Source organism: Urocitellus parryii, chromosome 3 (genome assembly GCF_045843805.1).
Source record: "Urocitellus parryii isolate mUroPar1 chromosome 3, mUroPar1.hap1, whole genome shotgun sequence".
Taxonomy (NCBI): domain Eukaryota; kingdom Metazoa; phylum Chordata; class Mammalia; order Rodentia; family Sciuridae; genus Urocitellus; species Urocitellus parryii.
The window spans coordinates 141579167-141651255 of record NC_135533.1 but is presented as its reverse complement, the minus strand read 5'-3'; positions in this window follow the sequence as shown (position 1 = coordinate 141651255).

The following is a 72089-nucleotide window of genomic DNA, read 5'->3' as shown; positions in this document are numbered from 1 at the left end:
CAGTTGTCCCATTCCACGAAGGTGCTGATCACCCCTGCAGGACCAGGGCATCTGCCCTCTTCCCTGCTCCAGGCTTTGCTCCATCTGCCCCCAGGCCCTCTATCTAGAGAGCGTTCAGCTCTGTCACTTCTTGGGATTTAGTTCAGCAAGTCTTTGGCTAAGAGGGAGGAGGTCATGGAAACCTTCCTAGGTCTCCTATGGGTCCCCAAGTCCTGGCAGACAATGAACCACGTATCCTCAGGCTAGACGTTGGTCAGAGGGAGGTCTGGCTACTGAGGCTGGGATTTCTCAGCAACTGATGCATGGTAAATGCCGAGTTCTAGAAGACATGAGCAGGGGCTCCACTTCTTGAGAGCCTGTAGCAATGCTAAAAAACAAGGCTGGCATAGAGGGCCGAGTCTAAGGCTGGATCAGACTGGACAGATCCCACAGGCTGCCTCTGCCAAGGCCCGGGTGCCTGTGCCTTCATGTACTTAAGCCAGTGCCTTCTAAGTTGGCCAGACAGCTGTTCATCCTCCCTCCCTTCCTCCCCAATCAATGCTCCTCAGAATGAGGAGAGTGCATTATTTATTACTAATGGAATTAGAGTTACTCAAGGCACTGATCAATCAACTCAGATGATTCCTCAGTCAAGAAGAGGAGAGGGAGGAGCTATACATTTGAGGCAAACACCAATAAGCCAGGATCTGGGTGGTAGTCCCAGCCCAGACACCAAGAGGCTGCCTCCCCAGGTGGGCCTCGGTTTCTCCTCTTAGTACAAAAAGGGATCAGGCCAGGTGGCTCAAGGACTTTCAGATCTGAGAGACTGGTAAGTAGTTTCCAGGAACTGTTCCCAGGACAGCTCGGAGTTGCTAGGACAGTTGAAACTAGTTAGTTTAACTAGCTCAGGTGCCCCCAGAAGTCATTTAAGAAAAGCTGTTGCTTTTATATAAATGACTCAGACACAGCAGTTCCCTACCTTCTCTACTCAGGACTTCGATTATAAATCTCAGCTATTTCAGTCTGGGACCCCTGCCTAGGAAGGGCTATGTGGTTCAACCACACACAAGTCAGGGTTATGAGACAGCAGAGTATGCCAACCGTTTCCATGACAGGGACAGAACTCTGGAGAGTTCAGGGGGCAGGAGACATGGTCCACCTAGACCCCCTGCTGGCTGAGGTCCTGATCCAGGCCTAGTCCAGGGACAGTGCCAGGCTGCTAGTGGCCCCCTGGTTTGCCAGGGCTGGGCCTTGCTGGAGTCATGTCTGGGAAAGCAGCCCATAGTGTCAGGTAAACTCCAAGAGAAGCAGAGACGTGACCTTGAGCATGAAGCCACAAGTTACAGCAGGACCTGGAGAAGGGTCCCTTACTCTGGTTGGGGGGGTGTTCTACAGTTGGAGGGCCAGTGGAAGGGACTGGAAACTCGGGTTAGGATCAGTCCCTGCCACTTCTCACCCTGAGGCTTCCATCCTTTGCTACTGGCCCATCCTAGAGAGATGGGAATGCGCCTCCACCTCCTTGTGGTCCACCTCCAAGAAACCTCTTTTATAAAAACTGGTGCTATCACATGGACTTCTGGGCCGTTTGGATTCGACTTTTGCACCAGAGTCTGTAGAGCTCTTCAGTGGCTAGGGGTGAAGTTCCGGTGGTGGGGAGCTCCCTCAGCTCTTACCCCTTTATGGGCTGTGCTCATCCCGGGGGACCCCTGGGCCAGCTATGGCAGCCTGCATGCTCTCTTCCTCTGGCCTTCCAGACCCCCATCCCCACCTTTGCCTCAGGAATGGCTGTGTGGTCGGCGTGCAGCCTGGGTGAGCCGTCATCCGGTCTCACTATTGCTTCCAGGAGGGCACCCTTGGTACCTTTGGGCTGAGCAGACGGTGGCAGCGCTGAGTCGGGAGCTATAGCCTTGATTCCCCACCTGCCACTCATGCTTCCTGTGCCTCAGCTGGGTCCTTTGTTCCAACAGCTTCCACACCTTGGCGTCTCTGCATGGGCCGTCTGAACTTTGCTTTTCTGACACCTTTGCCTAGATGCCAGCTTCAGCCAAATGCTCAAGCATCACTGTTCAGGTCTCCCCGGGTCAAACTTAAGGCTTCCAAGGAGGCCCAAGCTCTGTGGGTGGTGGGGGGCTGCCCCGTGTCTGTCTATTCCAGACAGTCACGTTGGTCTCAGGATTCTTAGAAATTCTGAAAGAATTCCGTCTAGGTGCTTTGAGTCTCCAGGTCACCTTCTGAAAATGCTAAGGGGGATGTTAGTTGAGGGATGACTCGAGTCAGCTGTTACAAACGAGGCCGATTCTAGAAATCATCAAAACACAAATGGCAAGGACCACTAGATCTCAGAGCTTGAGTCCAGGCTTAGATGATTCAGACTATTGCTTGATGGTTCTCCCAGTGAGTATGGCATGCAGCTGGTGCTTGGGGATCAACTTCCTGCCCTCACTTGGTCTTGAAGACTGGTTTGCTTCCATTTGAGACTTGAGTTGAACAGCAGCCCGACTCCCCAGTTACTTTCAGTAACTCTCCAGAAGTCCCTTCATCCAGGGCTCCAAGTCCCCAGTTGTCACATCTGGCAGCTGAAAGCTTTCAAGGCTGTGGCAGCACCAGAGCTGGTTGCCTGACCCACCTACTCAGTGCAAAGTTCCCCAATCAGAGAACCCAACCACCTGAAGGTGTGCCCAACACCTTGCACCTGGTAATAAGGTCACGGGCATGGGAGTCGGGTCAGCCCGGGTTAGACTGAGGTCAGGTTAGCTAGGGAAGAAGAGGGGGTTAAGTGCCATCAGCAGGACAGAAGGCAACCAGCAGGTGACACCACCAAGCCAGGTCCCCAAGTCAGGACCCTAAGTACTTGAACGTGCCAGGAGAACCCATTGTTCAGATGTTTGAGGGCAGGATAGAGACCAAGCTGCAATTCTGCCTGGACATAGACAGGCACAGAACTGAAGGCTAGTGAGGCCATTGACCTCCATGTGGTCAGTCAGTCCATGCCTTGCTCATCGCAGACGAAGGATCCAGGGCAGACGATGCTGTACCCAAACGCCTCAGCAGGACGATGCGCCTGGTTGATCAGGTTATCCTAGGCTGTACCCAAGGAAAGTCCAGTGGGGACGAGACCTAGGTTTTCACGAGGTAGGAGTTGAGGTTTGACAGAGCAGTCCCACAGGATCCAGTGCAGAGCTTTGGCCCGACTCTGCAGATGCTCAGACGGGTGAGGGCCTGGGACATGCCAGGTGGTCAGGTAGGGGCTGTGGGTCTGCTCAGGAGCAAAGTCTCCCCAGAGCCTTGAGTTGACTTGTTTTGACCGATTAGCATGGTGTCAAGGGTGACACCCATGAGGCCCATACTGCTTACGTCTTTCCATGTGGCTCAGGACATGAGTGATCCATAATGGAGGACTACACTTCGTGTCAGATTGATGTCCATTATGAGCCCCACAGCTCAGTTTGCTTTCCAGAGCTACTTGGATACCTTTACTTAAAAAGGTAAAGGATTTGGGCAGGGTACTGGGGGTTGAACCCAGAGGCACTCGGCCACTAAGCCACATCCCCAGCCCCGTTCTGCATTTTAGAGGGTCTTGCCAAGTTGCTTAGTGCCTCGCTTTTGAAGAGGCTGGCTCCAAATGGCAATTCTCCTGCCTCAGCCTCCCGAGCCGCTGGGATGCCAGGCACGGTGGCACTTACCTGGCCAGGCAGGATTTCTGGGTTCAGACTTGAGTGTTCAAGAGCTGATGCAGTACTCGGGGCCACACTCTTGGTGCCATCTAGCTCCTGATGCACGTTTCAGGCAGGTTGGTTTCCATCCCTGCAGCCCATCCACCCACCCAGCTTACTCATCTAGGTCATCTTCCCAGTCTGCCAGACGCTACCTCTCAGAGAGGTTCCAAGTTCAGAACTCCAGAGAGCCGCTTGGCCATGACTGCACACATACCATGCCACTCGAGTAGGGATCTGTGGCCTGAAGTCATGTGTCCACCCCAGTCCAGTGTGGCTGTCCTGGGTTCAGTTCTGTGCTATTCCATCCCCTTGAAGGCTCAGGCTGGTTACTACTGGTCATAGACCTTCCTAGGGTGAGCATAGTCAGGCGACCTGGGTCTGATTCATGGCCTGTTCTAGTTGGAGTAAGGTGGCTACAGATGCCTGGACATGGCAGTCCCTGGTCTTCTTCTTACCCAGTCTGTAGGGCAGCGATTCCCACCCTTTGTCCTTGAGCTTATCAGGACTGCCATTTGGCCAGTCTGGTACCACTTATCACATTGGATTTTCCTGTTCTTGAGGAACTCGTCCCAGTTAAGACAAGGCCCAGAGAACAGGGCAGATGCATTTTCAGGCCTTGGCTTATGTCCTGACAGCTGACCTGCCCCAGGAGGCCCGTGTGTGACCCTCACTGGGTCATTGTTAAGGTGCCCTGCAGGTGTTTTCGCAAATAGCTGTAGTAACTCCTCTTTAGCACAGGGCACGCTACCTGGGTGCAGGCGAGGTCACTTTACACTTCCATCTCTGAAGACCAGAAAGCTCTTTCCAGGGAGCCGCCCGAGGGTGTCTGAGCCGTCTCTTCCTAAATGGGAGCCCCAGTAAGCTTTGCCTGCACATTTGCTCACCCGACTCAGTTTCGTTGCCATTACCAGCTGAAACCTAGTGTCCAGCATCGTTCGTGATTTGTGACTGCGTTCTGCCAAGGACAGAGCTTATCTGGGCTCAAAACACAGATGTAAGCCATCCCCAGATGCAAGGTTCTAGGCTCAGAACGCAGATGCAAGAGGGACATAAACGGGTCCTCAAGGGATACGCTGGTCTTAGCCTCCATGTCCTGGAGCTCATTCCTTCCTGTTGTTCTGCCCCTTTTGCCTCCTCTCCATGCACCCTCCTTCTCATCGTTTCAATCCTTGTTCAAGTCAGCACACCGGATATAAAGCTATCTCTAGCAGACCAGAGAGGCCTGTTGCCCGACTCACCACAATCGATCCCCCATGTACTCAGCAGGGGATTATTCCTTTGAGCTTTCCCTGGGGAAGGGTCCCATTTACAAAAGCCTGGCAGCACTCGAACAGCTGGGACATCTCTGAACATTCTAGGTGACCAAGTCCTACAAACTCATACAAGATGTATTCAGGATCATCTGATCATTACACCCCCACCACCTCCTAAGTGACATTTTCCGAGAAGCCAGCCCCTGCCCTCTCCAGCAAGGTTTTGTTCAGGATCACAACAGCTGATGGTCATTCTCCCTTCCGAAGAATACCTACTGGAGAGACTCCTGTGGCATATGCCCCTCTCGCTATAAGATCTGGATGAATCCCTGAAACTAGGCTCGTCTTTCCCCCCTACCTAGAAGGCGGCTAGTCCCAGCTAGTTACTGCACTAGAAATGAGGCCAGGATTTCAAGAGGGAGTTGGCTGATGCATGTACTCACCACACCCTAGGTAGCCATTCAAGGTAGGGAGTGACCACTTCAGCCTGTCACTCTGGCTGGACAGCTGTGGGGGTTGTAAGAGTGGCTGGAACACTTTACCTGCTTAGCTGAAGCTATGCAGGTCTGTGGTAGTGAAGCCCAGGTTAGAGAGTGTCTGTGGAGATAAACTTGAAAGACAAATAGCCATGGGTGTCTTGCCCCAGGCAAAGATGTTTGAAAAGCTTAGAGTAGGGACAAACTCATTGCCATTCTGGTTCACGAAATCTTTAGGGTATCTAGGAGTGAGCCAGAGTTGGCTGAACAGCATTTGGCTGCCTTAATCTTGCCCCCTTGGGGGTGACCCTAGGGAAGGGCCTCTTTAAAAGTCTGGAAGTTAGACAGTCCTGGGTCCCGTTAGGTCACCTACTCCTATTATGAGGTCCCTAGCAACAGGGACAGCTGAGTGGCAACTCAGGCTAGAGGCCCTGTTGGCAATGCTGAGAGATGGTGACCAGAATGGTGGGCCCTAGCACCCAAACTGCTCCAGAGGAGGAGGGTGACCTGACAATCATGTCAGGAAGCTAGATCAACACTGGAGCCACCTGTTGTGTGTTGACTCAGCCTGGTTCGTTCTTTAGGTCAAGGGCATACTATAGCAGTAGGTGGTAAGCTTCAGGGTCGTGGCTTTGCTTTTCCCTCCTTGAAAGAAAGGGTCGAGTTGTGTCCCAGGATGTCTTATGCCCCTTAGAAAAAGGATTATCTAGGAGCAAGCATCTCATCTGGAAGCCAAGTTCAAATGGTAGTGTCTCCAGGGCAGTCCCTCATCCACCAGCCCTCTCAGGGTCGCCCTATGTGCACCCCCAGGAGGTACACTAAGACCCCCTCCCAGGGCTGCTAGTGACACGTTTCCAGGTCAGGTTAGGACCTGAGATGTGTGTAGAGATGACGACATCCCTTAAAGCCAGAACCTCCAACTATGGTTTCTATTGCAAAAATAGACCATCAGCTTACTCAAGTCCGTCTTCTTAAACTTCCAGGTCAAGAAGTCTGTGGAACATCCCCTTGTATGGGATCAAGGCCGTGAGTGAAGCATCCCATCGTCCTAATCCATACCTGGACTCCCCCAGGTATCCCAAGTGATGTCTGAAATTTTTAGTGCACCATAAGTGGTTAGACCAGATGGTTTAAGCAGAGATCCCAAAGTTAACCCCAAACACTCGACGGTGTTGCCTTCGAATTTAGGGATTATCGACATCAGGTTTGCCTTTTTAGGTCACTTGCCATTTTATGAGCCGTTTTATCAGGGGGTTCTGAGTTTAGATTCCGAGGCAAGGCTGCTTAGCTGACCATGAGCGCGTGTGCCTGCCGTCAACCCCACCCCAGCTGAGACTCCCGAGCAGCTAGTGAGAGTCCTCTTGTGGCTATAAAGCTGCTGAGTGCAGACAAGGGGCTGCTATCCTTGGAGCGAGGGCCTTGTCAGTGTGCCTCCTGTTACCTACAAGGAGTCCCTTGTGTGACGTTGTGGTGGGTGGCAGTCCTTGGATTTTGTGTGGACCTGTCCTTTTAGTTACCGTTTGTACTCGTTTGATAATGCGTTAGCCTGGGACTTAAATTTCAGCTTAATGGCATCCTGATATATTGATGGCTTGTAGCTCGCCAACACGGCAGAGTCAGGCTTTGATGCTGTTTCCTTAAAGTGTTCCCCCCTCGCCACCATAAGCTTCCTTCTGAAGTGGTTTAATTTTTCTGGTTAGTTTTTAGCCACAGGGGCTCATGCATTAATCCCTGACCAATGGTTGCCCCATCTACATGATCCACCCAAGTCCAAGACCACTGAGGATCTGTGGGAAGGACAGGTTCCTATTGGATATGGATTCCAAGGCTAAAAGAAATAAAGCACATTGGACAAGGAAAGAGCCTCTTCAAGGACTAATATTAAGGTGCATTTGATAAATTCTGACCTGGGTCTGGCCCAGCCTCCTACACCCCTCACTGAGACACACGAAATCTGGGCTTAGCTTCAGGGGTTCTAACCCTGGAACTGTGATCACAACTAGTCTGTTATTTTCTCCAAAAAGAGCCAGTTGTGGCCAAATTTGAGAGCAATAGCTGCGACTACTTTGCTGATTAGTAAGGCCTCAACGTCAATCTTGAAACAAGGTCATGAGGTTCAGACACCAAGTCAGGGCAGTTTATGAAGGGTCAACATGGGTTCACAGGGGAAGGGAGGATATATCAGGCCATCTTGTTAGGGCGTTAGATCGACCCACTGTGGTCCAGTCCTAGAAGTTACCTCTTGAGAGCCGGGGTTGAGTGGCTTTGGAGATGGGCGTTTTGAAGAAGTCTTCAGAAAGGCCACATGCACAGTGGTCAGTGGCTCTAGTATCAAAGAGCCAAGTGCCCCCCCCATGCCGACACCTGAAAGGTGAACTCGCTGACCTTGTTCAGGTCTTGAAATCAGGACAGGAAGTCTTAAACTTCTACAAATTAAGTATGTTTCTAGAACATATGTTCTAGAACATACCATGGTTGTGCTATTTGACCATAAAGATGCATGTTAACAGTTAAGCACCCTCCATGAAGTACAAGGATTTATGGCTTCTGGAGAGGACCACCTTCTAAGGTGGGTGTAGTTCACTGCAGGGGATCCCAAGAAGGTGGCCCTTAGCCAAGGCAGTGGACTGCCAGATAAGACTGCAAGTTTACACCCCAGTCACAGGTTCCCACACAGCTAAGTTCACATTTAGTTCTTTTGATACTAAGGTATCCTCTATGGAGATATAGAAACAGGATCAGTGGGGACACTACGTTGATTCAGAACGGCTCACAAGTACAAGATTCCCAGTGATCAATGCAGACATATCCCCATGACACCATCCCTTAAGGTGCACCCATTGGGACCCGACAAGGGCCACTCAGTGGCGCAAGTTTCTGGGACTGTTTACAGGTTCAGTATTTTTCCCCAGGATAGATACCAAGCTTAGTTTTGAATTAATATCCATTAGATGTCTCAGGACACAATTTCCACTTGGGCTCCCAAAGTCCTCCAGAGCGGTCACGAGCCACCGCTTCTTGCAATAAGGAAGTTTTTACAGCTCTTGGAAGTCTTGACTAGTTTGATATCTTGCCCTTGGGACAGGAAAGCCAACTACGTCCTCCAGCAAATCCTGGCCACATAGCACCAGGAGACTCGGAGTCCTAACCGCCCATTTAGGTGCCCAAGCGGCCCCAACCAGCAGCCCAAGTCGTCCTTTTGGGGTACTTAGGTCAACCCTTCTTAATCACTGCTTGGTTTGGAGATATAGACCATGGCTTATGAACTTGGTCAAGCCCCAGAAGTTTAGGTGGAATTCCCTTTTTTGATACAGTTCTTACAGAAGTATAACCAGGATGACAGGTCGTCTATGGAGAGTCGCCAAGAGACCAACTTCAGCCTGAATAAGGACCCTCAGGGGATACTGGCCCCAACTGCTTTAGAGTTGGAGTTCCCTGGTGGGTTCACTTAAGGGTAAGACTTGTTCTAGAGGATCCTCCACAGGTTTCTCTAGGTTTCCCCAGGCACTGTGCCGAGGACCAAGTACCTCATCAAGGTTGCTCTACCAGGAGACGCCGCCTGGCGATATGACTCACAGGGGCCCCCATTTAGTTATTCAGACACACGGGGACATTTCCAGTACAGAACTCTGCATCACCCATTGTCCCCTCTGGAGCATGTGGGGGGACAAGACTAGGACAGCCTCCCAGTATCAGCATGAAGCAGCTAAAGGTAGACCCTGGCCCCTTAAGTGGGGATAGATTGTGGTGGGGGGGACAGAGGGAAAGCTCATTGACTCATGGCCAGACAGCCGACCCCAGGAAGCCTGGGCTGTGCCACCCTCATCCACTGTCAGCTTTGTGTCATTGATGCCAGGGTGCCCTGCAGGCATTCCCTTAAATAACAAGGACTCATCTTCCATGGGCTGGATGCTCCAGGACAGCATTGACACTCACTGCAGATACCAGCCCACAGGGGACTTGGACATATAGGCCGACCTGTGCCGAGTCCAGGGGAGTGGCATGGGGTCTCTGTTCATGGCCCATTCGAAGCAGTCTGAGGAATGGGGAGAATTGCAGAGATTCTGGCCACCTCCCGTCCCCCATGAACAACTACAAAGCCAGGTTCTTGGACATTCCCACCTTTGAGAGTGACACCAGCTATCATATGGCGTTAACTGGAGGGACAGTTTCCCCTTCTAAGGGACTCATTGCACTCAAGGACAAACTGGTATGATGCATGATGTGTGCAACCTCATGGCCATTGTCCTCTGTGGCCAAGACAGGCAGGCCGAGGCAGGGGGACAGGGCCTCCCCAGCCCCTTCGATTCCTGCTAGAGGTGACCTCCTATCTGGAAGGCTACATGACTCCCAGGTACAGGAGTAAGCCCCCCCCCCATCCAGCTGTTAGGCAGTGGAAGATGGGGAACAACAGATAGACGGTCCTCATCGCACCTCTAGGGTACTTGCAGACTCCCAGATGGCCTCATTGGGGAGCCTCCTCGGATTAGTCCACCTTGTTTTGCCATTTAAACCACTTCCTCCTGTGGCTCAAGGTCACCTTGACAAACCTGTATGCCCGACCCCTAAACGCTGGCCATGTTTCACTTTCACAGGTTGAGATTTAAGGACACTTGCAGTAGGAGGCCAGGGCACTGGTCCCCCAAGGGGAAGCAAGATTCAGCATGGCAGACAGTCTTCCTGTAGCTTGGAAGGTGCAGGTGACCTCCTTTGGCAAGTGGTACATTGAAGGGCATCTCCCTGTTCTAAGATTGTTCAGTGTTATAGTGGACTGTCCTGATAGGTAAGAAAGCTCACTTACATGGTATCAGGGTTGGGGAGGGAAGTCAGGATCAGGACGTCACATGCCCACTGTCTAGTCCTGGAGGTGTTAACGCCAAGCCCTGAGGCTTTAGGCACACTTCTGCAGTAGCCAGAGAAGCCCTGGTTAGTCCTTTCAATGATCCCAGCTGATTGTTAAAAACTTCAACTAGGAGCCTGCTCAAGGTTAGGAGCAAGGTCAAAGAAAATCCATCTTCCTTGAACTTTTGTAAGGCCAAGGGCTATAGCTTCTTTAGGAGACAGCTCGGTTTAGAAAGATAGCATAAAATCTTAAGAGGCCCACATACCTGCAGAGCCCACTCACGCAAACCCCGTGCAGCACAGGTGGGGTAGGTATGCCTTCTCATTAAGGAAAAGGCTTCTAGGATTTGAAAACAGCTCAGCCCAGGACTCATCCTTACTGTTTGACCTGGCATCTCCTTTTAGCACCAGATATGAGATGAACTGAAATCCCCTTCAAGGGCTGCAATTGGGGGGAACTTATGACCTCATAGTTGAAGGTAAGGAAGTGTCCAACATGGACAAGTCCCAGGCACAACCACACCAAGTTGGTCAAGAGGTCCTCAAAGCTCCTTCCTTGGCTCTAGGGCCTCTGTAGTGGACAGCTTTGTCCATTGTGTGAGAGGTGACAGGGCTTATGTGGAACATTTGAGCGTCCCCATCAGTGTGCAAGTTGCTTAAGAATGTCCTGCCATTGGCACCCTCTTCCACAGGAGGCTGGCTTCCTTCACCATACTGAATAGAGCCCTCGCTGCAGCTGGGCGTGCAAACCCGTTGTGTGATTAACCCAGCACCTCATGCACCGTTATTTGTTCTAATTAGAATAGCCAGAGATCCAGCACAGCCCCACGATGCTGGATGGGCATCGTGAGCACACCATAACACCATCTGCTGCATCACCATTCTTGCAAGGACCCGATTCAGAGAGTCAGCCCCGTGATCTAGAGCATTTAGAGGTGAAGATGAACATCAGGGTTCCCCTTGCCAAGGTAAGTTGCAGGTTTTATCTCCTGGAGCTTCTTGTAACTGGGAGGTGATCCACAGGTGGGTGGAGGGGTGAGCATGAGAACAAGCAAGGCTCCCAGGAGCTCGAGGGTTAACCCACTGCACCTGCAGATTTGTGGTCCCTGATTATTTACTGCATGTGTGGACTTCACTAGCAGGACTTGCAGTACTGGAGCCTTGAGCTTGGAGAAGGCTAACACATTGACAGTTAACCACACTGCCCTGGCCCCCAGGCCAGCTTCCCCAGAAGCTTAAGACTTGGGGTTTGCAGCCCAAAAAGGCAAGGCTACCTCCTTCCAGAGCAGGTGCCCCGTGCCCGGCCCCGGCCCCTTCCTAGGGGAAACCTCTCTGGCTTCAGGATCCCCTGTTGCTTGTAAGTGGAAGCTTTAGTTTTGAGCCATCTTGGGCTGCCAACTCCCTTTCCAGCATATAAGGAGCTGAGATTGCAAGACGGGAGAAAATATTCAAGTCAGAAGCAAAGAGGCACGTGTGGGGGGACTTAGGATCCAGCCAGGGCTTCCCCAGTAGCTAGGATCACTGTGCAGACCCAAGAGGTGATAAGATGGCCACCTTAGGCTCAGCCCTCTGAGTTCTCCCCCAGGTTGGCTCTTGGGGGTGAAGCCAGGCCTTCCCGGCCTCAGAGAGTCAGCCCCGTGATCTAGAGCGAGACTATCATTTGAGCAGTACTGTCACTCAGGCAACGAAGCTAGGTACTAAAGTCACCGTAGGTCTGGTAGAGTGGCATAGAGGCAAGAGCTTTCCAGAGGCCCTCGGGCAACTCGAGTTGATGCTCCAGAGCAGGCCAGCCCTCCTCCAGCAGGATAAGCTTAGAATGTCCCCCCCACCCCCCATTCTATCAGTCCCTAGGCCAGAACCGGCTTTAGCTGTAACAGACTGGGGAAAAAAGATGCTTATGAAGCCAGCTTCACAGGGTTTAGGACAGAGGCTTTTTCAAAAAGAAAGGAACCCTGTTAACTAAACCCAGGCCAGAATCCTGCCCTGGGCCTTCTCTCTCCTCCCCCACTCCAGTTGGTGGGCTCAGAGCCCAGTGTCCCTGCAAAGGTAGAGAGCAACAGAGCTTCAAGGCAAGCTGCATGTGTGAGGAGCCCAGGCTAGGAACATGGTGTTGGTGAGCTTAGAGCATGTCACCTGGCAGATCAGCCAGAGAAGCTCCTGTTCTCATTAACCAGCCTCCTGGGATGCTCCATTATGTCCCATGGGGATCCTGAAGGTAGGCAAGATCAGTAAGTCCCCCTGCAGGTTAGACTTTGAGCAACTAGACTAAGAAGCAGAGAAGATGCTTTTGAGAGTTGAGTAAGAGCCAGCTTTTACTAGCAGAGTGCGACCCCCCCCCCGACGGCTCAGCTCCCTCCCCTCTTGGTCCTCCCCCCTCCCTAGACCTTGGCTCACAAAGATGCCAGAGCCCAGTGAAACTTTGCTCCAGAGACAGACTGTCCATCGAGTGCTCAATCCCCTGGATTCAGATTTTAAACGTCCCTCCCGTCTCTAACAACCTCAGTGTTCTTTTTTCCTTCCCTGGATCAGAAAATGCTGAGCTTCTCATTTTGCCCAAGCAGTAGAACAGCAAGAGAGAGAGAGAGAGCCCACCAAGACGACCCACACCCAGTCCCACCTCAGAGCAAGAGCAGAGCAGAGACAGCCCCTGAAGCCAGAGAGGGCCTTTTAACCCTCCCCACTGGGTGTGACCCTCACGCCCACTGACTGGCTGCCCTCCTCCCAAATGCCCGTCAGTTGGCACCAGGGGCAGCTCCTGGAGGTATTCCAGTCCAGGTGCTGCTTGTAAGCCCAGCTCCCCCTGTTGCCTGTGATTATCCACCACATGGCCTTCCACTCTCCAACGTATTCCATGTGGACAAATGGCCCTCGAATACAAACAGCAGTTGACTGGGCTCCCCAGAGCCTGACCAGCCCCCCAGCTAACAAAGCCATCTCAGCCCCTGGCTCCTCCCTGTCACCCCAACCATCATCCTCTAGCCACCTGAGTGCTGTTTGCCTCCTTTAACTTAGGGTGCTCTCTGGATAGCTGGAGGTGGGGGTTTTCATCTGTGCTTTGATCTAAGTCCTGATTAAACTGTTGTACTTTAATCCACACCACCCTGGCTCCAAACCCCAGCTGGGACGCTATCATTGAACTCTGGATTGGTTCATTTGCCTTTGTTTGCCTCAGTTTCCCCATCAGGAACCAGGGTAATCCTCAAAACCTAGGGGTGGCAGAAAGATCAAGTGAGTTAGAGCAACTGGACCTGGTAGTTAATTCCTTTCTGCGGGTCGGTTCATTGCATCATTGTATGTATTAATTTGCTTCAGGTGGGTACCTTGAGCAGGTTCTCTTATTATAGGAATCAAAAATGCTAAGGTTAAGGCGTGCACAACAAAGTCACCCGATAAGAGAGTGAAAGATCTGGCTTTGAACTTGTGTCTAGATGTTTCCCAAATCCTTACAATACAGGAGCTCATATTGTATTTCTGTGAAACCCCTTGAATTGCAAGGGTGTCTCCTAGTGCTGTCCAGAGGAATTTGCCCAAGTCCAGGTTTCCCCTATTTATAACCCTTCTGATTGTGTGCCCTTTGATCACATTGCCTCTCAGGACGTCCTATTTCTAGACTGAAGAGGGGACATGGGGACGTGATATAGTGGATGTGCCTTGTGGGTACACATCTTCCTAGAAGGTGGCTACAGATTCTTTTCAGAACTGTGAGGGACAGGACACCAGAAAGGTGGCCCTTCCAGTTCTCTTGTTGTTAATGATTAAACTTAAGTAGCCTCAGGAGAATAGGGAGTCTAGGGAATATGCAGTAAATATGAGAGTTGCTACGGCTGTAGCTCCGAGAAACAGAGGTTTTCAGATTTTTTTTGTCTAGTCCTTCACTTATTTTGTCTATAGTGCCCACAGTGGTGCCTACACATAGTAGGTGTTCAGTAAACACTTTGTCTTGGTAAATAGCAAGGAGCCGAGAACACAAGAGATAGTGTCCCAGAAGGGATCAGGAGGTGAGCTTTGACACCAGAAAGATGTGAACTCAGAGTCGGGCTGCATCCAGGTTTGCCTGGGACCATCCCAGGGACATGACCTGGGAGTCTTGCATCCCAGGAAAACCCTCAGACTGGGTAAAAGAGGAGAGTGGGTCACCATATCCATGAATCACTAGATACTTGACCTTGTGACAGTTCCTTCCCTTCCCTGGCCTCAGTTTCCTAGGCTGTAAAGAGGGGTGGCAATATTAAGTACCTTGTGGGTTACAAGAGGATGAAATGAGATAATGCCCCTTAGTGCTGAGCACCTACTAAGTTCTACCTGGTAGTCATTGTTCACACCACCATTACTTCTATTGACTTCTGGGTCTTGGAAATGAATCTCGCTTCCTAACAGATGCTCCTGGGCCTATTTGAATGAAGGTCCTTGGTTTTATGAGAGGAGGGAAGTGAGCCACAGGAAAGCCCAATAAATCAAGAATGGTGTCTCTTGGACATTCTCCCCTGCAGAGATGGGATCTCCCTGCCCCCAGCCTGGGCTGCGCTCTGAGCAATCATATCTGGCGGCTCTGTGCTGATTGCCAACAGATGTTCCTCTGATGAACCTCACTGTAATCTCGGGGCCTTAATATAGTGCCAGGGCGTGATAAGTTTGAAATATCTGTCATTGTGGCCTGCGAGGACTGTCTGCTCATTGTTCAAGTCTGTCTTCCTCTGATGGTTCTGTGAAGGGGGATTATTTTCTTTTGTCCCCGCTTTGCCCCATACACCCCGAGCCCCAGTTACTGTCCAGATTTAAAGTCCGGCGTCAGAACCTTCTGCACAGTGCTCGGCCTCCTCTGATGGGGGGATGACAGAGGGAGGAGCTCGGGAGTAAGTGTGATTCAACCTGAAATCAATATTTCCAGGCTGCAGGCGTGCGGATTGCTGACTTTCTGACGAGGAGCTGACTCCTGGGGGCCCAAGGCAGATGTCTCTGGAGCAGGAGGCAGAGTGGGCATTGAGGACAGGAAGGGGTGGCGGGAGGCAGCTGGAGGCTCAGCGGGGAGCATCCATTTACAAATGCTCTGGGGGCCTGGACAGGAGAGAAGGAGCCAAGGGTGGAGAGACATTTCCAGGTCCTGTCTAGTCATGTCTGGTTCCTCTCCATGATCTCTGAGCCCCACATGGAAGGTCTCACCAGTTGGGCCAGGTCAACAAGCTTTACTGAAGAGTTTCTATGTGCCAGGCTCTGGGGACATAAAGTGGAGTCAAACCCAGAGCCTACCATGAGGACCACTCAAGAAACAGTTCACAGAGAGGGGGTTGGACATCCCACCTGGCAAGGTCAGTCCATTGGCCATTGGGATCCTATCAAGCAGCAGCCAGAGGCTGGGTGTGATTTCTCAGAATATAGGATCCCTGTCTTGAATGATAATGAGAACACAGGCTGAGCATTCCTAATGCAGATTTGACATCTGAAATGCTCCCAAACCCAAAACATCTTTTGAATGACTTTTTAAAAAATTATAATTTTGAATGTACATTCATTGGACCCATTACTGGCTTCATTGTGACATTTTATTCATGCATACATGTGCTTTGATTGTATCCACCCTTCCAGTTTCCATCTCTCACTCCTCCCGCACTCTCTGGTCCCCTTCCCCTTTTACTTTTGTATCATCTTGTTTTTATTTATTTTTCTCTATATTGCACCTAGCAGAGAAAACACAGTATTTTTTTCCCTGGGTCCAAGGAACTTAGCTTTACATATTGATCTCCAGGTCACCCCACTTTCCTGCAGATGACAGGATTTTTATTATCTTTTGTGGCTGAATAATACTCCACTGTGCATACAGACCCTATTTTCTTTTATCAGTTCACCTACTGAGGGGCATCTCAGCTATTGTAAACAGCACCGCTATGAATACAGGTATGCAGGTATCTCTTTTATGTTGACTTAGACTCCAAAACTTTCTGAGTGATGACATGATGCTCAAAAGTTTGGGTTTTGGAGCCTTTCAGGTTTGGGATTTTTGGAGTAGGGATACTCAACCAATGTGATATTGGAGTCACTCGGCTCTAAAACCTAATTTTAACATTGCCACTAATACATCCAAATGCCAGTTAATTAAATTTTCCAGTTGTTAGGATACTAGGGGGAAAACATCTATTTCCTTATAATACTCTTAAAGAAGATCTATTTAGCTCCACACTTAGAATGGAGCTGGGGTTTTCATAATATAATCAGAGCGACCGAGAATTCAAAAAATCTGTTGCATAGAGATTTCTCATTTTGTCGGAATTAACCTGTGATCTGTGGTCCTGTTGTAGTTAAAGCTTTGTCCCAGGGTTTCATAAAATGACTTCCAGACCACTCACATATATATAATAGAATCAAGCCTTTATTGAAGCACATCTGTGGCAGCTGACCAGAACATAAGGTTGTTCCCCTGATCAGCCCAGAACAATTGCAAGGGCATTCCTTATAAGCCTGAAAACCGCAAAAGGGATGTTCGGGGGTCTAGCCAATGCAAGCAAGCCAGGTTACAGAAGCAGGACAGTGCAATCAAGCGGAAGCCTAACCAATCACAGTTAGCCCAGTCACCCCAGTTACAGAAACAGAGCCCCGTTACCCTAGTTACAGAAACAATGCCCCATTAGGTAGTCCATGTTCTTAAAGGTTTCTATAGCAAAAGGAAAAGAAAATCTTGCCCCAGTCATGACTCTTCTAATTGGTATGGTTGTTTTACAGGATGAAGTCATAAAACAAAATGGGGTCACATTTGCTCCTACTATCACAGTCCTCCTCTCCACAATAAGCTCTTTAGTCCTCTGATATTCACTAGGGAAAATTTAATCCTTGTAGAATTCACACTGCTAGGTAGCCATCCCAAAGAAATGACCTTAAAAGGACTTATTCCCGAATAGAAATATCATTGTCCGTGATATTTGAGGAGGATGGGAGCAAAGCTAAAATCCAAATGTTTCAATAAGGAGAGAGAACATAAATAACCCTCTCGGTGCACTTTTCCTGAATTAGACCTGGAGGTCGGCTATCGCTGTCTGCTGAGGGCTGCATAGTGAACATTTTAGCTTTGGGAAGCCCAACACGGTCCAGACTACAACTACTGGGCTGTGCCCTTGGGAGGGAACAGCAGGTGTAGACAAATACCCTGCTCTGGGGTGAAGTACACTTTGCTTACAAACACAGATAGATGGTGGGCCCCTGAATTTGTTGGTACTAACCACTGGGAGGATTTGAATCTGGTGACTTTACCTCACAAGGTGACGTTAAGCTTTTTTCCAAAGGAAGTGTAATATCAATGAATAATCCTCATAAGGAGCATTAGTTCAAAGCTTCTGCAGTGCTGTTACCTACTGCATGCTAGCTCACGGAACTCTCTCCCACACTGGAAGAGGATGTAGCCTCACCTCCAGTTTTGGCCCAGGGAGCCCCCTTAGATCGGCCTCAGTGAATAAATTCCCCTTCTAGGGGAAGATTTAGTCATTTGCTCCAAGATATTGAACATAGAAGAAGCATTCAGCAAATGTCAACCCGAGACCAAGCCAGAGTTTGAAGCCAGGTCTGACTCCACGATCTCCCTGCTGCTTTGTATGGAGACCTGAGCCCTGTTCCTTCCAGGTATTGCCTGAGTGACTACATCAAACAAGGACAGTAATGGCTCCTGCCAACCGGACAGAATGCAAAGAGTAAATCAGGCTCTGAGATCAGCCCCGTGTCTGGCTGGTACACAGCAAGGCCTCAATAAGTGTCTCAGATGACATGGTTGTGGAACCACCCAGCATGTGGCATGAGAGCAAGGAGCTTCTTGTGGCCCGGATGTTGGGTTGGGGGGACCGTGGGGTGCTACACTCAGGAGGGTTGAATGGGGCTAAGCTGTACTGGGCCTTACAGCTGTGATTCCCAGCGACTGGAGTCTGTCTACGTCACCCAGGTGTTTGTTAAAATGCAGACTCCTGGGCCCTCTGGTTGGACTTTCTGTTTGGTAGATCCCGGTTGGGACCTCAGGTTGACATTTTCAACAAGCCCCCTAGTGGTTCCAGTGCCCTGGTAAGTCTGAGTGTCCCCAGAGTGCAATAGGAACATTATGCTGGGACACTGGATGGCCTGAGCAAGTGGGAACTGAAGGGCTGTCATCATGGAAGACGGGGGTCCATGCACCATTTTAGGATGGTGATTTGTTAGGGTCTGTAAACAAGTCAAGATGGCGCCTGGCATTTTGCCAGAGGGAGTGGTTTGAGAAATAAGGCCAGCGAGCCATTAAGTGTGGAGATTCCTTATTGGTTGACTGCTGTATCTAGTTTATGTTAATTAAGATAAACTGTGTATTCAGTAATGTATACATACCCCTCCTGTCCTACAATAAACGGCTCCCACTCCTGCTGTATCAATCTACACAAGTTCCTCGTCACCCCCTGGTTAGTTTGACCAGCCAGCCAGGCTGCTGCAGTGAGTCTGTCGGAGGTGTGAAGGGTTAGAGAGTAGAATGAGGAGGCCCTGTCCCAGTACAGCCATGAATGTTCCACTTCAGGGTCTCCATGGGGGGTGTCTCAGCAATGGCAACAGTCTCTGAGGACCCAGTGTCACAGGACACACAGGGAACCAGGAGTGGCAGGGAAGAATCTCAGAGGCCACAGTGTGGATCTCAAGAGCCATGTCACTAGAGCAGCCTCTCTCCTGCCTTCTTCCTGCACATATTTCCATTCCCCACCCCCTCTTCATTTACTGTTTTGAGCTGTCTCACTGTGTCCCACGAGGCACCCACAGGCTCTACACGTTTCCATGGTGCTTGGACCAATTTACACCCCTCTGGCCATTTGTAAGTACTTTTTAAAATTACAAACACGTATAACCTTGAACCCAACAATTGCACCCTCGGAAAATTATCCTGAAGACTCACGTGTACATGTGGGTTTGGATGGGATTGGGGATTAGAAATGTCCACCAGTGGGTGACTGGTACAACCATACAAGGAATATTATGCTGCTCTGAAAGAAACCAGGGAGTTCTCTATGTCCTGGTGTGGGAAGAAAGCTAAGATAATTGAAGTGGGAAAAATAATATGCAGAGGGATGTGTAAAACTCACTTCCTCTCTGGAAAAGGGGAGATGAGAATTTACATGCACATTATTTGTTCACGCAGAAGAAAAGTCTGGAATGGTAAGAAACTAAGAAAAGTGACTTGGGGAGAATGGAGTGTCCATTGGCAAAATGAGAGAGAAGAACAGGAGGGAATTTATTAACTTCGTATGTCTTATTGTCTGGGGTGTGAGCTACACGATGTCTTCAAACCACTAAACAAAAAAAAAAAGGGGGGGGGGAGGGGGAAGGAATCAAAAAAGAGAAGGAGAGGAAGAGAGAGGACATGAGCCTCGCTCTCTACCTGGGTGATCTTGGGCACGTCACTGATTTTCTTTTCAAGGACTATAAAAAATAGAATTGCAAGAAAAAATAAGCCTTCTAAGATATTTTTGGAACACAGTGAGAATGGAGAGAGAGAGAGAGAGAGAGAGAGAGAGAGAGAGAGAGAGAGAGAGAGAGAGAGAAGGGAAGGAGAGAGGGAGAGAATCTCACAAATGACTCTACATGACTTTAGAATCTCAAGGCTGCAGGAATCTGAAGTGGATCTTATTTTTAGTGGGAAATCAGAGTAGCAGTTGCTGCTGCTCTGAGGTCAGGGACCAGGCTTTCTAGTTGGGCTTCTTTGACAGGTTTGTTATGTGATTTGGGCAAAATAGTTATGACCCCTTAGGCTACTAAAATTCACTCTCTGATCCATTTTCCAAAATTTTCCAAAAAACTGTTTTCTTGATGGCAAGGATTTTTTTTTTTTGCAGTGCTCTCTCATAATTTTAGTCCTTTCACCCTCCATTCTTGCAATAAACCTTGGTTTATTCCTTTGAAACACAGTAGACTCTTTCAAAGTACAGAAAAGCACAAAGGCACAAAGCTCAAACCAAATTAGAATCAACCCTTCCACACCGACAGCTTTTAATATTGTTGGTGTGTAGAATCCCATGATCTTCCTGTGTGATTAAACTTTAAAAATAACAGAATACAACAGACATGAGTATGTCAATATGTAAATCAATGGAAGGGTAACTGATGTGATTCTGCAATCTGTATACGGGTTAAAAATGGGAGTTCATAACCCACTTGAATCAAAGTGTGAAATATGATATATCAAGAACTATGTAATGTTTTGAACAACCAATAAAAAAAAGAAAAAAAAAGAAAGAAATCATAATTCAATTCCATGTGAAGACGTGCCTTTGTAACTTAGTAATAGGCCATTAAGATGTGTGGGTTATCAATTACTCTTTGGTGACATATTTTGGAAGGACAGTTTTTCTCCATCTTAAGAAGGCTCCACGGCCTCTGAGTCAGTCCCTCACCTGCCGTAATTATTTGCCTCTGGTCCATGCTCTTACCCATAATGTTGCACAAACATCTTCCACATGCAAACCGTGCAGATTTCTGGATCCAACGTATGACAGTTTTTATGGCTCTTGATGTACAGAGTAAATCACAGCCTCTGAAATGGCTCTACCAATTTAATTGATTCTCTGCTGCCTTTTCAGAAATGGCTCTACCAATTTAATTGATTCTCTCCTGCCTTTTCAAAGGACCCATTAGGGACCCCAGTTCTGTTTTGGTTCACCACCGAGCAGAGATTTCATTTTCTCTAATTGGAAAAGATTTGGCCAGGAGCAGAACCTCAGTGATGGTCACTAATAACTCCTTTGATCTGCCTCAGGGAACGTCAAAACAAGTTTGCCCCCTTTCTTATGACTGGAAATTCAATTGTCCAGTGAGCTCTCTCTGGCCGGCCATTATTGACTTTGAGGACATTAAAGACCCTTGTGGGATTCGCTTGGAGCCAGGGAGCCTACCATCCTGAATCTGCAGGTGTATGGACACTCTGCCTCCCACATGGCCATGGGGCCTCTGGGCACCTGAAAAGATAGCCCCATCAATCACTGCAGGACGGTGTTCTGATCAATGTCAACGCGTGTGTGATGATGGTTCCCTGAGACGATATCACCCACACACTCCAGGACACCCACACAAGGACGAAATCAACCAAGGATACATTTCTGACAGCGTGTCACCATTCTTAGGCAGCACATGCCCACATATTCAAATTAAGCCTTATTAAGGGAAGAATCCCCCTCCCCACCTACGTCAGTATGTGGCATTGGGCTCCCTAGAGGAGAAGCCTGAGATGGAGACGTTCATCCAACAGAGTCGTCGAGGGCAGAGCTCTTCAGAGAAAATGAGTTGCAGGCCAAGGGTGAGCCATTCAGCTGGAATCTAGTCTTGGACAGATCCTCCGAGTAGCTTGGAAACAAGAATGGTATCTCAGCCCTGTCCCCTGTCCGCTGTCCCCTGTGCAAGCACATGGCCTTCTGTGCCTGTGTCTGTTGGTCACTGGGAGCTTCTGCTCCTTGCTGGGGGTACCTAGTTGCAAGGGGGCGATGTTTGTGGGAAGAGTGTAGCGGCCACACTCCTGTTGCCTTCAGATGGGTCCATCAGCCCAGGACAGGGTTCTGTGGGGGGCAAGACCCCTGTACCAGGCCGAAACCCGTTGATGGTCCAGGAAAGACTGAAGTCCCTCTGAAGCAGGCCAGAGACCCCCTCACCCAGAAGACCATTACCATAATTAAGCAGAAACCCCCACCATATTTGTAGCACTGGAGAGCTTTGTGCACAGGACATCTGCAGAAGGCATTGTGGTCAGCAGCTGTCCCTTTGTTTATAAACACCAGGTTTGCAGAAAAAAACACTTGTGAAACCCCGTCTGTCTAGAGAATGGAAAGAAATGCGCTTGTCATATGAACCTCCCAGCCCCGCCCTCCACACTGGGTGTCAAGTTCAAAGAATTTCCTTACTCTTTGTTCAGAGGAAGAATTCTTAGGTGACAGTCACCTCTGAACCCTGTGGTCAATCAACCTGCTTCCTGAAAATTCTTCAGGTGTTTAGCCTCTTCTGTTCCAATTCACCATGGACCGTCATGCCACAGAGCTCTGCTTCTACAGTAGCCACAAGCCCACCCAGACTTTATGGGGAACCCCACCCCATGCTTTGGTGGAGGAACCACAAAGCCACATGTTGAAAGGAGCACGTGCAGTGTGACCATGGTGAGGCCCATATTCAGAAAGTGGCATCCGCCACCATATTGAATTTGACCATCTTGGTCTTTTAACTGGAGGGTTTCACCAGCTGTGTGAATTAACACCGTATTCTAAGGTTCACATTTGGCAGGATCAGTGTTTGTGTTTATTTCTACCAGTTCTGGTTTGAGCCTGTTCTCTATATGGGATTTTTTTCTTTGCTTCGTGTTTTGGTTTCTTTCCTGCCTTCCATTCCGTCAACTGCCTTTTATGTACACCTCCCACACCCAGCACCGTGTTGTATGTCATCTTACTCTCTTGATAGTTAAACCCTGACATTTTGAACAGGGTCATTTGACTGAAAATCCAAAGGCATCAATGATTCTACCAAACCATACAAGAATCTTAACATGCTCCCATGGAGGTGTTCCCTGCCCTGATTCTCACAATCTAGTTCTTTCTTTCTTTCTGTTTTTTTTAGTGGTACTAGAGATTGAACTCAACCACTGAGCCACATCCCCAACCCTTTTTTGTATTTTATTTAGAGACAGGGTCTCACTGAGTTGCTTAGAGCCCCCCTTTGGAGAAGGTGGCTTTGAACTCATAATCCTCCTGCCTCAGCCCCCTGGGCTTCTAGGATTATAGGTTTGCATCACCCCCAGCTACTTGTGTATATTTTAACCCTCATCAGTTTGTTTTAGAGAACATAATAATTTAATTTTGCTGATATATTTATTGAAATCTTGCTGTTCTTTCTTATAAACCCTTCCCTTTCTTTGTAGAAATTCCTTAGAAATGTGTTAAGGGGATGTTTGTGAGAGATACCATTCCTCAGTTTTTGTTTGAAAACATGTTTATCTCACCTGCACCACTAATCAACTGGATTTGTAGCTTTAAAATGGTCATTATCTTTCCATTAACACTTTGAAGAAATTTTGTTATTATCTCCTGGGGTTCCTTTTTGCTATCTAAAAGCCTGCTGTCACCATAAAAATTTTTGTGCTTTAATTAGCAATTCAATTTGTACTCATACCTTGAGACTTGGCCAAATGAAGGAATGTTCTGTGTAGATAATCTCTCTTTTCTCACTGATTACTCTGAATATATTCTCTTTGTGAGGCTTTCGTTATGTGCTTAAGCACATGATAACACTTAGTTTTTAAAGATTTGTATTTTCCCTTAGTTCTGGAAAATTGTAAAACTCACATATTTGATTATTTTTTAAATTATTTTTAATTTGACTTTCTGTAAATTCTTTCTGTCCTCTATTACCCGTTTTTTCCCCATCCTTCCTAACTATTAACCTGCCTATCAAATTTTCCATATGTCTGTCTCTGTGTGCTATATATATTCTGGTTAATTCCTCAGTTTAGTTTTCCAGTTTATTAAGTTGCTCTTTAGCTGTGTTTAATCTTTACAGATTCCCATCCATCAAATATTTTGAACCACTCTGAGTCCCATATTATGCTTTATCTAGTTGAGCTGTTCTTTTTTCACTGCATTATTTTATTGTGGCTTCTCGTTGTTCTTTTGTTTTTTATAATTTTAACATGTTTGTCTAATAGTGCTAAATAATTTATGACTTCGAGTTATCACTACGTTGGTCTATTTTCTGCTGACTCAGTTTTATAGTGCTTTATTTTATGTGTAGATTGAAGTGGTGTGTGAGTGTGTGTGTGTGTGTGTGTGTGTGTGTGTGTATCTACTCAACCTCAATTGGAATTTTTTGCTCATGTGCCTATCCACCTAAAGCTTCTGGATATGTGCCTACAGTGTGGATTTGCCTTTTTTTTCCTAATACTCCAATGTCTGCCCCATAGATTGTATGAATTTGGACTATATTCTTACATATAAAGGATCTGATCTTTCATTGGAATTTAAAAACATTCTTATCCAGAGGCCTAGGCAGATCTAGGTCTTATGCCACTTCCCTGGGTGGGGGCTCCATGTTCATGGAGAACACAGCTCCCTTAAGGGCCTCAAGTTATCTCAATCCCAGCTCCATCCCCTCTGACCCTAAAAGCCTACCTCTTCTGTCCCCATGTGGCTATTAGAACCCTAGATTCAGGTCATTCTGGCCTGTACCAAGCCCAGCATCTCCTCAGGCTGCTGTGGCATGGGCTCTCATGATGATTTCCATGGCTTAGAACTCAGTCTCCATTTCTGTCAATAGCAAGGCTGGCTTCATGAGCTCAGCCATCATCACCCTCTTGATAGTCTGGTTAATTCTACCTTTGACTCTGAGAAAAGCCCAACAGGACCACAGGGCATGTGTGGGAGCAGAGGAGCCCCGTGGAATATGTGTGCCTTCCGGGTGTTAATGCTCTCATTGCATATGGTGCTGAGAAGTCCCCGAGAGCACAGGGTTCTGTTGAACCCAGGAAGGGTCCCCAGGGGAATGTGCTGTGTCCATAGCCACGGACAGCTGGAAAAATGCCACACTTTTCCTTGAGATAAGAAGTTGCATCAAATGCACAGAGAAGCCAATGGCATGCTAAGACAGAGACCAGCAAGGAAGCCCATCCTGGCCTCTGCCCTTCACATCACCCCCTGTGTTCACCAATCACCTGTGCTGCCCATGGTGACATCAGAGGAAAGGGGAAAGTGGGGCACACCATAGTCTCTTTTCCTTCCTTCCCTTCCTGCCTTACCTGTAAGCTGAAGGTACAGGGGGTTGGTCGAATGTGCACGTGTCAGGACATCAGGGCAGAACAGATGACCCAGCTCTGCATGGACTTTCTACTCCTTGGACATCTGGCGGGACGCACACACCACATCAGCTCTGCAGCACAAATTGCCAACTCGGGCGATTCTGAGGAGGATCCCCGGCTCCTGCCTCTGCATTGAAAGTTGACATCCTGTGATGGGAAGATGGTAAAATTCATGCTCGTGATTTCAGATTCATTTTTATTTCTTTGTTTTACTTAGAATAATATCAAATACCAAATTTAAAAAAAAATGAAAGAAAGAAAAAGAAAAACACCAACACGCATCAAGAAGGACATCACAGAGGAAGGGAAAAGCCTTACCCTGTAGGACCTCTCAGCACTCCTGCTTCCTGCTTTTTGAACAAAGACCCTGTATTTTCATTATTCTCGGGGTCAAGCAAATTATAGAGCTGGCCTGAGCACTTTCCTGTATATTTTATTTAAATTTTATTTTTACTAAAAATCCTTTGTTGTTCAGTCTCCCGTCAGCATTGACCTTGGCCTTTCAATTTGCTTCTGTTTCCCGCCTGCCCCCAACCCCGCTGCTCACCAAGCTCTCAGGTCAAGATCTGAAAAAGACCCCGGATGGGAACTCAGTCGAGGCTCAACTCAGGCCCCCAGGAAATGCAAGGGTGGCTGTGGGAGGCCAACCTTACTGGTGACTGAGTTACACTCCCCAGCTGGGTGCTGAGGTGCTCAGTCATAGAAATGGGTGTGTCTTGCTACAGCCCCATGGGTGAAGCTATGCTCACCTGTTCCTTTGTAATATAACCCCTTGTCCTGTTTAGGATAGAATCTTCCATGGAAGTGCTTGTGTGTGTCCCCTCCTCTTACTGTGCCCTTGGGTGTGGCCTACCCAGGTGTCAACCTGCTGACAGTGGACATCATGAAGACAGACTCAGCCCCCTGAAACCTGACCCCTTGCCTCATTTGAATAGCTTCTCCTCAATAAAAGGGGTCAGCACCTCTCTCTCTCTCTCTCTCTCTCTCTCCCTCTTTCTGTGGACCCTTAAGGTCAGAGGAGCCCTCACAGCAACCCCAAAGAAAAAGGTATTTGTGTCTCTTGTGTGGTTATTTCATGCAGCCCAGTTAGCCCAGTTTAACTAGAGTGACCCCTGAGCCTTTTAGTCATGAGAACAGAAACCTGGCAGGTGGCCCTGGCCGAGGGCTGTCTGCTCCCCTTTCCTAAGGAATGGCCACCCCTTCCTGGGGCCTCTGTGGTCCCCTCCTCCACTCGCCTCCCTCTTAAGAGCAGTTCCTTTTCTGGCTAGCTCTGCACCCACAAATTCAAGAGGGGGGAATCATGAGCAGATGCAAGAGGGGGTCAGAGGCTAGGGGTGCCAGGACGGCAGTGGGAGTCTGCCTGAGACTTGTTGTGACAGTTGTCCCCAATGGTGAGTCCAAGTGCCTTCCAAATAAGGGCATGGAATGGAAAGTTCTGGAAGAAACAAAGGGGAGTGGGGGAGGGGGATGGGAGGAAATAGGAAAAATATCATCCCCCCAAAAATGAGGGGCTGAATTGGACCTCAGTCCAGCCACTGTTCCTCAGCCCAGGGCTCCTTTAAGGAGACCCCAGCTGGTCTCCAGACACACAGGGCAGTTCCTGAGAACTGGGTAGTGCCCTAGCTCCAGGGGACCAATAACTTCTGCACCAGGAAAACCCATACCCAGCTCCAAATTAATCTATTTAATGAAAGAACAGGAGGAACGGGCTTGGGTCCAGCCCACTCTCCCAGCCCCTGCTCTGGGTTTCACTCAGTCCATCTCCACCTACATTTAACATGGGATCGCATCTCTGGAGTCCTGATTCCGGAACATTCCAGGACTCGACCAGGTACTCATCCTGTGGATCTGGAAGATAGTGCATCGGAAGGTCAAAGGACCCGCAGGCCACCCACCTGAGTTCTCAGATTTCACCCCTTACAACCTTAATTAAAACTATATACCATGCCTGTCAGAGACCCTATGTCAACACTCAGCACCTCCCAGACCTCCCAGGCCCCTCCTGGCCTGCAGCGAATCAGTTTCCGGGCTGGGCCAGGTCTTGGTGGGGACTGTGGAGTTGGACAAAGAAACAATATGCGTTTGGGAACTGGATCAACCTGAGACTGAACCCCAAAGATATTGTCTTGTGTCTTAAGTGTTTAGGGTCAGATGATCTCATCTCTCTGAGCCTCCATATTCTCATCTGTAAAATGGGTCACCACAAGACCTACCTAAAAGGGACGTCAGGAAGAGGGGTAGGCAGCATCGTGGCGAGGACAAGCTCCCTGAGGAATGGCCAGCAGGCAGCGGGCTTTGTACCAGCATGCGTTCCATGAATGAAAGCGTGTGGCATCAGAGTCACCCAAAAGCATTTCCCACCCCTTCCCTCTCCTTTACCGCTCTCCTAGTCTGAGCTGGAGAGTTAGGAACCCACTGCTTCCGTGAAGACTGGAGTCTCCATCTTTCCCTCCTTGAAATGGGGAGAAATAAGAGCGCCTGCCTCCTGGTTGGATTATGAGGGTAGTGTGACATCTTGGTAAAGGTCTCTAGGGTCTAGAAGAATGTCCTGCACACCTGCTACTTGCCTTTACCATTTCCCATCTGGTATGTGGAAGGGACCCCTGAGCACCTGGGTCTCCCTGCTTCCACTATTGCCACCCACATCTACTTATTGTTTATAACAGCCAAAATATTTCTCTGAAATTGGCCTCTCTCTGCCTAAAATCCTCAATGGTTTACCCATGGCCTTCCTAACAGACTTCAAGGTTTGGCCACATGTACAACTGGACCCCTCTCTCTTTGCTTCCCAGCCCTCCAGTTGGCTTCTGCTATACTTAGTGCCACAGGGATTTTGCACATGCTGTTCCTTTCTCTGCTCCCTTGGTCTGTGAATTCCAGCTCAAATGTCCCTTCTGTGGCAACAGGGACTATGGAAGAGTTCTTTGCTACTTCCACCCTGAGCTTCACACACCTGTTCTTTGTAGTGTTGCCTCTGTGTGACCTGACATTTCATGGAATGGTCAGTGCCTGCCTCCCTCTCTGTATGATGAACTTCAAGAGAACAGGGGCCACACCTTGATTGCTCTTGGAACCCCACGGTATTCACTACAGCTCTGGTGTGGCTGGCCCTGCTTCCTATTGTCAGGCCTGTACTTCCTGATTCAGCTCATGCCCCAACCCCCCTATAAAACCCCCAAGTTGGGGCAACCCTCCTGCCTCTGTTCCCAGGGTCCCTGGATTGGCCTGAACCACCAAAAAAATAATCATATTTTTCATCTGCCTCTCTCCCACTAGGTCGATGTTCTCCAACTGAAGCAATCAGAAGCCCCCGGAGGGCTTGTCAAACGCCAAGTGCTGACACCACCCCAGTTTCCTGACTGGGTGGCTCCTGGAATGGGGACAGGACTGAATTACCAACAAGATTCCAGGCGACATGCATGTGTTTTTTCAGAGACTGCACCCGACCGAGACCATGAATTCCTTGAAGTCGGAGAAAAAGTCCAGTCACCTACGAGGTCAATGTGCCCTCTGGGCTGGAGGTCGGGCTCAGTTGGGAGGGCGCTTGCCTCACAGGCACAAGGCCCTGGTTCTGTCCGCAGCACACACACGTGCCCTCTGCGCCAAGTCCAGCCTCGAGCTCCGTAGAAACAGGAGGGTGGTGAGTGGCAACAGGTGCTCCGTCTTGGAAAGGAGCTCACCCAGCCAGATGCTGAGCTCTAAGTGAAAGAATGAACAAGGCTCGTTGTTGGAGAAAATTCCTCCTTTATTATGGAACAGCTCTGCATATTTATAGAGCCAGGGGAGGTTTGACAGTTTAATGGTTGAAGGGTTTGACAATTGGCATGGGGTGCTTTCTGATTGGTGGGCAAGGATCATGTGAGCCAGGAGGGCTCACCATTGGATGGCTCTTCGGGGGGATGGGGAACTTAGTCTTTGGAGCCAGAGGACTCCCAACAGTAGGGATATCTTCCAGGGTTTGCTCCCCAGAGTCTACACTTAGCACTTCCCACACAGGGTCCTATAAATCTCTTTGTACCTAGCCCCATGACTTATGCTGTGTTCCCCTGTTTGTGGAGAATTGGGGAAGGATCAGAAAAGCTCTGGGTCTTCCCTGTGAATATCCCTGTTTCTGGAGTCCTTGGGTTACATTGAGCAGAAGGCATTTCACCAACACCACAAGGTTAAATAGGATCCCTTTGTCTCCAGGTTCACTTTTGCACAAGAACTGGGGGAGGGGAGGACATAGGCAGATGCGTCAATCAGCAGGATTCTGTTTTGCTAAGTGCAACTTTTATCCTAAAACAGCCTTTCAAGGGCTCTGCTTCAACATTTCCTCTCCTCCAATTCTGGCTGCGCTTGAGAAAACTCACTGGCCCACAACGGGAATGTCCTGAGAGGTGATGTGATCAAAGGGCACACAATCAGAAGGGTTGTAAATAGAGGAAACCTGGACTTGGGCAAATTCCTCTGTACTGCAACTAGGAGACGCCCTTTCAATTCAAGGGGTTTCACAGAAATACAATACGTGCTCCTGTATTGTAAGGATTTTGGAAACAGCTAGACCCAAGCTTAAAACCAACCTTTTGCTCTCTTATCGGGTGACCTTGTTATGTGCATCTTAACCTTAGCATGTTTGATTCCTATATTAAGAGAACCTGCTCAAGGTGCCAGCCTGAAGCAAATTAACACATATAACGACACAATGAACTGACCCACAGAAAGGACTTAACTACCAGGTCCTGTTGCTCTAACTCACTGGATCTTTCTGCCACCCCTAGGTTTTGAGGATTACCCTGGTTCCTGATGGGGAAACTGAGGCAAGCAAAGGCAAATGAACCAATCCAGAGTTCAATGATAGCGTCCCAGCTGGGGTTTGGAGCCAGGGTGGTGTGGATTAAAGTACGACAGTTTAATCAGGACTTAGATCAAAGCACAGATGAAAACCCCCACCTCCAGCTATCCAGAGAGCACCCTAAGTTAAAGGAGGCAAACAGCACTCAGGTGGCTAGAGGATGATGGTTGGGTGACAGGAAGGAGCCAGGGGCTGAGATGGCTTTGTTAGCTGGGGGGCTGGTCAGGCTCTGGGGAGCCCAGTCAACTGCTGTTTGTATCTGAGGGCCATTTGTCCACATGGAATACGTTGGAGAGTGGAAGGCCATGTGGTGGATAATCACAGGCAACAGCGGGGAGCTGGGCTTACAAGCAGCACCTGGACTGGAATACCTCCAGGGGCTGCTCCTGGGGCCAACTGATGGGCATTTGGGAGGAGGGCAGCCAGTCAGTGGGCGTGAGGGTCACACCCAGTGGGGAGGGTTAAAAGGACCCTCTCTGGCTTCAGGGGCTGTCTCTGCTCTGCTCTTGCTCTGAGGTGGGACTGGGTGTGGGTCGTCTTGCTGGGCTCTCTCTCTCTCTCTCTCTCTCTCTCTCTCTCTCTCTCTCTCGCTCGCTCTCGCTCTTGCTCTCGCTCTCGCTGTTCTACTGCTTGGGCAAAATGAGAAGCTCAGCATTTTCTGATCCAGGGAAGGAAAAAAGAACACTGAGGTTGTTAGAGACGGGAGGGATGTTTAAAATCTGAATCCAGGGGATTGAGCACTCGATGGACAGTCTGTCTCTGGAGCAAAGTTTCACTGGGCTCTGGCATCTTTGTGAGCCAAGGTCTAGGGAGGGGGGAGGACCAAGAGGGGAAGTATCTGAGCCTTCGGGGGAGCGGGGGAGTCGCACTCTGCTAGAAAAATCTCGATCTTACTCAACTCTCAAAAGCATCTTCTCTGCTTCTTAGTCTAGTTGTTCAAAGTCTAACCTGCAGGGGGACTTACTGATCTTGCCTACCTGCAGCATCCCTGTGGGACATAATGGCATATCCCAGGAGGGTGGGTAATGAGAACAGGAGCCCTTCTGGCTGATCTTCCAGGTGACTTGCTCTAAGCTCACAAACACCATGTTCCTAGCCTGGGCTCCTCACACATGCAGCTTGCCTTGAAGCTCTGTTGCTCTCTACCTTTGCAGGGACACTGGGCTCTGAGCCCACCAAATGGAGTGGGGGAGGAGCGAGAAGGCCCAGGGCAGGATTCTGGCCTGGGATTAATTAGCAGGGTTCTTTTCTTTCTCAAAAAGCATCTGTCCTAAACCCTGTGAAGCTGGCTTCATAAGCATCTCTTTTCCTAAGTCTGTCACTGGGGACTGATGGGGTGGGGGGGACATTCTAAGCTTATCCTGCTGGAGGAGGGCTGGCCTGCTCTGGAGCATCAACTCGAGTTGCCCGAGGGCCTCTGGAGAGCTCTAGCCTCTCTGCCACTCCACCAGCCCTACAGTGACTGTAGTACCTAGCTTCATTGCCTGAGTGACAGTACTGCTCAAATGATAGTCTCACTCTAGATCACGGGGCTGACTCTCTGAAGCCAGGAAGGCCTGGCTTCACCTCCAAGAGCTAACCTGGGGGAGAACTCAAGGGCTGAGCCTAAGATGGCCATTTCATCACCTCCTGGTCTACACAGTGACCCCAGCTACTGGGGAAGCCCTAGCTGGATCCTAAGTGCCCCTTCTTGCCTCTTTGCTTCTTGCAATCTCAGTTCCTTATATGCTGGAAAGGGAGTTGGCAGCCCAAGATGGCTCAAAACTAAAAGCTTCCACTTACAAGCATCAGGAGACCCTGCGGCAAGTGAAGTCTCCCCTAGGAAGGGGAGGGGGCCGGGCATGGGGCACCTGCTCTGGGAGGAGGTAGCTTTGCCTTTTTGGGCTGCAAACCCCAAGACTTAAGCGCTGGGGAAGCTGGCCTGGGGGCCAGGGCAGTGTGGTTAACTGTCAATGTGTTAGCCTTCTCCAAGCTCAAGGCTCCAGTACTGCAAGTCCTGCTAGTGAGGTCCACACATGCAGTAAATAATCAGGGACCACAAAACTGCAGGTGCAGTGGGTTAACCCTCGAGCTCCTGGGAGCCTTGCTCATTCTCATGCTCATTCCTCTGCCCACCTGTGGATCACTCCCAGTTACAAGAAGCTCCAGGAGATAAAACCTGCAACTTACCTTGGCAAGGGGAACCCTGAGGTTCATCTTCACCTCTAAACGCACTAGATCACAGGGCTGACTCTCTGAATCGGGTCCTCGCAAGAATGGTGATGCAGCAGATGTTGTTGTGGGGTGCTCACGATGCCCATCCAGCATTGTGGGGCTGTGCTGGGTCTCTGGCTATTCTAATTAGAACAAATAACGGTGCATGAGGCACTGGGTTAATCACACAACGGGCTTGCACGCCCAGCTGCAGCGAGGGCTCTACTCAGTATGGTGAAGGAAGCCAGCCTCCCCGTGGAAGAGGGTGCACATGGAAGGACATTCTTAAGCAACTTGCACACTGATGGGGACGCTCAAATGTTCCACATAAGCCCTGCCACCTCTCACACAATGGACAAAGCTGTCCACCACAGAGGCCCTAGAGCCAGGAGAGAGCTTTGAGGACCTCTTGACCAACTTGGTGTGGTTGTGCCTGGGACTTGTCCTTGTTGGACACTTCCTGACTGTCAGCTATGAGGTCATAAGTTCCCCCCAATTGCAGCCCTTGAAGGGGATTTCAGTTCATCTCATATCTGGTGCTAAAAGGAGATGCCAGGTCAAGCAGTAAGGATGAGTCCTGGGCTGAGCTGGCTTCAAATGCTAGAAACCTTTTCCTTAATGAGAAGGCATACCTACCCACCTGTGCTGCACGGGGTTTGCGTGAGTGGGATCTGCAGGTATGTGGGCCTCTTAAGATTTTATTCCATCTTTCTAAAATGAGCTGTCTCCTAAAGAAGCTATAGCCCTTGGATTTACAAAAGTTCAAGGAAGATGATTATCTTTGACCTTGCTCCTAACCTTGAGCAGGCTCCTGGTTGAATTTTTTAGCAATCAGCTGGGATCATTGAAAGGACTAACCAGGGCTTCTCTGGCTACTGGAGAAGTGTGCCTAAAGGCTCAGGGCTTGGCATTAACACCTCCAGGACTACACAGTGGGCATGTGACATCCTGATCTCGATTTCCCTCCCCAACCCTGATGCCCTGTAAGTGAGCTTTCTTACGTATCGGGACAGTCCACTAAAACACCGAACAATCTTAGGACGGGGAGATGCCCTTCAATGCACCACTCCCAAATCGAGGTCACCTGCACCTTCCAAGCTATAGGAACAATGTCTGCCATGCTGAATCTTGCTTCCCCTTGGGGGACCAGTGCCCTGGCCTCCTACTGCAAGTGTCCTTACATATCAACCTGTGAAAGTGAAACATGACCAGCGTTTAGGGGTCAGGCATATGGGTTTGTCAAGGTGACCTTGAGGCACAGGAGGAAGTGGCTTAAAGGACAAAACAAGGTGGATTAATCTGACCATGCTCCCCAATGGGGCCATCTGGGAGTCGGCAAGTACCCTAGAGGTGTGACGAGGACCATTTATCTGTTGGTCCCCATCTTCCACTGCCTAACTGCTTGGGGGGGCTTACTCCTGCACCTGGGAGTCACATAGCGTTCTAGATATCAAATCAAGTGGCTGGGGAGACCCTGTCCCCTTGCCTCGGCCTGCCTGTCTTGGCCACAGCTGACAATGGCCATGAGGGTGCACACATCATGTCTCATGCCAGGTTGTCCTTAAGTGCACTGAGTCCCTTAGAAGTGGAAACTGTCCCTCCAGTTAATGGTGCCTGACAGCTGGTAAAGCTCTCAAAGGCAGGAACGGCCAAAAACCAGGCTTGGTAGTTGCTGACAGGGAAGGGACTCTCGGCCAGAATCTCTGGAGTTCTCCCCATTCCTCAGACTGATCAGCATGGGACGTAAACAGAGACCCCATACCACTCCCTGGGCTCACCACAGGACGGCCTATTTACCTGAGTACCCCGTGGGCTGGTCTGGCACAGCATCGAACCTGGGCATAGCTGCCAGACCCGGGTGGGCTTGTGACTCGGATGCAGAGTGTGCTGGGGTGGCGTGGCTCAGTAAATGGCTGAGTGTCGTTTCTGGTGTTCTGAACCGGAGCTGCTCTGAGCAGGAGTGCATTTGGAAGAGGGAGGCTGAAACTGGGCGCCTTGGCTGAAACCAGCAGGTGACGCTGGACTCCGGGGACACTCTCTTCCCAATAATGGAAACCGATGGAGTAGGGCGAGGGAACTCGGGGGCAAGGCTCTCCCTGGGGCTCCCCTTTAGAAAGGGAGTCGAGCATCAAGGTCTGACTGCCCACTGAGCAGAAGGAGCTTGCCCCACTGGCTCACCTTGCAGGCTATCTGCAATGAGTGCCAACGCTGTCCCCAGGCATCCAGCCCAGTGAAGAGGAGTCCCTGTTATTCAAGGGAACACCTGCAGGGCACCCTGGCATCAATGATGCAAAGCTCACAGTGGCTGAGGGTGGCACAGCCCAGGCTTCCTGGGGTCAGCTGTCTGGCCATGAGTCAACCAACTTTCCCTCTATGTCCCTCCTCCCCCCAGCAATCTATCCCCACTTAAGGGGCCAGGGTCTATCTTTAGCTGGTTCATGCTGATACAGGGAGGCTGTCCACAGGGAGGCTGTCCTAGTCTTGTCCCCCCACATGCTCCAGAGGGGACAATGGGTGATGCAAAGTTCTGAATCTGAAAGGTCCCCGTGTGTCTGAATAACTAAACGGGGGCCCCTGTGAGTTATCTCACCAGGCGGTGTCTCCTGGTAGAGCAACCTTGATGAGGTACTTGGTCCTCGGCACAGTGCCTGGGGAAACCTAGAGAAACCTGTGGATGATCGTCTAGAACAAGTCTTACCCTTAAGTGAACCCACCAGGGAACTCCACCTCTAAAGCAGTTGGGGCCAGTATCCCCTGAGGGTCCTTATTCAGGCTGAAGTTGGTCTCTTGGTGACTCTCCATAGACGACCTGTCTTCCTGGTTATACTTCAGTAAGAACCATATCAAAAAAGGGAATTCCACCTAAACTTCTGGGGCTTGACCAAGTTCATAAGCCATGGTCTGTATCTCCAAACCAAGCAGTGATTAAGAAGGGTTGACCTAAGTACCCCAAAAGGACGACTTGGGCTGCTGGTTGGGGTTGCTTGGGCACCTAAATGGGCGGTGAGGACTTCGAGTCTCCTGGTGCTACGTGGCCAGGATTTGCTGGAGGACATAGTTGGCTTTCCTGTCCCAAGGACAAGATATCAAACTAGTTATGACTTCCAAGAGCTGTATAAACTTCTTTCTTGCAAGAAGCGGTCCCTTGTGACCACTCTAGAGGACTTTGGGAGCCCAAGAGGAAATCGTGTCCTGGGACACCTAGTGGAATTTAATTCAAACTAAGCTTAGTATCCATCCTGGGGAAAAATACTGAACCTGTAAACAGTCCCAGGAACTCATGCCAGAGAGTGGCCCTTGTCGGGTCCCAGTGGGTGCACCTTAAGGGGTGGGTCATAGGGACATGTCTGCACTGATCACTGGGAAGCTTGTACCTGTGAGCCGTTCTGAATCAACATAGTGTCCCCACTTATCCTATTCCTGTATCTCCATAGAGGAATACATAGTACTTAGCTAAGGTCACATTTAATTCTTTTGTTGTGTGGGGTCTTGTGACTGGGGTATAAACTTGCAGTCTTATCAGGCACTCCACTGCCTTGGCTAAGGGCCACCTTCTTGGGATCCCCTGCAGTGAACTACAACTACCTTAGAAGCTGGTCCTCTCCAGAATCTATAAATCCTTATACTTCATGGAGAGTGCTTAACTGTGAACATCCCTCTTTCTTGTCAAATAGCATGACCATTCTATGTTCTAGAACGTATGTTCTAGAAACATAATCTGTGGAAGTTCAAGACTTGCTGACCTTATTCAGGTCTTGCAATCAGGTCAGGGTGTTGACCTTTCAGGTGTCGCCATGGGGGAGGGCACTTGGCTCTATGATACTAGAGCCACTGACCACTGTGCATCTGGCCTTTCTGAAGACTTCTTCGAAATGCCCATCTCCAGAGCCGCTCAACCCTGGCTCTCAAGAGGTACCTTCTAGGACTGGATCAAAAGTGGTGTCAATCTAAGGCCCTAACAAGATGGCCTGATATATCCTCCCTTCCCCTGTGAACCCGTGTTGACCCTTCATAAACTGCCCGGACTTGGTGTCTACATCTCATGACCTTGTTTCAAGGTTAACTTTGAGGCCTTACTAATCAGCAAAGTAGTTGCAGCTATTGCTCTCAAATTTGGTCACAACAGGCTCTTTTTGGAGAAAATAATAGACTAGTTGTGATCACAATTCTTGGGTTAGAATCCCTGAAGCTAAGCCCAGATTTCGTGTGTCTCAGTGAGGGGTGTAGGAGGCTGGGCCAGACCCAGGTCAGAACTTATCAAATACACCTTAAACTTAGTCCATGAAGAGGCTCTTTCCTTGTCCAATGTCCTTTCTTTAAACCTGGGAATCCATATCCAATAGGAACCTGTCCTTCCCACAGATCCTCAGTGGTCTTGGACTCGGGTGGATCATGTAGATGGGGCAGCCGTTGGTCAAGGATTAATACATGAGCCCCTGTGGCTAAAAACTAACCAGAAAAATTAAACCACTTCAGAAGGAAGCTTACGGTGGCGAGGGGGGAACACTTCAAGGAAACGGCATCAAAGCCTGACTCTGCCGTGTTGGCGAGCCACAAGCCATCAATATATCAGGATGCCACAAAGCTGTCACTTAAGTCCCAGGCTAACACACTATCAAATGAGTACGAACTGTCCCTAAAAGGACAGGTCCACACAAAGTCCAAGGACTGCCACCCACCACAACGTCACGCAAGGGACTCCTTGTGGGTAACAGGAGGCACAGCAATGAGGCCCTCCCTCCGAGGAGAGCAGCTGCTTGAGGACTCTCACTAGCTGCTTGGGAGTCTGAGCTGGGGTGGGGTTGACGGCAGGCACACACGCTCCTGGTCAGCTAAGCAGCCTTGCCTCAGAATCTAAACTCAGAACCCCCTGATAAAACGGCTCATAAAATGGCAAATGACCTAAAAAGGCAAACCTGATGCCAATAATCCCTAAATCCAAAGGCAACACCGTCTTGTGTTTGGGGTTAACTTTGGGATCTCTGCTTAAACCACCTGCTCTAACCACCTATGGTGCACTAAAAATCCTTCTGACATCACTTTGGATACCTGGGGGAGTCCAGGTATGGATTAGGACGATGGGATGCTTCACTCACGGCCTTGATTCTGTACAATGGGATGTTCCACAGACTTCTTGACCACGAAGTTTAAGGAGATGGACTTGAGTAAAGCTGATGATCTATCTTTGCAATAGGAATCGTAGTCGAAGGTTCTGGCGTTAAGGGATGTTGTCATCTCTACACACACCTCAGGTTCTATGCTGACCAGGAAATGTGTCACTAGCATGCTCTGGGTGGGGTCTTAGTGTATTTCCTGGGGGTGCACATAGGGTGTCCCTGAGAGGGCTAGTGGATGAGGGACTGCCCTGGAGACACTTCCATCTGAACTTGGCTTCCAGATGATATGCTTGCTCCTAGCTAATCCTTTTTGTAACGGGTATAAGACATCCTGGGACACAACTCGACACTTTCTTGCAAGTAGGGAAAAGTGAAGCCACCATCTGGAAGCTTAATACCTACTGCTATAGAACGCCCTTGACCTAAAGAACGAACCAGGCTGAGTCAACACACAACAGGTGGCTCCAGTGTTGATCTAGCTTCCTGACATGATTGTCAGGTCACCCTCCTCTGGAGCAGTTTGGGTGTCACGGCCCACCATTCCGGTCACTATCTCTCAACGTTGCCAACAGGGACTCTAGCCTAAGTTGCCACTCAGCTGTCCCTGTTGCTAGAGACCTTCTAATAGGAGTAGGTGACCTAACAGGACACCGGGCTGTCTGACCTCCAGACTTCTAAGGAGGCCTTTTCCTAGGGTCATCCCAAGGGGGCAAGATTAAGGCAGCCAAATGCTGTCCATCTGATTCTGGCTCACTCCTATATACCCTAAAGATCTCATGAACCAGAGTGGCAATAAGTTTGTCCCTTCTCTAACCTTTGCAAATGTCTTTGCTTGGGGCAAGACATCTATGCCTATCGGTCTTTGAGTTGATCTCCTTGACATTTCTCTAACCTGGGCTTCACTACCACAGACCTGCACAGCTTCAGCTAAGCAGGTAAAGGGTTCCAGCCACTCCTACAACCCCCACAGCTGTCCAGCCAGAGTGACAGCCTAAAGTGGTCACTCCCTACCTTGAATGGCTACCTAGGTTGTGGTGAGTACACACATCGGCCAACTCCCTCTTGAAATCCTGGCCTCATTTCTAGTGCAGTAAGGAGCTGGGACTAGCCGCCTTCTAGGTAGGGGGGAAAGACGAGCCTAGTTTCAGGGATTCATCCAGATCTTACAGAAAGAGGGGCATATGCCACAGTCTCTCCAGTAGGTATTCTTCGAAAGGGAGAATGACCATCAACTGTTGTGGTCTCAAACAAAACCTTGCTGGAGAGAGCAGGGGCTGGCTTCTTGGAAGATGTCACTTAGGAGGTGTTGGGGTGCGTAAGGATCAGATGATCCTGAGTACTTCTGGTACGAGTTTGCAAGACTTGGTCATCTAGAATGATCAGAGACGTCCCAGCACTTCAAGTGCTGCCAGGCTTTTGTAAATGGGACACTTCCCCAGGGAAAGCTCAAAGGAATAATACCCTGCTGAGTACATGGGCGATCAGTCGTGGTGAGTCGGGCAACAGGCCCCTCTGGTCCGCTAGAGACAGCTTCGTTTCTGGTGTGCTGACTTGAACAAGGATTGAAGTGATGCGAGGGAGGGCGTGGGGAGAGGAGGCAAAAGGGGAGACATGGCGGGGGCCCTTCCTGCAGAGCAAAAGGAAGGAGTGGGCTCCAGGACCTGGAGCCTCAGACCGGTGTATCCCTTGAGGACTCCTCTGTTCCACTTGCATCTGTGTTCTGAGTCTAGAACCTTGCATCTGGCAATGGCTTACATCTGGGTTTTGAGCCCAGATAAGCCCTGTCCTTGGCAGAACGCAGTCACAAATCACAAATGATGCTGGACACTAGGTTTCAGCTGGTAATGGCAATGAACCTGAGTCGGGTGAGCAAATGTGCAGGCAAAGCTTACTGGGGCTCCCATTTAGGAAGAGACGGCTCAGACACCCTCGGGCGTCTCCCTGGAAAGAGCTTTCTGGTCTTCAGGGGCGGAAGTGTAAACTGATCTGGGCTGCACCCGGACAGCTTGCATGTGCTAAAGAGGAGTTACTACAGCTATTTGCGAAAATACCTGCAGGGCACCCTGACAATGACCCAGTGAGGGTCACTCACAGGCCTCCTGGGGGTCAAGGCCTGCAAATGCATCTGCCCTGTTCCTCTGTGCCTTGATTCAACTGGGTCGAGTTCCTCAAGAACAGGAAAGTCCAATGTGATAAGTGGTACCAGACTGGCCAAATGGCAGTCCTGATAAGCTCAAGGACAAAGGGTGGGAATCGCTGCCCCTCAGATGGGGTAAGGGTAAGAGCAGGGACTGCCGTGTCCAGGCACCTGTAGCCACCTTACTCCAACTAGAACGGGCCATGAAGCTGACCCAGGTCGCCTGACTGTGCTCACCCTAGGAAGGTCTATGACCAGTAGTAACCAGCCTGAGCCTTCAAGGGGATGGAATAGCACAGAACTGAACCCAGGACAGCCACACTGGACTGGGGTGGACACATGACTTCAGGCCACAGATCCCTACTCGCGTGGCATGGTATGTGTGCAGTCGTGGCCAAGCGGCTCTCTGGAGTTCTGAACTTGGAACCTCTCTGAGAGGTGGAGTCTGGCAGACTGGGAAGATGACCTAGATGAGTACGCTGGGTGGGTGGATGGGCTGTAGGGTTGGAAACCAACCTGCCTGAAATGAGCATCAGGAGCTAGATGGCACCAAGAGTGTGGCCCCGAGTACTGTATCAGCTCTTGAACACTCAAGTCTGAACCCAGAAATCCTGCCTGTCCTGGCAAGTGCCACCGTGCCTGGCATCCCTGCGGCTTGGGAGGCTGAGGCAGGAGGATCGCCAGTTCAAAGCAAAAGCGAGGCACTAAGCAACTTGGCGAGACCCTCTAAAATACAGAACGCTGCTGAGGATGTGGCTTAGTGGCTGAGTGCCCCTGGGTTCAACCCCCCAGTACCCTGCCAAAATCCTTCTCTTTTTCTTTAAAGAGAGAGAGACAGAGAATTTTTTAATGTTTAATTTTTAGTTTTCGGCTGACACAACATCTTTGTATGTTGTGCTGAGGATCAAACCCAGGCCGTATGCATGTCGGGCGAGAGTGCTACCGCATGAGCCACATCCCCAGCCCTACTTTTTTTTTTTTTTTAAGTATCCGAGTAGCCTGGAAGGCAAACTGAGTTGTGGGACTCAGACAGACATCAATCTAACATGAAGTGTAGTCCTCCATTATGGATCACTTATGTCCACACAGAATGATGTAAGCAGGACTGGCATCACAGGTGTCACACTTGACACCATGCTAATCAGTAAAAACAAGTCAACTCCTGGCTCTGGGGAGACTTTGCTCCTGAGCAGACCCACAGCCCCTACCTGACCACCTGGCATGTCCCAGGCCCTCACCGTCTGAGCATCTGCACAGTCAGGCCAAAGCTCTGCACTGGATCCTGTGGGGCTGCCCTGTCAAACCTCTACTCCTACCTCGTGAAAACCTAGGTCTAATCCCCACTGGACTTGCCTTGCTACAACCTAGGATAACCGTATCAACCAGGCGCACTGTCCTGCTGAGGCGCTTGGGGACAGCACCACCTGCCCTGTGCCCTGTGTCTGCAATGGGCAAGGCGTGGACCCACAGACCACATGAAGATCAACGGCCTCACTAACCTTCAAGTTCTGTGCCTGTCAATTTCCAGGCAGAATCGCATCTTGATCTCTGTCCTGCCCTCAAACAACTGAACATCAGGTTCTCCTGGCCCATTTAAGTCCTCCAGGTCCTGACGTGGGGATTTGACCTGGTGGTGTCACCTGCTGGTTGCCTTCCATCCTGCCGATGGCACTTAACCCCCTCTTCTTCCCTAGCTAACCTGACCTAAGTTTAACCCGGGCTGACCCGATTATTACCAGGTGCAAGGTGTTGGGCGCAACTTCAGGTGATTGGATTCTCTGATTGACCCACCTACTCAGGGCAAAGTTCCCTAGGCTACCAGCTCTGGTGCTGCCACAGCCTTGAAAGCTTTCATCCACCAGATGTGACAACCGGGGACTTGGAGCCCTGGATGAGGGGACTTCTGGGAAGTTACCAAAAGTAACTCAGGAGTCAGGCTGCTCTTAACCCTACAAGGGCCATTGCTGGACTTGGAGGAGCCTGGGTCTCTCCCAGCGCTGACCTCTATCAAGTCTCTCGACCTGACTTGGATCGTCTTCAATTCGGGTCTCATATGGAAGCAAACCACTCCAGAGACCAAGTGAGGGCAGGAAGTCGAACCCCAAGCACCAGCTGCCTGCCGCAGACTCGCTGGGAGAACATCAAGCAATAGTCTGAATCATCTAAGCCTGGACTCTGGCTCTGAGATCTAGTGGTCCTTGCCATTTGTTTTCTGATTTTTCTGGAATCGGCCTCGTTCGTAACAGCTGACTCTAGTCATCCTTCAACTAACAGCCCCCTCAGCATTTTCAGAAGGTGACCTGGAGACTCAAGTCACCTAGATGGAATTTTTTCAGAACTTCCAAGAATCCTGAGACCAACGTGACTGTCTGGACAGACATGGGGCAGCCCCCCACCATCCATGCAGCTTTGGCCTCCTCAGAAGCCTTAAGTTTGACCTGGAGACCTGAACAGTGAAGCCTGGGCATTTGGCTGAACCCGGCAACTAGGCAAAGGTGTCGGAAAAGCAAAGTTCAGACGGCCCATGCAGAGACGCCAAGGTGTGGAAGCTGTTGGAACAAAGGACCCAGCTGAGGCACAGGAAGCATGAGTGGCAGGTGGGGAATCAAGGCTATAGCTCCCAACTCAGCGCTGCCACCGTCTGCTCACCCTAAAGGCACCAAAGGTGCCCTCCTGGAAGTAATAGTGAGACCGGATGACGGCTCACCCAGGCTGCACGCCGACCACACAGCCATTCCTGAGGCAAAGGTGGGGATGGGGGTCTGGAAGGCCAGAGGAAGTGAGCATGCAAGCTGCCAAAGCTGGCACAGGGGTCCCCCAGGATGAGCACAGCCCATAAAGGGGTAAGAGCTGAGGGAGCTCCCCACCACCGGAACTTCACCCCTAGCCACTGAAGAGCTCTACAGACTCTGGTGCAAAAATCAAATCCAAACGGCCCAGAAGTCCATGTGATAGCACCAGTTTTTATTAAAGAGGTTTCTTGGAGGTGGACCACAAGGAGGTGGAGGCGCATTCCCATCTCTCTAGGATGGGTCAGTAGCAAAGGATGGAAGCCTCAGGGTGAGAAGTGGCAGGGACTGATCCTAACCCGAGTTTCCAGTCCCTTCCACTGGCCCTTCAACTGTTGAACGATCCCCCTAAACAGAGTAAGGGACCCTTCTCCAGGTCCTGCTGTAACTTGTGGCTTCATGCTCAAGGTCACGTCTCTGCTTCTCTTTGGAGTTTACCCGACACTATGGGCTGCATTCCCAGACATGACTCCAGCAAGGCCCAGCCCTGGCACATCAGGGGGCCACTAGCAGCATGGCATGTCCCTGGACTAGGCCTGGATCAGGACCTTAGCCAGAAGCGGGTCTCCATGGGCCACATCACTGCACCCAGAACTCTCCAGAGTTCTGTCCCTATCATGGAAAAGGTTGGCATACTCTGCTGTCTCATAACCCTGACTTGTGTGTGGTTGAACCACATAGCCCTTCCTAGGCAGGGTCCCAGACCAGAATAACTGAGATTTATAATCAAAGTACTGAGTAGAGAAGGTGGGGAGCTGCCGTCTTGTCCTCCCCACACATTTTTTTAATGAGCATGAATTGCTTCTACTGAATTAGATCAGTCCTGACCCAGGGCAGAAAAGTCAAAAGCTGTGCTGATCATGGCGAGCAGATTTAGTTGCCTCTGGGTGAGTGAGTCATTCATATGAAAGCAACAGCTTTTCCCAAACGACTTATGGGGGCACCTGAGCTAGTTAAACTAACTAGTTTCAACTGTCCTAGCAACTCCTAGCTGTCCTGGGAACAGTTCCTGGAAACTCCCTACCAGTCTCTCAGATCTGAAAGTCCTTGAACCACCTGGCCTGATCCTTTTTTGTATGAAGAGGGGAAACCAAGGCCCACCTGGGAAGGCAGCCTCTTGGTGTCTGGGCTGGGACTGCCACCCATATCCTGGCTCATGGGTGTTTGCCTTGAATGTATAGCTCCTCCCTTTCCTCTTCTTGCCTGAGGAAGCATCTGCATTGATTGATCGCTGTCTTGAGTAACTCTAATTCCATTAGCAATAAATAATGCACTCTCCTCATTCTGAGGAGCATTGATTGGGGAGGGAGGGAAGATGAACAGCTGTCTGGCCAACTTAGAAGACACTGGCTTAAGTACATGAAGGCACAGGCACCTGGGCCTTGGCAGAGGTAGCCTGTGGGATCTGTCAAGTCTGATCCAACCTTAGACTCGGCCCTCTATGCCAGCCTTGTTTTTTATAGCATTGCTACAGGCTCTCACAAAGTGTAGCCCCTGCTCATATTTTCTAGAACTCAGCATTTACCATACATCATTTGCTGAGAAATCCCAGCCTCAGTAGCCAGACCTCCCTCTGACCAACGTCTAGCCTGAGGATACGTGGTTCATTGTCTACCAGGACTTGGGGACCCATAGGAGACCTAGGAAAGTTTCCACGACCTCCTCCCTCTTAGCCAAAGACTTGCTGAACTAAATCCCAAGAAGTGACAGAGCTGAACGCTCTCTAGATAGAGGGCCTGGGGGCAGATGGAGCAAAGCCTGGAGCAGGGAAGGGGACAGATGCCCTGGTCCTGCAGGGGTGATCAGCACCTCCGTGGAATGGGACAACTGCACTTCCTGGATGGCGATGGGCGTTAAGATCACTTGTTGACTTGTCTCCAGGTGAATGAACACGGGTGGGCTGGCTGGGCTTTCTCAGCACTAAGCTCGGCAGGAACAGTGATGTCAGCAAAGTGATCAAGCCAGAGATCCTTGTTTCCCCTAGAGTAGAAGGGAGAACCTCGAGGTGCCAAGCCTCCAGGAGAGGCAAGAAGCCTCAGCTAATCTGTTACAGAATGGAAGGAGTCTCTTGGGATAGACCACAGCTGCAAGTGCCTCTGCTGTGTTAGGTTTGGAGTTAAAATCTTACACTCGCCCACGTGCAGTCCTGGGGGTCAGCTAGAGTTGGCATAGAGACCACAACAGAACCCTAGCATTCTGGGGAACCAGAGACCTAGAGGCCTTAGCTAGGTCTCCAGGCAGCTCTTGCCCCATGGAAGAGATGCCAGGTGGTGTCCAGTGTGGTCCATACCCTATGGAACCCTCCCTCCCTCCCTCTGAGTCTTCCATATTGGGATGCCCTTTGAAGTAGCTCACAACTTCTGGCTTCATGGGCACACAAATGTGGACCTTCACACTGGGTTTCCACCTACTGGACAGGTCCTTCTAAGGGCACAAGTTCAAGTCCGTTCAGCCACTGAACAGCAGGAACTGACGAGAGGGTGAGCTTCTCTCAAACTGGAGAGATGCCAGCCCTAAACACTGGTACCAAGAAGGTTTGTGCAGTCCAAGTCGCCCAGACCTGGGTGAATGAAGACGGAGTTGTCGTCGAGTATGGGTCGACTGAGGTATCGAGTACCTAGTCCCTTTCCCCGGGGGCCTAGATGAGTGGACCCGACTCATCTCTGAGCTAAAAGCCTGACTGTGCTTGAAGCCTCTGTTCCTGTTCCAGCAGAATGGAAGCCCCAGCTTCCGTGATCTGCATTATCCCTAAGGTATTACCACAAAGGGATTCAAATCTCCACGGTCAAGCTTGGTCACTTGTGTCAAGTGCTGGGGAGATAGAGGCAGCATACATGACCCACGGCCCTGCCCTCCTCTTCTGCACCACACACTAGCAACTAAAGGCCGAGTTCCACTCTGTGGGCCGCCAACCTAGGTGCCCACCAGGTGAGACCTGGTCCCCCAAAGATGAAATTGAGGTGTTAGTGGCTGCCTCAAAGATCTAGGGGTGATGCCACTCCTAAGCAATCTAGTCCTTGCAATGAATGACTGGAATACAACCCTGGCTGTCGTTTGGGGCTCATCAGCCCCTAAAGGCCTGTGAACCTTCTGCCTGGCCTGCCCATGACCTTCAAGCCACCAATGGCACACGGAGTCCTCCTTGGGCCTTGGATCTGCCTTCCTGTAACATGTAGATGGAGAGGGATCTTGTGATGCGGTCAGGCCAACCCTGGGCAGTCTTTGCCTCAACCGTGTATTGATGCCAGGGGCAGGTGCTGGCCCATGCCACTTGGGGCATGCGCACACAGCGGGGAGCCTCGTTCTGCCTACCACAGAGGCAGCTGGGATCCCCTGCCTGAGGATGGGTCTTCTCTCCAACTGTACCCATGGTCCTGTAACACTGGGTGCATGGGAGAAGGTGGAGCTCTGGGGACTTGATTCTTGACCCTTTGGACTAATTGGGAAGGGATGAATCCTACTTCTTGATTGCTGCAGCCTGCGGGGGGCTTCAATATGCTATGGGACGGGCGTGTGTTCTGACTGCTGAGGGGACTGACTGCCTTCACTCCAGGTCTGGGCAATGTCAGGGGCAGGCACAGAAGCCCTGCTTCTGGCTCTATTGCTGCTACGTGCAGCTCGTGCTGCAGGCACCAGAGGATTCCTCGCTCAGAGCTTGTCCCCCTGTTGATATGGCTCTGGGAGTAACTCAATGGAGTTTGAGCGAGGATTCCCTTCAGTTCTTTGTAGGGAAAGCCCTATGTCAGGTGGGTGCTGCCCCCTGTGGGTCAGACCGGTGACTTGGGCTAAACTGTTTCCCCTCCCTCCCTCCCTCCAGTGAGGCCAAGCACCAAGATGAAAGTTGATTGAAGAAACATTTTTAGCCTAATGATTCCATGATGGATGGGGAAATGACACTTTGTACCATAAAGCTTGCAATGGTAACTCATCAGCCAAGGACTTTGCATCCCTTCCTGGGAAGCTCCCAGGTGCATCAGTGTCTGATGCTTGCCCCCCCCCCCACTCTCTGACCTTCAAGGTGGAGGGGCTGGGGGCAGTCCTCGAATCCATGGGGATGTTTCAACACAGTCCAACATAGTAGCAACTTCGGGTCCTCTGAGGATGGTTTGTAGTAAGCTTCAGTCCTCAATTACCCATGTGGCACTTGCTAGAACAATAGCTCTGCTTGGCAAACTCGGGTGCAAGCTCCCTCCCTGAGAACTGCCCACCAGTGCCGGGGGTAAAAAGGGTCTCTCCTGAAGTGCGTGCCCTGAAGGTCAGGGTGGATAAGAGGTTAGAGGGGAAAGTTGGAGGACCGTGAAGTTGCCCTAGGCTTTCGCATTAATATTTTGGGACATTATAAGCGGTACCAGTTGAACTGAGGTCAATATCTTCCTGGGTTCTTATTTGCAACTAGGTTCTCCTAAGACCTGGTCTGAATGTTGGATTCATGCTCAGGTCTGGGCCTTGTTCCCAATGGCTCTTATGAGGTTCCAAGGTGTTAAGTGACAGAGGATGACGATAGAGCCTCTTTCCTCTGTCAGTGGTCAGCTACCAGGTGAGCATCTGAGCTGGGTCAAACTCTTAACCTTGAGGGTGAATGGTTTTAGTTCTGTGGAGTCTTCCTCCTTGCCCTCAACCTTCTCTTAGGTCATGCAGCCCTAGGGGGTATTGTTCTCTGGCTTCCATATCACAGTGGGTAGTGACTTCAATGTCTCAGAAATGTCTACATCCACTCAAAGGGCATTGGCCTGGAAGGTGCTGCCAGGGGTAGTGACCGGTCCTTTAGATACTGCTGCTTGGGCACCTACATCAACCATAATGTTTCAGATGTGCTTGGGTCCTGGATGCATCCCAATCTGGGACTACAAAGCCTGGGGTGGAAAATGGTCAAACAGGGCTGGCATCTAACCACCTCCCCCCAACTTCCTAAGACTTCAAGATGTGTTTTCCAGAGCTTCAAGACTTTCACAAATGCATCTCAAACTTCTTGATGCCTGGAAACACCTGAGTAAACCATTCAACAGCAAATGCCTGTGCACCAGATTCCTAGGTGCTGAAGATGTGGCAAAGAATGCCCTTGCTTGCAGAAAGTTTTCAAGACCCAACTGAAACACTGGGTGGTGGCATGACCTATGAAGGAAACTGAAGCCGGCATATGGAGCGGGCAGAACTCGGGAGTCGTGGGCTCAGGTTCTGAGCTGCAGTCTTGGCTAGACACGGAAGCCCTTGATCTGCAAGACATCCCACTGTCAAACCTTAACATGTGCTTCCCCTCAGAAGTTCACTAGATGCTCCTAAAGGAGTAAACCTTGATTCTTAAAGACGAGTCTTAAAAACACTAGCTAGAAACTCAAGGTAGTGAAATAGAGGTATGGGGAAGATGGGTCTGGCTGTAGCATCTCCCCAAGAACTGCCAATCAGACAAAAAAAGGCTCCCAGTTGGTACTTCAGATGAGATAGCTTTGGGTTGAAGAGCCATCCTGCTGGCTTCCTACTGAAATGTGCGTGGTGGAACTTAGTTTCCCTGAGGTCCCTTCTAGGGGAGGTGTGCAGACCTCGGATCCGATTTCACTTGGCTCCAGCAACCGTCATTGGGTTGATGCCGAATTTGGTTCCTGGCACCACTTGGTGTTTGGAGGGAAAAGCTTGTTTGCTTATTAGGGGGAGCAAGAGGGAGTACTGCAGTATGTACGTGTCCTGGGTCATAACTTGGGAAAACAGAACATGAAAGTACGTGGGCTACAAAAACCGTGGAGTGGAATATACCACGTATGTGGAAGAGATTAAGAACCATAACCCCTCACAAGTTAATGGGGACAGATGGCCGGCACAACAGATGGGCCAATAAATGGGGGCCTTCCCTGACCCATCAACCCATCTTGGACTCTGGGTTACCCGAAGTTTCTTCTACTCCTAAAATCAGCTACAGAGGAAACGGAACAGTTTCCTAACCAAAAAGCTCGCCTTCATCCCAGCCCCAGGAGGGAGGGGGAGATAGCCCTGGAGCAATTGAACTAAGGAACTTGGCAAATCGTAAGGATGTTGCCATTTTATTTTTTCTAATAAAACACAAAGGCGCTGCTTAGTGGACCAACATGGTGGCTCCTGAAAGCATACCTTGAGGGCCTTGTGTGGCTTGGGTTGACCCTCTACCATCCTAACGAATGGAGGTGGACATGGTCCACCCAAGTGAATACTGGGTGACTTGGGCTTGGAATTTCTCTCTAGGGGGAACTTAACTCTCCCCCTCAACTGAATGGCTAGACTAGTGTCAGTTACCAGTCTAACAATTGTGTACATGTGACTGTCTTTGGCTACCCTACCCCCAGGGACTAGAGAGTCTGGATGCCCTGACACCCATTGTTGACAGTTGCTTCCTTTGAGGAAAGAAGGGGAAATGAACACATGAGCCCCAACATGGGCTTCCCTCAAGCACCAGGTATACCCACATTCTCAGCCTCACTAAGGTATACTGTGTATGACAGTCTCTGCTGGAGAGGCATTTCTCAACCTCCCCATCTGTGATACAGGCCAACAAATGGGCATCTGCATATGTTGCTGAGCCTCCACTTTCCTTAGAGGTTGGAATCTAGGGACGTCTGGGCTGGAGTGGGTGGGACTGTCCACAGGGCTGTGAGCCTTGTGGGGAGGGGGGAAGTGCACGAGCAAGTTGACTTCTAGGTTAGTGGTATAAACTTAAAGGGGTGGACAATTGTGCCTCAACACTGCTTAAACGTCACCATTGGCACCCAAGTGATAACTTGTGGTAGAGGGCATTGGGTCCATCTCGGGTTACCACAAACCTCTCCTGTAGCCCTGCCTTCCAATAGTCAAAGGTACTAATGCAAGTGCTGCTCACACTCTAAGGCTTGTTGAAGCAAAGGATGGGTGGAGGGGTGACACTGGGTAGATGCAAGTGAGAATTTGAGGCTCTTATCCAGGTGACTCTGGGCTGACCGTCTAACTTGAAGATTCAGGTTATTCTGTCACCTAACGATCTTGTACACGTGGCTGCCTGTAATTAGATGGGGTTCTGAAGGGACTAGGGACTTGAACCACTCAATCCACCGAATCCTGCGTGGGCCATTGACAAGTACTGAGTAGGTGCTAGCTAGATTTGAAGACTTGAAAATCGATTCCCATGTCTGAGTCTTAAGTTGGCCTGAGATTTTACTTTCATGGAAGGATCCTCAGGCTTTCAAATACCATCAGTTTGTGCTTGTAAAGGAAGCAAACTGACACCATCAACTCTTTCTGGGGTCTGGACTCCATTTGCAAGTGCTGAAGATCGTTCTCAAAGAGCTCTGTGACTTGGGCTATAACTTGTCTCTATAGCTTTGTACCCAATAAAAAGCTACCTAAAGGGAAATAAAGATGTTTGCTGGGAAATAGGTGGTGCCCTTGTAAGGGGAGCCACTCGCTGAGGGCTTAAAAAAGTTGAATGAGGCTCTGAAGGGAGTCCTCTAAACATGGAGACTTCATAGCCTACCATGATGGTAGGTGGAGCACTTCTACATGCCCCAAGTCTTAAACCTAGAGCAAAACGTCCTGTCACCTGCTTGTCCTTGAAATGTCAAATCTGGAATGACTGCTGTCCTACTCCCAGCCTGTCCTTCTGTCCTCCAGCTGATCGGACAAATCTAGCTCTACAGGGGAGGAGGGTGGCACTAAGTTGCGTCTGACACCAAGCTCTGTTGCTGGGACCTTAAACCCAAGCCCTTCATGGCCCAGGCAGGTAAGGGCTGAGAGCAGACCAGGAGGGGGCTGGACAGTAGACACACAACTACTTGAAGCATGGCTCAAACACCTGAGACAGTGGGAGGGCCAACTGTGCTGCCAGGACTGTCCAACAGGTACTAGGAAACTCGAGTTTCCATAAAACTCATGTGCAGGGCCCAGACTGCTGCTCCAGGCCAGGTGTGAACACGGGCAGAAGCCTGCAGACACTCCTTGGCTTCTAGCACTGGCCATATAGGCAGAATCCTGTACCTGGTACCTGCCTATATACCCAATGGTCACCTCTTCCAATGCAGAGAACGTCAAAATCGAAAAGCACTACCCCCAATACTGGCTTGAATGTGCTCCCTAGTCCCCATCCCCAACTTCCCTTATGGGTGAGCCTGCAGCCACTAGCATTGCTCAAGAAGTACTTATGCAAGAGAGAATTGTCCCATCGTGCCTCTGGGACTTGATCTCAACAGCTCCTCTAGAAGCTGAGGGCCTTCAGAGGCCATCCACTACGGCTGCCTAGAACTTCGATTTTTATGGACAATGGGACAATCCATCTAGTCAGATGTGCTCTGTGACTTACAAGTCCTTGTGTTATACACAGTCCACCGCAAGGTCCCCATTAGCTTGAGAGACCAAACATGAAAGGGAAGACGAGATACACCTATGCACTGAATATGACTCGCAACGTCAGTGACAAGTCTCAAAGCTTACCCAATCTCTTGGGTACAGCTTGGCTAAACACTCGAATTCACTGGGAACACCACTATACCTTAAGTTACGTTCTTGGTCTCAGCATGACTAAACACACCAGTATGTGTCTAGATCCATGCTAAGCCGTAAGACCCCATGATGTAATGGTAAACCTCTTGAAGTTTCTGAACATAGTTTGGCTTACCACCCCTGACCTCGAAGTCTACATTCTGAATGCTAAACCAATCGCATTATTTCCGAGAAATTGCAAGAAATGGTCCTAGTAGGGAGACTGGGGATCAATACAGTGTTGCTCAAAAGATGCATAAGGATCTTGACTTGTGCCCCTACTTGTTTAAGCGACCAGTATTCAAAGCACCTCACAGCAAAGCCAGTCTTGTGGGCGGAGCTGAGATTGACCTGGAGTTGGACACCAGGCTTTGTTTCACTTCGTGAGATGCTGAGCTAGGAAAGTTCTTCATGGCTTCTTGGCTACCTAATGTGCCCTCATCAGGGACTTCCTGCTGCTACAATTCCACATTGACTGCGTTCTTAAAGCCTCTTTCTACCATGAGTTCTGTGGTGGAAGTGGGTTCCAAGGCACAGGCTCTGAGTGTCTAGGCTGTGAACTTGGACGTGAGAACATTGTCGGTGCCTCTGGCCTCCCTCAGGACGGAACTCTGGAATCATGCTACAGAAAGGCAAAGGCACAAAAGTCCTCTGTTTGGAGGACTCCCGCAGTAACACACTGTGGTCACCATTCCAGGGTCAGAATGGTCTTCACTGTAACTCCATGTCCCTAGACCTAGCCTCACCTGCGCAATGGCAAGCTGGTAGGAAGGCGATTATATGAACGTGCCTGGCCCTAGGATGGACGCGTGGGAGGGCTAATGCTAACCCAATGTGTTTTCTTGGGGTCTAGACTGAGATGATCTCAATTGTCGGAGTTGGCCTGAAATTGCTGTGTGCTTCCCCATCTGCCAACTTGGCCAAGGTCCTGTGACTATCCACTGCTGACATTAAACACATCTGCTTTAGATTGAAGTGGACTGAAGACCTTCACATTCTAGGGGTGGGTGCATGAGTGCATGTTCACTCTTCCACACAGTCAAGCCAATGTAGTTGCAGAATATATCGAAACACAGGCTGCATCCTAGGTGAGGAGCACCCTCTAAAGGAACTGAACGTGAAGTGGTGGCACTCCGAAGTGGCACCTGGGAAGGTCTTGAGTGACTTTAGCGCCATATCATGTAAATGATCTCTGAATCTCCCAGTGAACCATAGGGTCCACACTGCATGCGTATCAGAGGTGGGAAACCCAGGTGAAGTGGCAGAACCAGAATGAAGTGCCGCTCACATCTCCTTAGTCATGCCAGGTTGACGAATCTCAATCTGTCAAGGTACTTGCCTCTCCCATTGAGATTGCAAATTGCTGCAAAAATGCAATTTGCAACCAATCATGTGAACAGTCTCTTCATGTATTTTTAACCTCCACCTGCATCCTGCTTGACTCTGGTTGACAGGGTGGAAGGTGGATGTGTCCTCCATGTTCCCAACATGGCAGAGCCTTGTAGTTAAGGGGAGTGGCACATGACGGAAATGTGCTAATGGGCTCCATTATGGACGGACCTAAGCACGGAATTGCAAGTAGAAGGGATTGTGTCGAGGATCCCGGAGGAACTGGACCCCAGTGAAGCAGCTTGACACAGGCCTGGCTTCCTGGAATCCCCAGGGCTTGAATCCCTTGAGCTTATTCTAAGGGAAAATGAGCTTTCAGCCTCTATCCTTGAGATGCCTTGTGTTTTATTCACACACACGTTGAACTTGGTCCAGCACCTTCCTCTGTGCCAGGGTCTCAGGTCTGTTGACAAGTGGATTGGGCCATGGCTGGCTGAGTCTGGAGGGTGAGGCAATTTGGTACAGGACATGGCTTTGTTGGCCTGTGGGATCCAGGCAGTTTCAGCTCCAGGAATTGTAAGTATGTGGGTGACTTGTACCTAGCATCTCCTGAGGAGTGTTCGGGAAGATACTTAACACTGTCATCCCTGTAAGTGTGTAAACAGGAGCAGGGGTCCTTCCTTGTGCCAGGCAATGTAACTGGCCATGTTCCTCAAGGGGAATGACTAGATGTGGCCATTCATCTTGAGAACCCTGACTTGTGCCCCAGTTTGGGGATCATCATACCTAAAGTCCTAACAGATGCTTTGTGCAGACACAAATCCTGGGCATATGCTCGGGGTGGGGGGCAGCAACAGTTCATGTCCCATATGAATGCCATCAAGAAGGCATCTGCTGCTTTCTATGGGCCTGGCCATCCTATGGAGCAAGATATGGTCTACCTTGGCAATTGGCCCAGGTGAACTTGAATGTGCACTATGATAAATGAACTGCGAGTCTTCTCCAGATGAAGTTGACTGTTCCACTCGACTGTCTTCGTGGGCTTTCTTGTGGGTCTGCCAACAACAAATAGAAGGGTGTCCATGTATCAAACCATGTATCTCTTCCATCAGCTTCTGCCTGGCCCCTCGATGCTTTCACTAGAGGACACATAGAGGTGAAGGGTTAATTCTCATGGAGGAGTGTCCCCATTGTTCCATTATTCACTACGGACAAGCTTTCCTTTGCAATTGGACTTGTCTGTCCTAAATGTAGCTATCCCTGCTCTTTCTGGATCACTGTCAGAATGTTATGTCACACCTGTGATTTGTCATCTTGTAGACAACATAGTTGGATGGCTTTCCTAAAAAGGAAACTAAGCTGACCTGTGATAGCTCTGCTGACTAGGGTGCAATGGCCCTTAACTCGCCTACTACCAAACCAAGGTCAGTCTGCTTTTGCTCGGACTTTTGGCCCCTAAACCTTGTTGTACACATACCCTCACGAACTGGCACCTCTATGGTGTGGATCTCCAGAAGGGACTTGTGGTGGCTTCAAGAAGGTTCCATGTTGGTTTTGCCAAGGAGTCTTCTGAAAAGGACACACATGCTCTACTAAGTAGCACCATAGTCACTGTAGCCAAAGGCAGAACATAACCAAGAAATTGTCCAGGGGATTTGAAACCAAAGCACCAGGAGCCCTTGAACCCCATCATGCCCTATGGGCAAGTGCTAATTGTCCCAATACAATCTTTGTCCTATCAATGTCCTCGAATTAAGTTCTAAATCAGGCACAAATGTCTCTAAGCAGTGTTCCTTGCAAGATATCTGCATAAGTTGGGTTCCTTGCAAGATGTCTGTATAAGTTGGACTTGCCAAGGAGGCAAAGAAACCAGAATCTTGGTATTGATGTACTTTTACCTTGAACATGCTTGAATTTGTGGTGATTGCCTGAACTTGAACTTCAGTGGCTGGTCTTACCGAATCCTCCTTTGAGCCTTTAAGGCCCAGGCCTTAGAATCCTGGGCAGCTAATCCTCGTTATTCCCGGGCATCCTCGCTGCACCCTAGCCCTTAACAGATGTGCACTTAGAAACAGCAACCTACTAACAGGGAAGCTACTCGGATGGTTTATAGCCAGAGTGTTAAAACTGTGGCTCTGGAATGTGGGGCAGGATTTGCACAAAGGCTTTATACTTGCTTGCGCTCAAAGGCGATTAAATTATCTGCATTACCAGTGCGTCCCTGCTGTGTCTATCAGACCCCATGCGCACAGCCACCCGGGCAGATGACACATGAGATGCTGCAGAGACCTGTTGCCAGGTGTTTATATAACTCTACTTGGGGACTGGGGGGGGAGGGTCTTTGCCCGCTTTTCAACAGCTCTCTGTAGCATCCTTGCCTGCAACTCTGTGATGACATCACTGAGCTTACAGCTCCCCGGAATGTCCTTTCCATCCTGTGTCCAGGCTGCAGTCAGTAGTCAGGGCTTAAGTCATGCCTTTGCACCTGACGCAGAACCACCTTCAGGCATTTTTCCAGCTGGCTAATCAAATGGCAACAGTGGGAATGTTTACAGCTTGCTGCCACTTAGGGAGCTTTATCAGAGCCCTTAATATCAACCCACCCATCCAAAGCTGATAACGCAACAGGGGCTGGGGATGGGAAGCCTCCAGAGACCTAGTGAAGACCAGAAAACAAGATGTCAGTCTAATCAGACTTTACCTAGGGTCCGTGCTTGGGCTGGGAACAGCGTCCCGGGGATGACACATCAATGGCACCAGACAGATGCTCAGCACTTGGTAGTGCTGGTCTCTCTAGCCCTGGAGCACTGGTCCAGGTACCACATGCTTGTCTCCATAGCAATGAGATGCTGTTCTTAATGCCTTCTAGGAACTGAGCCTGGGTATTCGTCTTGCCTCTACATGACCTTGAACCACTTTCCTGGCCATTCTTGACTCTGTCAAATGGGGGCATTCTCTGAATCAGTTAAGGGCATACATGACCTCCAGTCTCCATACCTCATCAGATCTCTGACCCTGTAGTCCTAAATCATGACTGTTGACCTGACACCGGAGGCCTACTGTCCCTTTTGGTAAGAAATCAAAGTGTGTCTATCTTCGTGGTTCCTGCCTTCAAGGCTACGATGACATGAAAAGCCATGTCACCATGCCACCTGAATCTTATGACACTAGACAAATACTCGATCTTGGCAACATGTGATCACCTAACCACTAACAAGGCACAATCTCTGGTCTTGGGCAGACTTGGTGGCCTTGTATACAGTCTCAATGCGAGAGTGGTGACCCCAGTGACCAAGAGTGGCCATGGTACCTTAAACTAAACATGGCTTTTTTCCATTCTAGGATCACATGCTGCTTGGAAACTGTTCTCGGTAAATACAGATGCATGACTTAAACCCTGACCACTGACTGCAGCCTGGACACAGGGTGGAAAGGACATTCTGGGGAGCTGCAAGTTGGTGACCTCCACTGCTGGGCACCCGATTGTAGTCTGAAGTGCTGGCTCAATGCACCCCTGGCACCAAGTACGGACAACAGGCTGCTCTGTCTTGACACCGGGAGGCGGGAGGTAGTAATGCCTGCTCTACAAAGTTCACAAAGCTGCCTAGGGAGGAAAGAAGGGGAAGGGGACCCCCAACTGGGGTTTCAAAGTTGTGCTGCTCCTGTGGACAACCGGCTTCCAATGTCTGGCAGTCGGGATGAAGAGCTGGCGACTGCACAGACTGAGGAAACGTCCTGATCCAACAGTGGCGGGGTTCTGGTAGTGGGGAGATGAAGGGTCCCCTGGCCTAGCATGCTTATTCTTCCTCTGGCTTATTGTTTTAAGGCCCTGACTTTGTCTAGGCAGTCAGGGTTTGCATCGGCCTTTCTGGCCCAATGGTATCCTGTTGCGACTTGAAATTTTAAGTCTCTTCTGCTGAGATCTTCTTAGACTTGCGTTTTGATCGAACCTTAAATTGATCTTGGTTGTGGGGGAGTCAAAGATTAGCAGACTGGAATGAAACAACTGTCGAAGTCTCTTAGTAACTGCACCATTATTGATGAGATCCGTGTCTCTATCTAAATCGTTGACCAAATATTGAACAGAACTAGTTGGTTCTCGAGTGCCTGAATAAATGTCTCCCGGGGGATGTGACTCCATTAGTTCATGCTCCGCCACCCACATCATGCAGCTATGCTTGAATGGTTTCATCTGCAGAAATCTTCCTTTGGCTCAGGTGTTTCTGGGAGTTGAGATGGTTGCCTAAAAGGCTGCCTTGGCATTCTAGAACTTTCCTAGGACAACACAAAGCTTATCGCTGACCTGTGCCTTCTAACCTCTTTTGTTTCTAGGCTTGAAGGCAGCTTGGGGGAGTGGTGTCTGAAGGTGAGCCTGCAGGGTTAGGCTGGGAGCTCATGCTTGCAGACCTAAGCCACTGATAGACTGAACCTTTACTGGTGCTGTTGGCCTCGTAGCTCATCAGGCACTTGAATAACCAAATCCAAAGGGTGAACGGAACATAAAGCAGAAACGAGATAGCTGCAGAGTCTGGGTATCACCCCCTTCAATACTTGGTGCCCAGAGGCAGAAGGGAATCCAGTCTGGAACCACTTGGTTCAAGTGCTTGTGATCAGGGTCACCTGCAATGCCTAGTGCCCTCAAGTACTTGCCGTGAGGTGCCACCTTGGTCCACCAACTCCATCAGGCCAGGATGCACAACCCTGCCCATGGGAACAAGTGGCTCTCCCGAGGCTGAGTTGAGGAATATCCTGGAAAATGGGCAGAACCCTTTAAATGGGTCAACAATCAAAGATGTGAAAATGGACGTGGCAAAACCTGACGTCCTAGAGCTGATTCTGGAACGGCATCCCTGAAAAGGGAAGTCGAGCTCTAGTTGCATTGAGTCAAACTTCCTAGATCTTGTGGCTGCCTGACCCTTCTGAGGACCAAGCTTGGTGACAGTTGAGGACCTCTGCCACGGTTCTGCCCCTTCTCTTGGTGTTAACTATCCCAAGCCCTTACTGAAAGGGGGAGTGTGCTAATGACTAAGGAACTGTCCACGAGCTGCCTTTCCCATAAGGCTGTGTCCAGGTAGAGCAGGATTCTGAGCAGTGCCCAGTGGAGCCAACCTGTCCGTCTTGCTGGAGAGCCAACAAAGGCTCAAGGGAAAAGTATCCTGGTGGCGTGGCCATGTTGGTCAGAGCTGGTCTTCCTGTACTTAAGGGAGTAAAAGGGGTGTACGGAGGTGAACACAACTGACCGTCACTTCCTGTCGCCTCTCCCTCCCCCCAGAGGGTCACTAGCTGTGGGCAGATGCCCATGAACATAGCCTTGAATGCAGAGGCCTCTGGAGAAGGATTTTGAGGGCAGTGTTGACCATGTGGTGGCTGTGTGCACCCACGGATGCTGTGGTCTGTTTCTGGATTTTTGTCATGGTTGACGCAGCTCCAACGCCATTGCCAATTCAAGTCTCCTAATCTGCTTGACCCAATGGGGCCTTTGGGAAAGGCGACCTTGCAGCTTGGCCCAGAACTGGGGAGATCCTGTCGTGAAATGTAAGGGGAATGATCATCTGGGTTTCTCGGGGTAATCGCAGGGTCCAACCCAAGGCCCAAAGCCTCAGCCTCTGGGAAGAACCAGAGGTCCCTTGAGCTTCCAATGCCATCTTCATGGGGACACTAGCTTTCTGAGATAAATTGACTGTATTGTCTCTATCAAAGGGGAGTTTAAAAAAAAAGGCAGAAAAATGGCATTAGTGGAAGTCATGCTGACAAGAGGACAGGTTCCTGTTTTTTGAAAGACAGAGGGCTAAACTCCAAAGAAGAAACAGAGACCATGAAGGCAGAGGGCTTATTGAGAGACTCGGGATGCCATGAGCCAGAGGGGTCCCCCAGGCCAGGTCGGAGTGAGGGCCAAGATAGGGGAACACACCAGTGTGATGCCTGGCTGTTGTCACTGGCTAACTAGCTACTAAACACAACTAGGGGTAACTCCAAGACTCAGGAGCCAGCATCTGATAGCATTTCTTAGGTGTCACTAAGAACCTAGAAGAGAACATCAGGACTTGGTCTCCTATATCTAAAGACAAAGGAAGTTGATAAGGACCCGTTTTGGATTTGAATATGAGGTGTTGCCCCCCAAAAAACCTCATGGGGGGCAATCAATGTTCAGAGGTCAAGTGACCATGAGAGCTGTACCCTAATCAGTAGGCTAATCCACTGAACCAATGAGTAACTTAAGGATTACTGTCCGGGTGGTAACTGTAGGCAGGCCAAGTGCCTGGAGGAAGTGGGCCACTGAAGGTGTGCCTTTGTACTGTCCCTGACTGGCCTGTGCTTCTGCAGTGAGGGCCTCTCCTCCCCCACACCTGCCGCCATATTCGGCCTCACCTGAGGCTCCAAGCAAGGGATTCGTCTAAGCATTGCCTGAGGCCTTTGAAGCCACAAGTCACCGTAAATCCTAAGTTCTTGCCTTGGGTTTCGGTCATGGTGATGAAAAGGCTGACTAAGGCAACCTACAAAGTGAGGCTGGAGTGGACGCCCAGTGTGACATACCAGAGTCATGGCTGTGGAGAGGAATGGGGTGGACAGACCTGTGCTGGGACATGAAGGGAATTCTCTGATACAGAACATCCTCACTATGGTCGTGAGGGATTTGTGGACTTTAACTTGGAAACTAAGCCCCAGGGCTCAGATGGACCCCTTCTGAGGTCCTTCCAAGGACATGGCTCCCTTTCTCCCTCTAGTCCTCAGATTTCTTCCTCCCACTGCCAAGAGCTCGACCTGCTCGAATCAGACTTGAACTTGTCAGTTCTCAGACCTCTGCAGGCATGTCCATTTCAGGGTCTTGGGCCTCCCCCATGGTGAATGGAACGATGTGGTTAAAAAGCCACCCTGGGGAGCAGGTCATGGGATCAGCTACTCCCAGTGGGAGTGGGCTTAATGGAAGGTCTCGGGAACCTACAGCAGCTCAAACAGGAGGGCCTTAGCATTGGAACTACTGGAATGACGAATTGGAGACTGGGGATTGAGGTATTGACCCATGCCAAGCTCAAGCTCCAACTGGAGCGACACTCTTGATCTATATTCTACTTCCTGGCCCACTCCATTAGCCAAGTCTCCAGGGGGACGAGATTCCTGGCTCTGATAAGCTAATTTGAGTAGTCACTGATCTTAAGGGACAAGCCATCCAAGGCTGAATTGCACATCAAAGGCTTGAGTTGACCCATCATGTGCTGCTTAGTCTTATGACACTTGTCTTGGTCACCTACCTTCCTCGGGGCTCTGGGAGGAAATAGATGTGAACCTAGAGTCCCTAGTTGATGGGACTGCATGCTGATCCCAGACTTGGAGACTGGCAGAATCCGAAGCCTTGGTCGTCTTTCCCCCACCTATCCAGAACCACACAGCTGTGTAGAGACCCTCGGCTACTGCTCTGCAGTGACCATCCTAGGACATTGGAAGAGTAACAACTGGTTAGAACCTGAACCTTGGCTCCTGTGAGACGACCTGTCATGGTAGCATTGCTGTGCCTGCCCTACCTGATGGGTGATAGTCCCATGAGAGATGAGTGTACTCGGGGTCTGAGCGTGTGGGCTCTGGCCTAAGACACCAGACAACTCTGGGGTGGATGCTGAACTGGGAGTGAGCAGGCGGGGTTGAGTCTCCTCGTGGAGAAGGGAGCATTCCAGAAGACAACTGGAAGCAGGCCCTTGTGGCTACAGTTGAGACTGGACAGAAAGGCTGTGAGCCCAGAGAAATGGGGTGTGGACAGAACATCTCGGAGTTGCCAGCATCGAGTTGGTCAATGAAGTTGCTGGAAACCAACAGCGGCTCACACAGGAATGGGTTGCCCATGGGCTGCTGGAGCCGTGCTGGATCTGGGGATGGGGTGTCGGCCCCCACTCCCAAACCCTAACTTGGCCCACTTCAAGGGTTTGACCTCCACTTGGAACCAGCTCTACTAACATGGGCCCCCCTGGTCAGTGACCAGGAGTGCCAGTGATGGCCAGGGAGGCCTCCAGTAATGGACGCCCTTACTTTCAGCCCACCAGGTTGACAGTCTGAGCACAGCCCGACTCAAATCCAAGTCCTGCTGAGCCTCTCCTGAAACAGTGGAGGTAGGGGAGGCTGGGTTCCTTGGGCCCAGTCCCCGGGAGCCCCATGTAAAACCCGAGCATTCCTTAGTCTTATCAAAATGGAATCCACATTGTTGGAATCGCTTTCTCTTGATGGTCCTACGGCCTCACATCTGTTCTCTATCTTAAATCTTAAGATACAACTTCTATCCTGTTGGGTAGATCGAGGTTTCCCAACCCTCTTCATTTGCCCTGTGGGAGGGACTTGCTGAGGCCTACGTGCAGGTTTCTAGACTGTTCTAGCTCCTCAGAGTAGTCTTTTTGAGGCTGACCTGGGCTAGGGCCATCCTTATAGATGGTGACATATGCTCAGAAGGCAGTCAGTCTCAGGAGATCCTATATAACAAGACTGGCCTTGGATCTCTAGGCTATTGTTTGGATTCTCTACCTTCACACCATTTCTTTGTGCTCAGGCTGAGGTTTAAAGTGGTAGATACTAAACGGGTTCTAGTGACCAACTGTCCCTAGAAAACCGCTGCTGAGCTTGGAGTTTCCAAACGTTAAATTTTTCCTGACGAATCCAAACTAGGGGTGTTCCTCCTGCCTTGCAATAGTGGAGAAGGTCATGGGAGGATGTTCACCAGGCTGGTGCCGTCGGCCACACCTGCATGAGTCTAGGAACTGGAAAGATGTTTGGGTACTTCAGGACGCTTCTGCAGAGATGAATTAGAAGTGCTTACAGGCCTCAGATTCAAACTGGTATCTAAAGTAAAGGTGAAAAGAAGCCAAGCAAGATGGGCCACCAGGGTGTCTAGCGCACAATGGACCCAGATCTTAAAGAGTTAAAACTTGACTCTAAGCTTCATGAGGAATTAAGAGTATAGTCTCCAGTGACTAATGAGCTTTGTAAACCTGAGATGGCTTGGGCACAAGACCATTATGACGGGTCTCACTAGACCCACGCAGCCTACCCCTGTGGTGAAGAGGACCACGACTGCATGTTGGGCACTGAGCAGGTCCCGTCTAATCCGAGACCCAGGTCGGTGTCAGCACCTCCATTGTACAGTAGAGGAAATGAGCTCGAGCTTCCCCCCTCCTGGAAGCCTGCGATGGTGGAATCGCCACTCCATCCTAGGCCAGCGGGGTTCTGAGTCCAGGGTCTTCATCAATGCTGCCTGTGTTGATTCCTAGGTGACACTGTCCCCATCCCCCGCACAAGCCAAGAGCAAGAGTGTCCAGGGAAAACTATCCTCCTGGGAGCTGAAATGACCCACGAAGCCCCCTGGTTGGCACAACCCATCACCCAGGGAAAGGGGTGCAGCCTCCTCCACGAGGTCCGTGGAGTTCCTTGCACACAGGCCTCTGATAACGGGACGGCATGGAGGGGGCAAGGGACAGTGTGAAATGACCCTGTTACTGTTCCCTCTTGTAACTCCCTTGATCATAAGGGGCTTGACTTGCTTACTGGGGAATGCTTGATGGTTCCCCAGCTGGAGAAAGTCTATTACATGAGAAGGCCAAGCAAGGTCTCACATGAATCGGCCGTTGTGTGGTTACAAAGGAGACTGAGGCTTGGGCCTCCTAGAAGTACATGATCTCCGAATCATGTGATGATGCACAGGCACGTGGTTTCTGGTGTCGATCACTTTTTGGTAGGACTGACACACAACTCTTCTAGTTTGCCTCATGGGAATGTTAACCAGCTTTCTGTCTTATCAAAGTACTTGACAAGAATAACATGGAGGTCAACTCTACGACTGGCCTGTTCAAAGATCTCAGTCCATGGTTGGCCAACTCCATTGTTCTAGGCCCAAGGTGAGGCAGAACATCATGGTGGAGGGAAAGAGGCTTGGGACATGGCAGATGGGAAAAGACCCAGGGACAGAGTCCTGGTGCTGCACCCCCAGGGCCACTCCACCTCCAGTTACCCCACCCCCTTCCCAGTTAGTATCGCCCAGTTAGTCCGTTCAAATGGATGAATCCACTGAAGTGAGCTCATAACCCAATCTCTTCACCTGAACATTGTGGCATTGCTTAACACGAGAGTCTTGAAGGGGACACATTGAAGTGTGACAATGCCGAGTATTGTTTCTGAATCTTGGCAAGGTTTCCCTGCAGGAAATTATTTTAACGACTCTGGAATCTGATCTAGGCCGGGGTACGATGGGAAAGGGCCGCCCACTTAGGCAGCTAAGCAAGCAACCCCACCCCCACCGCCCCTGTCTCTTGAGCTGTTGGTGTTGATACACGTGGACAGGCTAGGCCGGTGGGCTACCAACTGTACCTGGAATCACTTACAAATGGACCTTCATGGAAAAGAAAAGGCTTCCCCCAAACTGCCATCTAAGATGGCGACCACTCATTACAACTCAAAAGATCCTCATACACAAGCTGTTGCTCTCAGAGTATTAAACATGATTTGGGGTCCTATTTTATCTTCCAAAGCTCATCCTCCAAACTATTGGCCTATGTTAGACAATGTACTCTACAAGTTCTCTTCTAGAGAACATACCTAGAAGTGGTCAAATATCACATCTTTGTGGTATGTGTTACATAACTTACAGAACAGTCAAACTTCTTAGATTTGAAACCAAGAGTACTTGAACTTGGCAATTAAAATTGACTTAGGAAGATTCAGATGTTTTTTTTAATTATAAACATCCATTCTACACTTGCCTTATTTCTGAATTGTTTTCAAATCGCCCACAGAAATGGAAATGATTCAAACGTATAGTCAATACTCCAGGGTTTTCTCTTTGGCACAGAAACGACTTAAATATTGCCGTAATCAAGGTCCAGAAAGCAAAGGGCCCTGCATCTTAAATACTTAAGATGTCTATCCAGCCTTACTAACATCTGTTAACATTTTAATCACAGGACAGAGCAACACAAATTTACCAGGTTCATAAACCAGACTAAATTCAAATTCTGTTGGACAAACAAGTTGGAGTTGCCTACCATTAAGGTTCTTACTTTTCAAGTCTTATGTAAAGACTTGACCAAGACCATAGACAGTAGAGTATTGATTTTTAAGGGAACTTTCTGCCGCTTGGTCCTGAACAGTCTGAGGAATGTTGGCCACGTGTGGTCCTCTAACCTGATCTCTGATCAGATGTAGTCCCTCAAGGAGTAGAAAAATTTTCATGCCCATTCGACCCAAGGGAGCATTAGACCTCGGTTATTGGAGTTGGCTCTAGGTTTAGACACCAATTCGGGAACATCAAATTCTCCTAAGCTTAACATAAAGCCAAGTCATCCTCAGTTAAAACTCCCCAGCTTTTCTTGCAAAGAGTAACCCTCTGTGCTGCTGGTGGGATTCACTTCTGGATCAGCTTGGTGTTGCTTATGGAGGCAGCTTCCAGTTCTAGCCCAGGCTGACCTCCTCCTGTGCCCTAGTCTATGCTGCATGTTCAGGGAACATGAGGGTCTGAGGTCCTGGGTGAGCACCTTTCCAGGCATCTACCCAGACGAACCAACAAAGTCCCTCCTGACACAAGGAGCTCCTCCCTGTGAGGCCCTTCTGTATCTAGGGGAGCTCCTCGGACAACTCCACCTCCAACCCAGGGGCCCTTATTCTTGGCATCTTCATGCTCAGGTGCTCAGAGCTTCTACTTAAAAGGGAAGCGAGGGAAGAGGGATTGGAAGAAAAATTGGAGCAAACTCCCAACCTTCTGGGCACTGGCCTTTAGCTCTCCGAATTTCATCCCTCACCAGCACTCAAAGGATTCAAAAAAATCCAAATGACTATTTATTTAAGCACCAAGTGGACACAGAAATCCCTGGTGTGTACCAGACTCCAAGGACAGATCCCCTCACCCCTCTGCCAAAAGCAGAGACCCCTACCTTCTAACAAATGTCTCTAGGCTGGTAATAGGGGTGTGGAAGAGAAACACCTGATATGAAGGATCTCAGCTGCTACAGGGATGTCCCTAGAGTCCTGACCACAGGCGCAGCCAAAGCAGTCCAGTCCCTCTCCCAGCTGAATGCCAGTTGCCCGGGGCTGGGTGCTGCTCCTGGCTGGCTCTGCCAACCCTTCCCAGGGTGACAGGTCTATGCTGCTTGATGCTGGGTTGGAAAATCTGGGAGACTGAAGCAGGGAGAAAGTTCTGTTCAAAACTGGCTTTTGAACAAAAACTTGGTGTAAAGTTTCCTCCCCTCTTGGAATCTCGGAGTACAAAGAACTTTGAGGAGTTAAAGGGGGATGGTTGGATACCGGGCATGAATTTATGCTCGGCGTGGGGTCCTCTTTCAGAGGCTCCCCCTCTCTGGGAAACATCTTGATGGCTTTGACTTTCTGCAATGAGTTAACTAGAACCTAAAAGCAGGCTTCCCATTCACAAAGGATTAGGACAGAGCAAGAGACCGTTGCCCATGAACCCCTATTACGTTAGGTGCTCCCCAATTATGTACCAGGAAATGCTTGAAGGTTGAACTGCCCAACTGTCCTGGACACCGGGAGAAAAGTCAGTAAATTAAACTCGTGACAAAGTCCACACGAGAACACCAAAAGCCTATACCAGTTCCAGACTTGCAAACGGATTAAAACTCGGTTGCCTCTATGGCCCTAAAGAGTGTGAAGACTGGGCCAGGCATCTTCTGCAGAACTTGCGGGTCATGAGATGATAGCACACTGACAAAGGCTACTCGACAGACACCTGAGCAGCACAGGCCTCATCAGACAAAAGTCTCGACACACCTGTGCACCTGGAGTGGAGAGGCTGACATGAGAGCCCTCGGTTACCACTCTGCATGAACGACCACGTCCATCATTTTAGAACTTAAGCTTCCCAGGACTTAGAGGACTAGGTCTAGTCGGGCATAGCACTGAATTCTTGCCTGGACATCATATCGTGACTTGAGGTTAAGTGAGAACTACTCTGACTACAGCAATGAGAACCACAGGCTCCAGATCCAAGCCTGGCTTCAACTACCCTCTTGCTCTGTGGCCTTGGATAGACGCTTGGTCTCCGAGTCTTGTTCTCCAGGACCAAAGTGGGAGTACCAATCATCTTGATCTGGATCTAGGACAGGATTTGACCTGTTGAGAGATTAACATGTCGGGGGAAATGCTGGAGGAGGCCAGGAGAGCCTCGGGTCTTGATGTGGTCCTGAAGAGAAGGAAACTGAGTGGGAGGTACACTAGACTGCGGGGCAGGCTGAAGCTCTGCTGTGGAGTCGCTGTTGGGAGCTGAGTGGAGAGACCAGGCCATGATGCAAACACAGGATGGCCTGCAGACCTCGTAGCTGGGAACCCTCCCTTCAGACCCAGGAGGTGTTTAAAAATTGCCACAACACAATCCTCAGCTATAAGGACTTGGTACATGGTGTCAAAATGCTTCTTTCAAACTGAAAGAGCTGCTATGCAAGGCTTTTTATTCTGGGTTGCTGTGTAGAGGCTGCACTTCAGCCTGTACAAAACCACGCGCATCACTCCCCCTCACTCCATGGTTTTCCTGCTGGGTATAATGGAGCTACGCTTTCCAGCCAGGATAAACCTGGAATGCCTACCTAGTGCTCAGCATGGTCTAGCGCAAGCAGACAACTCGTAGCTGGATGGTGTTGGCCATTACCACCAAGGTCACTGCTGGCAGTGAATCTGAGAAATCCTTCTGCTGTAGAAGGGGCATATGGCTTTTTCTTTTTTTTTTTTTCCTGCAAACCACCTTGAGTGAGGTGAGCCGATTACTGGGGAGATCTTGGCTCTCAGGCCAATTCATAAGCTCTGGTGCTCTCAGGTAAGGAATCCCAACTACACCCAGTGAGTCTTACCAAGGTCTTGGTGGAGCCTGGGGCCACCCTGCACATGTTGCTGCACTGACTGGCCTTGGGCTGATAGGGGGACCCTCGCCTCGAGTGCAAGGCTACATGGTGGACATGAAACCTGTGTAGTCACAAAGAGACTTGTGCTTGTCTTGGTGTCTCAATGTTATCTCTTGAGCAAGAGGCCCACGTCCCCTTTTGTTAGGGGTCCTATGAGCTATACACCTGACCTGAGTGAACCTTCCAGTCCAGGGTCCTGAGAAGCGCCTGCCTCGTTCAGGGGTTAACTGATGACAGCGTAGTGAATGGACCATGTGCAGGTACACAAGCAGTGACTGAGGAACTTGCAGAGTGGCAGACTGGAGGGCTGGCACCCCAGGGAGCAATGCCACCCCTAGGCTGACTCCAGCAAGAGCTATAACTGCAAGGACAGGAGAATGTCCTCTGTCCCTGCCAAAACTGAAGGCTAGAAAAAGAACTGGGGGAATAAGGTCTCAGACTTTCCTGTCATAAGTCTTGATTCCTGCTGATCAAATGGGGGGGGGGGCAAGAAGATGGATGGAGGTCGACCTCCTGAGGCCCTGTGACGGGCGTGGAAAGGAAGAGCAGATGGAGACATCGTGATGGCTCTGTGCCTATTGGTGTAGATCTGAAGAAATCAGACTCCAGTACCCTGCCGACCAATCCCAAATGGGATTGGTCATAGGTGCAATCCGTAGTTGCATGAGTGGTCGATCGTGTCCCACCCCCCCAAGAACCCAGATCTGTCCCTAGACGGGAAATTCGTTTTCGTCTCCCTCTGCTAGCTCCACTAAAGTCCACTGTGATCCCATGCCCGAGACCAGCTACTTCTAATCCTGCTCTAACGTCCAGCACAACCAACTCTGGACAGCAAGGGGGTAACAGCCTTAAATAGAGATAAGAACAAGATTCCGTTCAGCATGTCTTTAACATGAATGTAGGCTGTCTAAGTTTTGCCAGTGGCTTCGTGGGATCTTTTACTTGGGATTACTGCTTTAGGACCTTGGTGTCTTTCACTATAAAATCTGCCATGGAGACAAGTCTTGGCACTCACCTTACAGGGGAGAACTCGGGCAGCATCCTTGACATCATGGTGGGGACTTCTTGGGACAGTTCTTGGTGTGTTCACAGCAGTGTGGTTCTGTATGGAGCCAAGTTCCCTGTGAACAATGTGAACTTCATGGTCCTAGGTCGAGAGTGAATTCATCCTGCTTGGGTGTGGTTTTTTGTTTGTTTTTTCTTTTCTGGGTTGAGAACAAGTTGTTACCTTCTGAGCCTTCACCATTTCCCCATCTATTCTTCCCCTCCTTTCCACACCTTTCATAGAGCCTCAGGAGGTTGACCTCTGTATTGACAGAGGGTGGGGACAAGCCTGCTCTGGACTTCAAGGATTGGTGGGGGGGTCTCTGCAGTTCCTGGGGCCTGCCCCTGCTGTCCCCCAGTCAGTACCCTGGAGAGCCAGATCAATGCATTACACTGTAGTACATTCCATAGGGAGCAAGAACAGAGTGTCCTGCGAGCTGAGATGAGCTTCCTTGTCACCAGGATTCAACCTGTTGCCAGCAGAGGAGTGAGAGACCTCAGTGAGCCCAGGAAAGGGAGAGACATGCTGTCTGAGAACACAAGAAATGGGCTGGGTCACTGCTCCAAGTGACTTCTGTTGCTGCAAAAGCCTTGGGCAGTATTACTGGACAGACGGGAAGGTCAGGACAGACTGACCCTTCTTCTGCACACCCAGCCTGCAACACCCAGACCATGTGGGAGTAGAACAAGGCCAACCATCAACCCTGGACAAGTGAATGCAGCCACAGCACGGGTGTGTCACTGTCCCAGCTCACCTTGGGACAAAAGGAAAGCCACAAGTCTGATGGTCCCACCCCCTTCTCGCTCTGCAACATGCAGGACCCTGGCACTGCCTACCATGGCACACGAGGGGTTCTGCATCCTCTCTGTATCCACATCAGACACCTTCACTGGGCAGATGGCCACAGGGGCCTCCTGTGTCAGCCCCGAGGCTGTTTACTCCTGGTCGGTGGGTGCCTAGGTGCAGGGGGGTGAGCACACATGTGTGACCTTCCCACAGCCACCTGCAGGAAACACACTCATTTCCCACCTGTTGGCGAGGCACTGACAGCAGTGTCACAGCTGCAGTGTGGAAAGGCTGCAGGGGAGAAGCAATTTCCCAGCCCCAAGCTGCTGCGGAAGGAGAAACTGAACACTTGATTGTAATTCTCCCCCCTCCAGGTCTCCTGGGTACTAATCCAAGTAGACACTTGGGCCCAAGGGTGAGAAGACTGAACTTGACCTTCCCAGTGGCCACCTTCAACCCCATTCCCCAGGCTAGCCCTGCCATAGCTGCCCTTCTCTGGTACTGAAGTCCTGCTCACCCCCTCTTAAAACTGAGCGTTTTCCCCCAGTGCTAGGAATGGGAACCAGGACCACACACGTGTTGGGCAAGTGCGCCATCACCGAGTTGCATCCAGCCCTGGCTATCTGTCCACTGACATCCCCATAGACGTGCATATCATGTGCCAATCACACCTACTCCTGCCTCTCCTTACCTCCTGGTCTCCTTCCCCATCGGCCCCCCTCATACACTGGGTCAGTTTCTTCCACGTAAGCCAAAGACAAGTACCAGGTGTTCTCCTCTCTCTCTCTCACTCAGCATCATGACCTAGTTCTAGACACTTTTCTGCAAATGACACTTAACTTTTTATGGCTATCCCATTTTGTGTATGCACACATGCATTTTCTTATCCATCAATGAGCACATAGGCCAATTCTACAAAATGTAACTATGGTGAATAGTGGCGTGGTAAACTTGGGTATACCGCTGTCTCTCCTGTCTGCTAACTTTGTTTACTTTAAGTACATACCCAGATGTAGAATAGCTGGATCATGAGACATTCACTCTTGGTTTGAAGAACTTGCTGTCTTCCAGAGGCTGTGCTAGCTAACATTCCCACCAGTGGTATATAAGGGTCCCCTCTTCCCCTTCGAGCATTCTCTTGACAACAGCCATTCTGACTGGGATAAGATGGAATCTCAATGTAACTTTGACTTGCATTTCCCTCGTCAAACCTGAGCATTCTTTTCCACATTAGACACTCAAACTACTTCTGAAGTCCGTTTAGATCACTTGCCTACTTACTGACTGGACTGCTAGTTTGCATATTTTAGATGTGAACCCTCTGTAGGGTGAATAGCTAGCAAAGACTTTTCTATCCTGCATGTTCTCCTCGCTCTCTGGCTGTGCAGAAGCTCCTCAATCCATCTTTGATTCTTTCATCCTGTTTGAGAAATCGCTGCCTGTGCCTATCTTGGTGTGTTCCTGTAGTTTGAAAGATCTCAAGTCTTGCATCAAGGTCTCTGATCCACCTTGGGTTTAGTTTGGGAAAGAGTCTAGCGTCAATCTTTGTATATGGCCTTAATGTCACTAAAAGAGGCCATTCTGACACGTGTCTCGGTACCTTTGTGGAGGGTTGATGGCTATAGAAGTGTGGGCTTATTAAGGTGCTCTACATACTCCATTTGTCTACATGACTGGTTCTGTGCCAATACCATACTGTCTTGTTGCTATGGCTCTGTAGTACAATCTGAAATTGGGTATGGATGCCTTTAGGATTCTTCTGCTCAGGGTTGCTCTGGATTTTTTTGGGGAAAACTTCTAGCCTTCCCCATGAATTTGGGTATTTTTTCTTTTCAGTGTAGAATGTTAGATCTCTGGATCCCATTCAGTCTCTAGACCACAGTTGTCAACAGACATTGAAATAAGCTTCTCCCAAATCGTGAAAGGAGGTCTTGTCTCCTAGGGGTGTCTTGAGTTTCTTCCTCCAGTGCTTGAGAACTTCTACCGTACTGACCTCCCACCACCTTGGTTACTTATCCCTAAGTTTTTTGCTACTCTGCTGAATTTGAAGTCTTGGGTGGAGTCCTCTGGAGTCCATGTATAGAATCCTACCTACAAGCAGGGATAACTTGACTTTTGCTGTTTGTATCCCTTTATTTCTTTCCAGGTTACTGTCTAAAACTTTGAGTACTGTGCTGAACAAGAAAGGAGATGTTACTCATTCCTGATATTTATAGGAAATACTTTGTTTCCCGTCTGTGATGGATAGATTATATCTCAACATAATAGACTATCTATACCTAGCTTCTTTAGGACTTCTATGAAGTGATGTCATATTTTCTAAAGCATCTTCTGCATCTGAGATCATGTGACTCCCCCTGACTTTACGTATATGCTATATCAAGATTAATAATCTTGGATGTTGAACCATCCTTGCATCCCTAGAGTGAAACCAACTAGATGGTCTCTGATCTTAGATTTTTTTTCAATTATTGAGTAATTTTATATCTGTTCATTAAGAGCACAACTATGAGCCAATGTCCTTATCAGTTTTCTATATTGGCTGTTATCTCAATGTTGAGATGTGCTTGGCTCTCTTTTTCCCTTAACATGGAAAATCTTAAACTTTGACTCCCATGACTTCAGATAAGGTATTAACTCCTAAGTGCCCATCCCTATAAGATGGGGGGGGGTGGTCACTAAGATGGGCCATCTACAAAGGACATGATCCAGGCTCTCACGCTACCTGCTCTGTAACTCCTACCTGGGGTTCACACTGCTCCTTTCTGGTGGGAACATTAGAGATGGAGAAATGGGGCCCATGGAGCTGTTTGCTCAAATGTCTGATGAACTGCCTGCCTGTTGAGGGGAGCAAGGTTGGGTGTTAAAGACCAAAGTAAGAGCAATCCACTGACACCTGAGCCATTCATTCCCTAACCAATTTCACTTGAGCGCCCTCATGGTGGGCCTGCTACTCCCTTGACTTCAAAGCCCTGTGGTCTGCGTAGACTCGGGGTTGACCAGGAATCGCAGTAGCTCGGCTCCTAACTTGACCCCGTTCCTTGGAGAAGGCTGCTAGTTCCCAAAATGGCATCTTGTGGCCAAGAAACCCTCAAAGCCTCTTTCCCAATACCTTGCCCCCCTTGGCAAACAGGCTTCAGAAATGCCACTACCAGCTTTGGTGCACTGGAAAGCACTGGTACACATCATTTGAAGGATTTCCTACTAGAGGACTGTCGGTGACCAAGCCTGAAGTTGGTCGAGGGTCAGCCTGCAGCATGGTTGGGAGCTCCACCAGCAGACAAGCATCATGAAACATTTGCAAGGTTCGAGTTCATCCAGACTTACTGTGTACCTCCCCAACTAGCCTCTAAATGAGGATGTAAAAATCGAGGAGTCTGCCCCCTCTAGTGAGGCATGGCCCAGCCAAGACATGCTAGAACTCGAGAGTCCAGGCAAGCTACCTATTTTCCCTCTGTGCTCAGAATTACAGGATCCTCTTAACACTATTCCACCCAGTCTAGTGGAAAGTGGCTGACAAAGGACCCGAAGGGGGTCTCTGATGACAGGCACTCTTTATTTCCAGTGCACTTAATAATGAGGTGGTAATCGCCTCACATTAGGTGTAGCTGGTCATCACTAGCAAACCTGTAAGAATAGCAGCCTGAACTAACCAAGCTGCTTTGCTCAAAATCCAAAGGCAGTCCATGTCGGGGCAGGCCTAATGGTCCAGGACGCAGGGACCCTCTTAGGGAAGGTGTCCATTCCAAGGACAGTTTCCAGATAGCTGAAACCCAGACAATAGTTGGAGCCTCAGCTAATAGGATGGCAAAAGGGCTCAATAAAAGGAGGTACTCCTTTAAGACCTCAACTTGCATCAACCACAGTCCCATTTGCTAGAACTTCGGCAAAGAAATATACATGGCTACATGAACACTACTGGGTGCTCGAATCTACCCAGCTAAAAATGGGAAGCCTTACTACTACTGGGGGTGAAGAGCAAGAAATCATGCTTCAGGGCTAACTGGCCCAAGGATGGGCACACACCACAGTACTGGCTCTAGAACTTCAGAACCATTGGCCCAATCTCTGATCTTGGTACACCCATTCTACAGCTATGAAATCGGCTATCGCAGGCTTGTTTGGATTTGACCTGGTCCATGCCAGTGCGTCCCCCGCTGTTGCTAGCGCACACCTAGAACTTGCACCCATCTTCTCATGGCTGTGTCTGCTGCTTTGTGCGTCCTACTTTGTCTACCTACTTTTTTCCAGAAAGTAGAATCTTCAGAGAAACGTGAGTTGCATGTGGACATCTGGCCCTGATTTAGGGAGTCTTTGAGAGATGGATGCTTTGCAGAGAACAATGCCTTTGGCGGAGGCCGCCGGCCTTGCAGGGACACTTAACTGCTAAGTACAAACAGCTGTCCCCCATCTGCAGGATCCATTTTCAACTGTA